The sequence below is a fragment of the Peromyscus leucopus genome, chromosome 2 (genome assembly GCF_004664715.2).
Source record: "Peromyscus leucopus breed LL Stock chromosome 2, UCI_PerLeu_2.1, whole genome shotgun sequence".
Taxonomy (NCBI): Eukaryota; Metazoa; Chordata; class Mammalia; order Rodentia; family Cricetidae; genus Peromyscus; species Peromyscus leucopus.
The window spans coordinates 135,138,926-135,209,986 of record NC_051064.1 but is presented as its reverse complement, the minus strand read 5'-3'; the positions used below and the strand labels follow the sequence as shown (position 1 = coordinate 135,209,986).

At 49.8% G+C, this 71,061-nt stretch overlaps 1 protein-coding gene across 7 annotated transcripts; it reads right to left on the bottom strand.

Annotated features, from left to right (window-relative positions):
• Positions 1-29,726: 29,726 nt before the first annotated feature.
• On the bottom strand, positions 29,727-59,066 carry Pafah2 (platelet activating factor acetylhydrolase 2). Of its 7 annotated transcripts, none has more exons than XM_037203053.1 (11): positions 58,555-59,066; positions 52,781-52,915; positions 51,584-51,734; positions 45,754-45,844; positions 42,657-42,725; positions 41,900-42,038; positions 40,005-40,118; positions 37,656-37,747; positions 36,336-36,506; positions 32,923-33,077; positions 29,727-29,992 (listed from the first exon to the last, which is right to left on the bottom strand). In XM_037203053.1, the coding sequence occupies exons 2-11, from the start codon at positions 52,868-52,870 to the stop codon at positions 29,898-29,900; spliced, it is 1,167 nt and encodes a 388-aa protein (XP_037058948.1). In that variant the 5' UTR covers positions 52,871-52,915; positions 58,555-59,066; the 3' UTR covers positions 29,727-29,897. The 7 variants fall into 7 exon arrangements, with proteins under 7 accessions (XP_037058948.1, XP_028744021.1, XP_037058947.1 ...); XM_028888188.2 differs by lacking the exon at positions 45,754-45,844 and adding an exon at positions 50,772-50,868 and having other exon boundaries at positions 58,555-59,065; XM_037203052.1 differs by lacking the exons at positions 45,754-45,844; positions 58,555-59,066 and adding exons at positions 50,772-50,868; positions 57,695-58,001.
• Positions 59,067-71,061: the final 11,995 nt, after the last annotated feature.

Here is a 71,061-nt window from a genome sequence, read left to right as displayed (position 1 = left end):
AGAAAGGGGGAGGTGTTGGGTTTGGAAGGCAGATCTCAAGGAGACCACCATAACTAAACCATCCGCTCAGAACCCTGAGAACAGCCAGGCCTAACCCAAGCAGGGGATGCCTCTAGGGCAGTGTTCTCAATCCTCCTGATGCTGCCACCCTTTAACACAGTTCCTCATGCTGTGGTGACCCGCAACCATAAAACTATTTCCATCGCTACTTCTTAACTGTAATCTTGCTACTGTTGTGAACCATAATGTCAATACCTGTGTTCCCAATGGTTTTAGGTGATCCCTGTGAAAAGGTCGTTTGACCCCCAAAAGGATTGTGACCCACGGGTTGAGAACTGCTGCTCTAGGGGAAAGGTTAGCCAGAAGAGACAGGAAGGAAGTTTGCAGACAGAGGCAGGGAGCGTGTGCTGGGAAGAGGAAACAGTAAGCCTGGCACCCTCGAGGGGTGGGGGTGGGGCACCAGGAATTTGCCCTGGGTGGCAAACCCCTAGGGGTCAAGTGGAAGGGAGATGTGACCGAACTTGGGCCAAGGAGGTCTGGGGCAGAAGCACCTCTGCCGTTTTTGTGAGTAGAGGGGAGTGCAGGAGTTTTTAGGGCGGTGGCTTAGAATCACAGGATGGCAGACTCTGAGCAGAGGGATTTGGGAGTCATGAAGCCTTGACTCCTTCTGCCAGTGTTTAAACACTAATGTAAGGGCTGGGATGGAGTGCAGCACAGTGGTGGAACATGTGCAAAGTCTGGGATTTCACACACACATACACACACACACACACACACACACACACACACACACTCACACTAAAACAAAAAAAGTACAAAGAAGGAAATTAAAAAAAAAAAAAAAAAACTAATCCACTGCCTGGGATTAACCACATTTGTCCTGGTATTTTCTTTCTAAAAAAATCTTTATGTATTTATTTATTTGGGTGAGTGTGGTTTTTTTGTTTGTTTAGTTAGTTTGTTTTGTTTTTGAGGCAGGGTCTCTGTGTAACCTTGGCTGTTCTGGAACTCTGTAGACCAGGCTGGCCTTGAACTCACAGAGAGCCGCCTGCCTGCCTTTGCTTCCCAGGGGCTGGGATCAAAGGCCTGCACCACCTCCACCCAGCCCTGTGAGTATGTTGCTGTATGTGGGGTATTTGGGCCACAGCGCGTGTGGAGGACAGAGGACAACCCACTCAACCCACTCAATCCTCTCCTTCCACGATGCGAGTCCTAGGGACTGAACTCAGGTCGTCAGGCTTGGCAGCAAGCTCCTTTACCCACTGAGCCCTCTCAACAGCCCGAGTGTTTTCTTACAAACATACAACTTAGAATGCCTTAGGTGATCTGTAAATGACTTGCCTTTTGAGGACTTACATGCTTATTTTGGAAGTGCAGGAGCTGGAACCCATGACCTCTACCACTGAGCTGCACCCCAGCCCCTGAACCCTCCTCTCCACTCACTATCTGCAATCACTGCCCTCTCCCCAGAGACAGCTCCTGTTAGAAGCGTATTCTTCTCTCACCCTTTCTTTTTAAGGATAATATTTATGCATTTGAATATAACTATAAAAAACTCAGCATTGTTCGATTTGTTGTAAAAATTATATAATGGTGTGTGCTTTATCCCGCATTCAGTCGTTTACTCTTATTTAATGTATTTTAAGCTCTCCTTACATCTTTGCACATATCTAGCTTATTGCTTCCAGCTTCCTCTAGTGATTCATAACCCACACAGACTCTTACACAGTCCCTATGGCTGGCCCTTGAACTATAACAAAGGTTTGCTTTTTAGATACAATCTAAAAAGGACAATCTCCCTGAGTGCACATATTTTACTGGGTTAAAAGGAAATATAGAATGGCAGGCCTTTTGTGAATATTTTCAGTTTTATTAGGGAAGACAAATTGGGTTAGTCTATCCTCCACCCCCCCCCCCCCCCCCCCCCGCATCCCCTAACCTCACCCATACCTGCCCTTGTCTGGCTTTAATCTTTCCCTTCTTCCCTTCCGCAGATGAACCGACTAAGGTGTGGGGGCCGAGTCATGCGCTGTTTGGGGCAGAACCCAGACTGAGGCTCAAGGTCAGTGCCTCCCCCCAATATCACCCCCGCCAGCCGCCGCCACCGCCAAACAGGTGGGGCCACATGAGGAGCACAATGCGGTTGACGTCTGCTTTCCCTGGAAAATCAAGTCCGTAGAGAAAGGAAAGGGAGGGTGGGGAGGGCATGGCTACGATGCTTTAACATGGAGACGACACCACGAGTGGAAACTTTTTGCAAATCCGCCCAGAAAATGGCTTCGCCCCTTTGTGGAGCTGCTCCCAAGCCACCTGCCGCGCGCACAGCTGCACACTGGCGTTGTCCTTGGCTGGTCGCGGGCGGGGAGAGGGTAGGAGCGCCGTGGCGTCTCCGTCCTTGACTTCTGGGCGCTGCAGCTGGGTGCTGGGAGCCGGAGCCGGAGCCCGAGGCGCGATGGACTCCAGCGATGCCCGCAGGCACCGTCCCGAATGCGGGCGCAGGTGCGAGCGTGGCTGCAGCACCCAGCACCCGGCTCGGCACGAGCCACAGGCCTTTCGCGACCCGGTCAGCCCTGCCGAGTCCCGCCGAGGCTCTCTGGCCCCCGGGCGGGGGTCTGCGCCGTTCATCCCCGGGGCTGGTGACCAGCTCTCCGCCCTCTGCACTGCCGCAGGGGCCAGCGCCAGCCTTTGAAAGAACAAAGCCGCGGCCCCGCCCAGCCGCCTTTTCACAGCCCGGAATCCTCCTTTCCTCAGATCTTAGTTTTGACCGGCCAGCTGCCACCTTCTGAGACCTTGGGGGGAAGGGGGCGAGCTCGTCACTCCCTCCGCCGAACAGTTCTGAGGCATTACAGGCTCACAAGGAGGTGTGCCAAGGTCACACAGAAACAGTGGTAAAACTAGGGTAAGGAAATTCTCCCAGATCCTGGCTTTAAAATGTTTGTTTGGTTTGGGATTTTGCAGACAGGATCTCTTGTAGTCCAGGTTGGACTCAAATTCACTAGGTAGCTGGGGCTGGCCTTGAACTCCTTGATGTTCCTGACTCCACTTCCAAGTGCTGGGATTACAAGCGTGTATCACGGTATTTTAAGATTTAAAAACTGACCACATTTTCTCTTAAAGATTTAAAAAGCTCACTTTTGCTAATTTTAAATGGATCCTTTTCAAAAAGACTACTGAGGACAGAGCCTGGGCAAATAGCCACGGTGTTTCCCTTAGAGTGGGAGGAGGAAGGAGCTGGTGAGAGAGCAAACAGGTGACTCCCAGCTGGCTATTTGCATGAAGAGCGTCTAACCTTACCCATTGCCTTTGATGCTGAGATGGTCACTTGTAAAGGAAAAAGCCACAGCTACTGAGATGCATGTAAGAGGCCAATCCCTGGGACACGGTTCCACCTACAGGAACCTATTGTTCAAATGTGTATGGAATGGCTTATGAGCAATGTTATTCGTTATTGCACTGGCCCAATATTTAAAGATGGGGGGGAACCCTAAAATATATCAATAGAACTGATTAATTTAATTAGGACACACCCATCTAAAGGAATTCTATGCAATATTTTTCAGAAAAATCTGGCAGTTTTCATTAACAGAACAAAACCAATAACTTGTGTGAAAAAAATGTAAAGATATGTCTCTGATACCTACCATTTACTTATGAAAAAGGAGGGTGTGTTTATAGTTTTCCCGTTAAAAACCATACACAAAGCTGGGTGTGGCGGTACATGCTTATGAATCACAGTGTTTAGTATTTAGCAGGCTGAGGCAGGAGACTGCCTAGGCTACACAACGTGACTCCCACAAACAAAGGCATCCCAAGCATATACCAGTTGCCCATAGGGAAGAAACTGATGTTGAGGGGCCAGCAGGAGGAAGACACTCATTTCATTCTGCAATCCTCGGTTCCTTTGGAATGTTGTGCCATGTGCACACATTAGCAATGCAAAATTCAACTTACAAAATAGATTTACTAAAATCTCCGGTTTCGGAACCAGTACTTCTCCTTTGGGGAATGTCGCTTAAGAAAATCGTTAGATATACCATGGCTGGCTGGTATCCATGGGAGGCCCGCCTGTATCTGAAGAGAAACAGTGGAGAAGGAATGGATGAGGGGGGGGGAGGAGGGAGAACGGAGCAAGGGGGGAGGGAGGGGAAGCTTCGGTTAGGATGTAAAAACAAGAAAATGAATAAAGAAAAGAAGAAAATCATTGGAATTAGGACATAGATTTAAAAAAAAAAAAAACCACTGAGCTCATGTACTAGAAAAAAATGTGGGTGTGGACAACTCAAAGGCCAACAATGGAGGAATAGGATTTAGAAACTATGGCTTGGGGCACATGGCGGGGGGGGGGGGGGGGGGGGGGGGGGGGGGGGGGGGGGGGGGGGCGGCGCGGCAAGGTGGTGGTGCACATGCCTTTAATCCAGCACTTAGGAAGCAGAGCCAGGTGGATCTCTGTGAGTTCGAGGCCAACCTGGCTGGACCACTGTACCAATAGCAGTCTAAAAAATAGGGTTGAGGGGTGGCTCAGTGGTAAAGGCACTTGCCCCTGGAGACTGGAGTTTGATCCCCAGAACCCACGAAAGGTGGAAGGAGAAAATCAACTACCCAGTTGTACACACACACACACACACACACACACACACACACACCACACACGGTGGGGGGAGGAGGGGAGGGAGACTAATAAATAAACATAACTGGAAGAAAAACATGCCCCAAAATTTATAAACAGTTGTGGCTGCTGGATAAAAAGATGGAGTGACTTTTCCCTCCCTGCATGGGTTTTGAATTTTTTTTTTGCCACGGATATCTTTGTCTTGGATAATTCAAAAACAAAACCAAAAAGCTTAAAGATAAATCCCCATGGTATTTAGGAAAATTAGATACACAGACATGTTACCCCAGCAATTCCACATCTAGAAATAACTCACACACACACACACACACCCCGCCCCCATCCCCCCACCCCGCCCCGCACCTCCCGCATTAGCGGCTGTATGAGTGCCCAAGCATTATTATTCCTATTAACAAAAGACTATAAATAGCGTGCGACTCTTAACGATGATGTAAACAAACCATCAAGCGTCCGTCCGTAATAATACGGAGTGTGGGTTGGTGGTTGCTGAAGAACAGAACTGTGAGAAAAAATTACAGTGAGGAACGCTATGGGAAAAGGCGATGTGATGGCTTCATTTGTGCTTAAGAAAGAAAAACGGAGACTCCAGGAGAACGTGGCATTGACACTGTCCTGAGAAGGGAGGGGTTCAGCCAAGGCCACTTTATCTCTGGTGTCTGCATCTTTTATAACAAGGGGTTCTCTGGCCAGCAGCAGGGCTCAGTAGGTAAAGGCACTTGCTGCCAAGCTTGGCAGCCTGAGTGCTGTCCCTGGGAAGCCACAGGGTAGAAAGAGAACCAATTCCTACAAGTTATCCTTTGACTTCTGCACACGCGCGCGCGCGCACACACACACACACACACACACACACACGTATAATATTATTTAATTAAAAAGGTGCTCTGGTATCATTTGTATAATTTATAAATAATAGTGATATGGGGGTGGGAGAGAAAACACAGAGAGAGAGCTGGAAGACCACACAGGAGAATTCGCTGGGGTTTCCACCGGGAAAAGGAGAGTGGGGTTTGAAGCGACGACGGCCCATTTTCTCGTTGTTGCCTCTGTGTCCCTTGATGCAGGCTTTTTTCTTACATAACGCCTATGTCTGCGCTGCCTTCATGATTCAAAGCTGCCGCCCGCTGCACAGGAAGTCCAGGCTCATCTCTGCCTTTCTCTGTCCTCTCTTGCTCCGCCGCACCGTCTCTGTTCTCTTACATAAGGACCCTGCTCACATGCCCAGCGCAGGAGCTCAAAGCCCCAGATCACTCCAGCCCTGCATCTCCTTTCACAGAAGATGAAAGCTAGCTGCTGGCAGCTGTGCTGGGAAAGAGGACCAATGACCTGGATGCCAGGCCCCTCCCGCCTTCAGTCCCCCCCCCCCCCCCCCCCGCCCCGAGATAACCTGTTGGGGAGCTGGGAGCTCTGGCCTGCAAGGTCCCAGCCTGAAGGATGCCAGCCAGGCAGCAAATTAATGATATCAGTGTAGCATCAAATGAGGGACAATAAAGGCTGTCACTTGCCATTTGCCTCAGGGGCTTGGCTTCAGCTAGCTCCCTACCCAGACAATGGCTGTTCACAGACTCTCTGGCCAGCCAGGTTTTCCAGAGAGAAAGTGACAGAAAACTGGGCCAAATTGGCCTCTGGTGGCTAACACTCTGGGATTCACCTCTAGGGACATGGTCCCTTTGGGGAGGTGTCTCAGAAGCCCTCCCAGGGCCCCAGGCCTCAGCGCTAGAAGGTCTGCTTGCTCCAAAAGCTCAACAGAAGGCAGCCAGTGTACTGGGGTGGGCGTTGGCCTAGAGGCAAGAAACTGGGGTTCATCCTCTCTCTCGTTTTTTTTTGTGATTTGGCAACTGTGGAAGATCCTGGGAGCCTGAGAGTTGGGGACAGACAGGGGCCTCTGTGTCCAGGAAGAAAGGAGGGTAGGTCCCCCCTCCCCCACCACGGTTGTCTTCAGATCCTGGATGTAGAAGCCGCAGTTTCTTCTTCCCTAGCAGCTGCCGCCTGTCTGTCTCCATGGCAACCAGGCCAAAAGACTAATTTGCCAGGGTCCCAGCTCTGGAGCTTACCTTGGAGCTGGGTTTTTAACTTGCCTTTCTAGAAGCCAGGCCACTGCCACTCCCTGGGGCCTCTGTCACCATCCACCATCGTCCCTGCCACTGTGTGGGGACAGCAGGCTCCCTGCCAGCCAGAACGGCACTCCCTGCCTCCCTCCTCAGGAAACACAAAGAGCTTGGTACCCACTGGCCTTCTAATCAGTGATGATCTGTGTTTCTAAGACCACCAGCCTCTCCCTCGATCTGAGTGGGGCTCTGTAAGCGTATGGCTTAGGGAACAAGTCAAGTCCAGAGGTCACCCAATGTCCCCTTTCCACTCCCTCGGGCTTCTGTGCTCTTACCGGCCCAGGGCTGGATCCTGAAGTCTCGCTGTGGCCTGTCTGGTTTTAGGAAGGCAAGACTGAAATAAAAACAGGCCTAGGTCACCTGTCCCAGATGTCACTGAACATCCGGCAGGTGTCAGAGACTTACAGGTCTCTCCCTTGGACGTGGTATAATGTGTCAGCTTCTTCTGGGGCCATTTTCAATCACACAGCTAGGTTTCCTGAGGAATGACTTAGCCTCCCAAGTGCTGAGATAATGAGCATGCGCCATCATGCCCAGCCCTCCTGGCCTTCTTTCTATACTTTACAGCTCCCTGGATACCTCAAGGAAAATGGAACCTCTATCTAAAAGGCCTCCTGTTAACGGCCAGGTAGCCTGGGCTACACAGCAAGATTCTGTTGCAAAACAGACAGGTTTCCTATCTCTGTGTCATAATTATTGTTTAGGTCTGTTCCCTCCTCCCTTTGGATTCCTGAGAGCCTGTGGGTGTCCTTGGTCCCTGAGAAAATAACAGTGTCTGATACAGGGGCAGGATGCTCTCGGTGCTTTTCCAAAGATGCAGGAATGGGTGAATGGAAAGAGGAAGGGAGCCGGCTGACAGCTCCAGCTCCCCATTTTGAATGAACATGTTCAGAATTGTGTCTTGAGGTTGTGTGATGCTTTCAACGTTTCCAAAATGCTTCTGACTTTGCAAGTTTCAATTGCTTCTCACCACACCCAAGAGGCACACAAAGAAAGGAAACCCGTGCCCTGCAGCTGACAAGCCCCCAGTGTGCTGAGAGAACAGTGCTCGAGATCGGAGAGGAGCTGGGGCGCCAGAAAGTCCTGACCTCCTGGCCTGGGATCGTTCGATCTCCTTCACCAACTTGAGCAACCCCTGTGAACCTCTGGCATGGAAAGCAGGAAACGAAGAATCCTGTGGCTTGGGGTGGGGGTAAGGGATCATTTCTTCTTAGCATAAACCCAGTCTAGCACTCCAGGGAAGGAACAGTCTAGAACCATGGATGCAAGGACCCAGAGCCTGCAGGGCTGTGATTTCCACCTTCTTCTTGCTTGATCTTTTCTTGGGGGGCGAGGGGAGAAGTGAGCTGGGGGTCTGGTCATGTTGTCCAGACTGGCCTTGAACTCACAACTGTCCCCATCTTAGGCTCCCAGGGGCTGGGGTCACACACATGCCCCGACACCCGGCTGCCCATTTGATTATGTTGTTTACTTTCTCCGAGCCTCAGTTTCCTGAGCAGTGACAGGGGCCTGTTTCATGGAGCTATCACAGACATAGCGGGGGTCCAGGGTCAGAGAGGATGGGGTGCCCTGGGAAGTATCATATGCACGCCAGGGGATGGTGAGGTTCACACTGTGGGGAGGAAAAGGTGCAGGTTCTACCACTGATTGCTGGCTGAGGGAAGCCAGGGCAGAGTTCGCTTCAGCCTAAGCCAGCAAGGAGGTTTTTCCTGTGCTCATGAAAAAGACCCATCTGTTCCAGCTCCAGATCCAGCAGCTCCTGGCCAGCAGCCCCGCCCCACACATTCTTTGGCTACTTTTGTACACAGTCTCCCTCCGTGAGGTTGGTGGGTCATGTGATTGGACGCATGGACCCTGGCGGTCTTAAGGACGCCTGTAGGAAGTGAAGGGAAGGGTTGGCATTGCAGGGCCTGAGGGACAATGCCATTCCTCAAGTCTCCAGAAAAGTCACCTTCATCTCTTCAGTTAGCACTGAGTCTTACCAGGTCTTGCAGAGGATAAAACTAAATCCCTGGCTGCCGTGACATTTTGCACACCTCCCTGGGAGTGGCCTGTGATTGCTCTTATTATTTCCTCTTATGTTCCCATTATCTAAAGCCGTGAGTTCAGTCTCTAGTCTCACCCAGTTAACTTCCCCAGCAGGCAGGAAGACATATTCCCAAGCTGTGGACTCCACAGTCCCTTCCAGCCACCATCACCGCCAATGGGCAGTGTGGGCCATGCCCCCTTACCTGCCTTAGCCACAAGCTAAGCTTCCAGTGTGAGGATCCTGTCTTATTCATGTAAGCTCTCTAGCAGCTGGCATGGGATTGGTATACTTATAAGCATTTACTAAGCATCGTGTGTTAGATGCTTTATTTTTAGACATGGTCTCATGTATCCCAGGCTAGCCTTGAACTCACTTTATAGCTGAAAATGAACTTGAACTTCTTCTTCTTCTTCTTTTTTTTTTTTTTTTTTTTTTTTTTGGATTTCAAGACAGGGTTTCTCTGTGTAGTTTTGGTGCCTGTTCTGGATTTTACTCTGTAGACCAGGCTGGCCTTGAATTCACAGAGATCCTCCTGCCTCTGCCTCCCGAGTGCTGAGATTAAAGGCATGCATCACCACCACATGTAGCATGAATCTTAAAGAGTCTTGTTAATAAAATCAAACCTGAGGCCAGTTATTGGGGTGAATGCTGGAAGATCAGAGAAGCAGAACAAGCCACAGCCACCTCACCTCACCAGTTCCTCAGCTGATCCTGTTTCCTCAGTCTGGAAGCCTCTGAGTCCTCATCCAAATGAATCTCAGCTGAACTGCTTCTAGAAAGCCTGAATGCTTAACTAGCCAAAAGCTCCTAGTTTCTGGTCCTCATGTCTATCTTTCTGCCATCACTCCCTGGGATTAAAAGCTCTCTTCATGGGATTAAAGGCGTGTGTCACCATGCCTAGCTGTTTCCAGTGTGGCTTTAAACTCAGAGATCCAGAGGGATTTCTGCCTCTGGAATGCTAGGATTAAAGGTGTGTGTGCTACCACTGCCTATCCTCTATGTTTAATATTGTGGCTGTTATAAGTTTATTAGAGTGCACAATATTTTGGGGAGCACAATACTACCACCACCACCAGGCATGAGCTTGGCCTTCTGATCCTTCCGTCTCTCCCTCCTAAGAGCTGGGGTTACAGTGTGCACTACCATGCTGTTTATTCAGTGGTGGGAATGAAACCCAGGGCTTTGTGCATGCCAGGCCTCATTTACTCTTTTCAACAATTCCGCAGAACAGTAACCCTGGGGATTAAGCCCAGGCACTGTGCACTGGAGCAAGAGGTCTACCAATGAGCTACCCCCGAGTTCTGGAAGAGGAAATAGTCGTCTTTCCATTTCACAGATGAGGAGACCAGCTCAGAAAGACCAAGTACCAGGTCCAGGGTGCCATGGCCACTAGACACCAGATTCAGGGTTGACCAAAGGCTGAGTCGGGGCTGTCTGCTGTTTCCCGTAGCTGTCCATCGGCCTCCGGGGCCAGAACACAGCTCAGGCTGCATCAGAGGAAGCCTGGAGTTCCATCCTGACTCTCAGCCGCTTAGCCTCTCTATCATCCCAGATCCCATGGTGCTCAACCAGAGTGGGGCTTTCATTCCTTTCTCTGATGTCTGCCCCGGCGCCAATGTCTGCAGTGGTGGGTGGCGGGAACTTCTGCTCACAGGTGCTAACTGAGAAGGGAAAACGCATAATGATTAAAATAATGAGGCCGTTGAAAGACACCTCCGGCCCCAGCTGTCCTCAGGGGAGCCTGGCATCCTAATCTCAACTCAGCCTGACGACTCCCTCAGTGTGTGTGTGTGTGTGTGTGTGTGTGTGTGTGTGTGTGTGTGTGTGTGTGTCTGGGGGGGGGTGCGGGGCGCTCATTTACTTATGAAGTGATGACATTGATGCTGACCTTGCTGGGGGGACAGAAGGCTAGGACAAGAGACTGGAGATGAAAAAGCAAGAATTTCAGACTGACTATAAAGCATGACATCATTCCTTTCAGCAATCAAATGTTCTCTCTGCCCCCACCAGGGGATTGAACCCAGGGCCTTGCACTAATCCACTAGCCCAAAAGTCTCTCTCTATGTATGTATGTTTATGGAAGCCAGAAGACATCCTCAGGGGTCACTTGGGCACCTTATTTTTGAGACAGTCTCTCTCTGGTCTGGAACTTGCCACGTATGCCAAGCTGACTGGCCAGTGAGCCCTGGCAAATCCATCTAGCACCTCTTCCCCAATCATCAGCACACACCACCACACCTGGTATCTGGGCATCAAACTCAGGTACTCATCATACTTGCTATGAAACCACCTTACCCACTGATCCATCTTCCCACCCCAAGAATCTCTCCCCACCCAACCCCTGTTTTGCTTTTCTTTTTGTGGAGTGGGGAGACATTCTCACTATGTAGTCTTGACTGGCCTTGAACTCACAGAAGTCCACCTGTCTCTACCTCCCAAGTGCGGGGATTAAAGGTGTGCGCCACCACGCCCAACCTAGGAGTCTCTTTTTCCTGTAGGAAACTGCCTTTGGAGAGCCTTGTCTTCCCCACCTTTTACTCATTTTCCTCTTTCAAAGGGAGGGAGCCCGAAGTCGGGGGGTGGGGGGTGGGGTGGGGGGGGACGTTGGAATTCACTGGTGAAACACTGAAGGCCCCCACCCCTCACCCAGGAAGGAAGGAAGTGAGGGGAAGACGGGAAATGCCGGTGGCAGCCTGAAAGGCGTCTCCAGCCGCCTGGCGCTGTGGGTGGGAGAATCTTCTCGGGAAGAAAGACAGGTCAAGGGGGGATGAGGAAGGGTCCCTTCTCGCCTGTTCCTTAGGTCCAGGCATGGGCTGCTGAAGCAGATGCTATCATCTAAGGATTCATGGGCTGAGCCAAGATAAAAATGGTATTTAGCAGAAGAGAGAAAAATGAATTCAATTCCCAGTCCAGTTATGAGTTAGATGCGGCCGTGGGCAGAATAGCAATGAGCTCTTTATTTTGAGCAAGTGGTAGAGAGACGAAAATAGACCAAGTGTTGAAGCAGCCGGGCTTTCTGCAGTCGGTGGATTTAAGACCACTCCTTTATTAGGCAGGGAGAAGAGAGAAACAGCGTCCTCAAAAACGGACCCCGGGACAGCAGGGTGGCTTGGGGGTGAAGGGGCTTGCTGCCAGAGTTGACAGCCTGAGTTCGAACCCCGGCTCCCACACGATGGGGAGAGAGAACTGACTCCCCCAAGTCGTCCTCCGACCTACAAGTACATGCCATGGCACATGCATGCCCACACATATAAATAAATAAATATACTTAGAAAACTTAAAGTAAACCAAAACTTAATCTCCTCTGTCTGCATAGAGATTTCCCAATCATTGCTAGAGAAGACTCAGTTTTCTTTCTTTCTTTCTTCCTTTCTTTCTTTCTTTTTCTTTTCTTTCTTTCTTTTTTTTTTTTTTTTTTTTTTTTCAAGACAGGGTTTCCCTGTGTAGCCCTGGCTGTCCTGGAACTCACTCTGTAGACCAAGCTGGCCTCGAACTCACAGAGATCCAATTGCCTCTGCTTCCTGAGTGCTGGGATTAAAGATGAGCCACCACTGCCCGGTAACACTTAGTTTTCATCTTGGGGCTGGTCTCTAGAAGGGCAGGTTCACTTCAGCCCCTCTCCTGAGATTTTGGATCAAAGCAAGACTCTCTGGAAACAGGGGCACCTGAGAGCAGTTCCCATGTGGGTGTCTGGTACCAGGCACACGACATTGAGATTTTGTCACACCCTTTATTCTGTAACATTAAGGATCAAGGTAAGAGTATTTGCTGTGGGATGGTCTTCTGTATGCTGTGAATATGTGTTGCTAGGATTGGTTAATAAAGAAGCTGCTCTGAGCTGGGCGGTGGTGCACACCTTTAATCCCAGCACTCGGGAGGCAGAGACAGGTGGATCTTTGTGAGTTCTAGGCCAGCCAGGTCTACAGAGTGAGATCCAGGACAGGTACCAAAACTACACAGAGAAACCCTGTCTCGAAAAAAAAAAAAAAAAAAAAAAAAAAAGAGTTGCTGTGGTCCTGGTGACTCTTCACAGTGATAGAATTAAGACAATTGGAATCACTGGTATGTACCACTTTTGATAAAGAATAATCCAGGAGCCTTTAGGGAGCCTACAGTTTCTATACTCTGCAGGGATAAAAGGAAGAGGACCAGGAGGCGCAGGGCACCCTGGGAAGAAAGGGTGTCCACAGAAGGTGGCATCCGGACCTCAGAAGATGAGATGGGGCAGAAGGCACTCATTCACAAGGTAAGTGCACAGAGCTAAGCGAGGAAGACAAGAAAGCAGGTGACTGGAGTCTGGGCCAGGTGGCGAGGCTCAGTGTCTGAGCAGAACTACTCCACGGTGTCGTGTGGCATGGGTTGCCTGCATGGTCCAATGCTTCCTCTTGCCCCTTCATCTAGAAAGATAAAAGGATAAAGTAGGCTTGCCCACAGCACAAACACGGACTAGTCCAGGCAAGAGATTTACAAGTCCCTTGAGTGAGATGTTTCTTCAGCTTGCCTAGGCTTAGCCTCAGTGAGGGATTAGATGGGATCACACTCGGAAATGCCCTGCTCATGGCAAAGCGTGGCATGGTGGGGGTGGAGTGAGGGGCATGACATGCACTACCCACTATCAGGTAAAAATCTCTTTTTAAAACTCTGGTAAACACTATAAATTCTCTGGAAAATACACATTTGACCAGGTACTGTTTGGCAAGCAGTTCTGAGACTGAGTCTTTTGGAACCTCCTGAACCAGGCAGGAGCTGGGCACCAGTGATGGGAGACAGACTAAAAAGCTTTACTGCTAAACATTCCCATGCCTGAAGGCGTGACGTGTTCAGGGAAGAGGAGTTAGCAAACCGCAGAAGCCCAGGAATACTGACAGGCAGAATACAGGCTGCCCCCTCCAAACACTGCAGAGGGAATGGTACCCTGATCCCCAAGCCCCTGTATCTGTCCCTGGCAGCGATGGCTTGGGACTTCCATGGACATATTCAGTAGAGTCTTTGCCTGATGTCTTTCCTTTTTCTTTCTTTCTTTCTTTCTTTCTTTCTTTCTTTCTTTCTTTCTTTCTTTCTTTCTTTCTTTCTTTCTTTCTTTCTTCCTTCCTTCCTTCCTTCCTTCCTTTCTTTCTTTCTTTGTGTGTATGTACGCATGTTTGTGTGTGTGCTGATACACTTGTACACACGTTCATGTGTCTGTGGAGGCCAGAGGTCAACCTCAGGGGTTCCTCGGATGCCGTCTATCTTGTCTTTTGAGATGGGGATCTTTGCTCTAGCCTGGAGCTTGCTAAGAAAGTTCGGCTAGCTGGCCAGGGCCCTGTCTCCATCAAACAAGGATTTGCCACCACACCCAGCATTTTTATGGGGGAGGCAGAGGTGGAACTCAGGTCCCCAAGTTCGCATAGCAAGCATTTTATTCCCCGGCCCAATGTCTTTTTCTCTCTTTGCTGCATTGAGCATCAAACCCATGGCCTCAGTCATTCATCTAGACAGGGGCTCTGACATTATGCTACATCTCCAGTCCCTTTGGCCTGATAGCTATAACTTAAAGTTAATGCTACTTAAACCCCCTTGCTCCAAATCACCAAACAATCGTCCTTCAGCTCCACCAGTGAAGGACAGAGGGAGAGGATGCTCTGACTGGGCAGGGGTTCCTTCTGGTCTCCCCGTTAACAACCCACTTATATTTTTCATTGAAAATTAATAAATTAATATTCTGGTTTTATAGGACAATCTGGGAGCGTGGCTAAACCCTCTTCTTCTTAGGTGCATAGATTTATTTTTTTATTTTTTATGCCTTCAAGCCTTCTTGGGAGGTAGCCAGTAAATTCCAATATGCTGAGATTGAGACTCGTTTCTTATTGATTTCCTTTACAATCTCTCTCCTGGGAATCTTCTGGAAGAGAATAATTAGAATTTGTAGCATCCGTATGTATATATGAATATATCTAGTATAGTGGGGTTTGGGGGGTAGGGGGTACAGTCCTGGAGATTTAACCTGGAGGCCTTGAGATTTAACCAGGCAGAACACTTCGTCTCTGAACATGTCCCCAGCCATCCTGCTAAGTGGCTCAGGCTGGCCTTGAACTTGGAAACCTTCTGCCTCAGGCTCCCAAGTGGCTGAGATGCTTCAGGCCTGTGCCACTGAGCCCAGCTTCGCTACAGTATTTTGTTTTAATATAACTTTTATTTGTGTGTGTATGTGTGTGCCTGCTTGTCTGTATGTGCACCCTGTATGTGCAAGTGTAGGCAGAGTCAGAAGAGGTTGTCAGAACTGGAGCTGGAGTCACAGGCAGTTGTGAGCGGCCGTTGTGGGTGCAAGGAACAGAACCCAGGACCCCTGTGAAAGCAGCCAATGCTCTTAACCCCTGAGCCGTCCATCCAAACCCAGCTGTCTTTTTTTCTTTGGTACCCCAGGCTTGCCAGGCATCCCCATGTCCCCAGCTGGCCTCTAACTTTGGAGAGGACTCCTACCTGAGCCGTTCACATGCTAGGATTGCGGGTATGAGCCACTATGCCTAGGTTTTTTTCCATTTTTCTGTCCTAAGCCTCGGTTCTGAGCGAGTGTCCTCCCCTAAGAGCCACATGTGAGGATTGGTCAATGGATGCTTGCCCAACATGCTTGGGCCTCTGTGTTCCATCCCCAGCACCGCATAAACGGAGGCCCGGTAGCGTGACCCCAGTGCTCAGGAGGTGGGGGCAGAAGGGTCGGAATTTCAAAGTCATTCTTGGCTGTATATCAAGTTCAAGGCCAGCCAGGGACGCACGAAACCCTGTCTTAAAAAAAAAAAAAAAAAAAGAAAAAAAGCACATGTTGAAACTATAACCTGTGATATGATGATACTGGGTTCAGGGGTGGGTTTAGGAGGCAATTTGGTGAAGAAGAGATCATGGTCATGGACCCCCTGATGGATTAATGTCCTTGTAAGAAGAGGAAGGGACAGGAGGTATAGATCAGTAGAAGAACACCTGAAGGAAAGGAAGAAAAAGCTGACCTGTCCTTTAATCATTCGAGAGACAGCAAACGGAAGCAAGATGGCGGCCATCCGAAGTGAGGAACCCCCTGGAACCAACTCATCTAGTATCTTTTGTTGTTGTTGTTGTTTTGTTTTGTTTTGAGACAGGGTTCTCTGTGTAACCCTGGCTGTCCTGGAACTCACTCTGTAGACCAGGCTGGCCTTGAACTCAGATCCACCTGCCTCTGGGGTTGAAGGTATACACCACCATACTGGGCTTCAAGCTTGGCTTTTCCAGCCTTGCCTGCGGTGGACCTCAGTCACTGTTTCTGCCTCCTAGCCTGTTTGATTATGTTACTGCCCCCTGAGCTGAAGAGACAGCGCCTGTTTCTCACAAATGAAGAGGTGGGGTGGGAGCTGTAAAACACAGAGGGGAGCAAAGGAGGCCATGATAAATGAAAGCCCCAACCAAGTCAAAATGGGGACTTCAGGCAGAGACCCAAAATGGAGATGGCTCCCTGGGGTTTTTCTTCAGGGACCTTGGGGGCTCTGACTTTTGTCTAGTCTAGACAGGGATCTGATCCCTCTCTACCTGGGCAGAGCAGGAAGGTGAAACAATTCCCTGGCCTCAGTGGTTTGCCACACAAGGAGTCAGGAGCACTGTGACGGGGTGGGGGTGTGTGAGAGGGGGTGTGGCTGGAAGCCCTGGGGGGGGGACGGGCAGGGGGGGTGGCTGGAAGCCCTGGTGGAAGCAGCTACCCAGCTCTACACTCACCTTCCCAATCTGTAACCCAGGGAGGAAAGGAATGTGGTGGGTGGAAGACAAGAGATGGGCGGAGCATTTGCTCAGGCAGTCAATGAGGGTGGAGTCAGTCTGGAATCTGCCCTGCTCAAGACTGGGCTCTCTCCGATAAGAGCCGTGGCCTGGGAGTTACCTCATGAGTCGGGAGTCGAACTGTGCCTCACCAAAGGGCAGCTTGGGAAAGTCAGGGGATGCAGGGGACATTGTGATACTGGAGGCCTTTTGCTACCAAACATTGAATAGAAGAATAAATCAGGTTGTTTCTCCAAGCCCTACCTAGCCTTTGCTTGCTTTCTGACACTCACTCCAGTCCAGTTACCACTAGGCCACCACTGACCTTCACTCTGCTCCCGACTGTCACCAGGCCTCTGACACACACACACACACACACACACACACACAGTGTTGCCCCTATATTATCCCTGGTTTCCAGAGCTGAGAGCTGGTGCAGGCTGAGGTTCAGAGTGGAAGTGGGGACGTGTGCTTTGCAGGCATCATGATAAAAGTCAGAAACACGGCAAGCCGGGGCCTGGAGAGAGGGCTTGCTGCTCTCACAGAGGACCTGGGTTCAGTTTCTTGCACCCATGTTGTACAGCTCACAACCACCCCTACCTCCAAATGCAGGAGAAGCTGACACCTTTTTTCTGGCCTCTGAGGGCTCCTGCGTGCACATGCACACGCACGGACTCCCAAGTAAAAATAAAAATAAAATCTTTTAAAAATGTATAACTTCCCAGCATTCCAGAGGCAGAGCCAGGTGGATCTCTGTGAGTTCGAGGCCAGCCTGGTCCACAGAGTGAGATCCAGGACAGCCAGGGCTACACAGAGAAACCCTGTCTCTCAAAAAAAAAAAAAAAAAAAAGTATAACTATCTGGTCTTAAGAATAAATGTCCTTGTTTGAATCAGAGCCACGCCAGTATGTCCATGACTGAATGACTGCTACATGAAGTGAGAGATTTAGAAAAGCTCCCAGCTAAGAGGCCAGAGGTCTCAGAAGGGAAAACCCAGGAAGGGGACACCTGACAATCCTTGGGAAGACACGTAGTCTTTCTGGAATTCGTTCCTTTGGCAGGCACCTTGTCCTGCCTCCTGTGGTCTGGCATACAAACCGCACAATGCAGACTCTCAGGTGTAAGAGGCAGTGTAGACACAGACCCAGCCAGTCCCAGGCCCCACCTCCAGTTCACAGGGACGGATCTAAGAGGGGGACACACGGCCCAAGCAGCACCAGTTTCCTTCTGGGGGAGTCCATTAATCTGGTCCCGGGGAGAAAGCACAGCCAAGGTCTTCCTCTAGGATTGTGGTCCAGACGGAAGCTGGAAGCTTGGAGCTACCAGCCCCTACTTCAGATTTCCCATTTCAATAAATTCCTTTGTTGCTTAGACGAGATCAGATCCTAAAGGGAACCCCATGGCTTACGGATAGACATGTCCATCTGTCCACAGCTCACAGTCATACCTTCCACCCTGGGAAGGGAACCCTGTACTCTGAGAACCTGCATAGGCACCCTTCTATCCTAACTAACCACACCTTATTTATTGCTACGGTTTGAATGTAAAAGGTCTCCTGGCCAGTCTTAGGTGCTTCGGTACTTAGTTCCTAGCCAATGGTTCCAGCCTCCAGTGTTTGGGGGAGTGTGGAACTTCAGGAAGCAGGGCCTAGCTGCAGAAGTGGATCCCAGGGGTGGGCCTTTGATGGTGATACCTGCTACCAATTCAGACCCAAGTGCTCTCTTTTTCCAGATCCACACCGGGAGTGAACAAGCCATCCTGAAAACCCCGCCTCTCAGCCACCACGCCCTCCCTTGCCAGGAGGGACTCACGATGTAGCCAAGGATCACCTTGGACTTCTGATCTCATCTCAGTGTTAGGCCTTAAGTAAGTTTTCTAAGAATCCACAGCTAGTAAGCGGCCCCCACGGCTGATGGCTTCTCTGACCCCAGTGCTCCGGGAAATACTCTGTTAACTGAGCACCGTGCTCCCTGATCTTCATCAGCTATCTCGTGTGCCAGGCGTGACTCCTTCCACACCGTGGTCATCACTTAATTCACTTGCCAGTATTCCCTTCACTTGCTGAGCCCCACCCGGTAGAACCAGGGTACCTAGGTTCTAGTCCACACCTGCACTGATGAACCTCCATGGCCAAGTCTCTGATTCTTCTTCTTTTTCTTCTTCCTCCTTTTCCACTTTTTCATGTGTACATGGGTGGTATGTATGTGTGCATATGCATGTTTTCGAATGTGTCAGGGTGCACATATGTGCAGGATCTCTTAATCAAACCCAGAGCTCACGGATGTAGTCTTGCTAGCCAGCTAGCTCCAGGGTTCCCACATCTCTGCCTTCCAAGGCTGGAACCGCAGGCAGCTACCACCACCGCTACCTGCATTGATGTGGTTTTCTGGGTCTCTGAACTCCAGGCCTCATGCTTCTGCAGCAAACGCTTTAACCTCCGAGCCACCTCCCCAGGCTGGATTCCTTATGGTTATTATTTATTATTCTATTTTTTATTTTATTTTATTTTATTTTATTTATTTATTTATTTATTTTGGTTTTTCAAGACAGGGTTTCTCTGTGTAGCTTTGCGCCTTTCCTGAGACTCACTTGGTAGTCGAGGCTGGCCTCGAACTCACAGAGATCCGCCTGCCTCTGCCTCCCGAGTGCTGGGATTAAAGGCGTGCGCCACCACCGCCCGGCCTATTTTTTATTTTTTAAGAACAGGGTCAGGATTAGAGAGAACACTATATTCCCGTTACGTTCTACTGTACTGATTCATCGAAGTCAGACAGTGACAGAGGTAGGAGAGAGGACACAGGTCCCCGTGTGACTGCACACAGCATCAGCCCACAGAGAGCCAGAGGCGCCGGGAGATGAGGCCGGGTCTCCACAGCATTAGTCATTGTCTGCTTCAATTCCCAGGAGCGAGGGACGAGGGACTGCGGGATGATGAAAGGCTGAGTGGTGATGTCGGAGGACAAAGTGGGAGATCCCCAGGTCTCCAGTGAGTAGGGAGCCAGGTGGCAGGACATGAATCCAAGGCTCAGGGGGTCTGGGATCCGGCTCTAGTCCTGGCTGTCAAAGCAAACGATCATAAAGCAGTGTGGCCTTTGACAAGTTACTTTAATTCTCTAATCTTTAATTTCCACATCTAAAGTAATTAAGAGGTGTGTGGGTGGGTGAGGGGATCCAACCAGTGTATACAAAGAAATGTGCATGCTGCCGGAGTGGTAGCAGACACTTGTAATCCAGCACGTGGGAGACGTAGATAAGAGCGTCAGGAGTAGCCAGCCTGAGGATAGCCTGGGCTATGTGAGATCCTGTCTCCAAAACAAACAAGCAAAAACAGGGAGGGATAGCCTGGGCTGGTGAAATAGCACAGTCAGTGCTTGCCTTTGCAGTATGGGGACCTGAGTTTGGTCCCCAGAAACCTTGTCATAAATAGATAAGGCCAGGTGTGATGGCAGGCTTGTATCCCAGTGCTGAGGAAGTGGAAACAGGCAGACCCTGGGACCCACTGCCATCCAGTTTAGCTTACATGGCCAGTGCTAGGCTAGTGAGAGGCTCCAGCTAAAACCAAAACCTATCTTGACATTGTCCTCTGGCTTCTACACACACACACACACACACACACACACACACACACACACACACACACACCCTAAGTAAAATTAAGTAAATAGCCAGGCATGGTGATGCCCCTCCTTAGGCCCAGCACTTTGCTCAGAGGCTGGGCACTCACTCTGTGAGTGTGTGAGTCCCAGGCCAGCCAGGGCCACTTAGTAAGACCACGAATGTTAGTTATTTTTCTGTTGCTGCCACAAAACACCACGGCCGACTTCAGGCAAAGGGAGTTCATCTCGGCCTGGGGTCCAGAGGATAAGAGTCCATCACGGCAAGCCGAGGTGTGGGGACCAGTGGCAGGTGTGGCAGCAGGGGCGGGAAGCTGAGAGGTCACAGCTTATCATCCTAGCTCTGGGGACACAGGGACAGGCAGACCCCTGGGCCCACTGGTCAGTCAGACCAATCTCCTTGTCAAGTCTCAGGTTGGTGGAGAACACTGTCTCAAAAAAAAGGGGGCAGGGAGGAGGGAGGGAGGGAAGGAGGGAGGGAGGGCAGATTAGACAGATGTGCCCGTGGAAAGACACCTAATGCTCTCTCTCATGCTCCCCCCCCCACCCCATGTTCTGATTGAGTGGACATGGGTACAGGCTGGCCATTGGCGGTAAGAACACTGGTTTGTGGGGTTCCAGCCTGACTGCAGGGCAGCAGACCTTCTCGGGCTCCTTAAGAATCCTCCTGCGTGATTTCATTCTCCACACCAGCTACAATGTCCTGATCGCCTGCACCTTTCTGTGGACGTTCTTGTACTTTTACATGTTATTTCTTCTGCCTGAACTACATTTGTCTCAACTGCTATAATGCTGTTCCTCTTCAATACTGTGGTTCATCTTCAATACTTCAATAGCGTCCTCAAGATGGTCCCATCAGGACGTACTCCTGTAGCCATGATCTTAAAATATGCCCGCCGATGCCATAAAGAGCCTATGTCTGCAATGGTGTGCTACTGGGGGATGGGAGTGTGGCTCGCATTAAGGCGAACGCTCAGGGAGTAAGGGCATTTGAAATTAAGATTGTTTCCTTCCTGAGACCTACATGGTGAAGAGAGAGAACCAACTCCAGAGAAACTTGTCCTCTGACCTCCATAAACCACCACCCCATACCATAAATTAAAATAAATAAATAAATAAATAAATAAATAAATAAATAAATAAATAAATAAATAAAGCTCTTGAAGGGCCAGAGATGGCTCAGCAGTTAAGAGCATGTACTGCTGTTCCACAGGACTACCATTCTGTTCCAAGCACCCATGCTGGGTGACTCATAATCACCTGTACCGCCAGCTCCAGGGGATCCAATGCCTGTTTCTGGCCTCTGTGGGCACCTGCACACATGTGACATTCACTGACTCAGATGGACATACATACACATAAATAACAACAATAAAAAGTAACTTTTGAGGGGGCTGGAGAGATGGCTCAGAGGTTAAGAGCACTGGCTGCTCTTCCTGAGGTCCTGAGTTCAATTCCCAGCCATCACATGGTGACTCACAACCATCTATAGTGAGACCTGGTGCCCTCTTCTGGCAGGCAGGCTCACATTCAGATAGAACACTCATAAGCATAAAATACATGAATAAATAAGAGTGACTTCTTAAAAAAAACTTTTGAAAAAGAACATGGCTTGCATTTTACTCTCTTGGATCTTGGCTCTCGCACATCTTTTTTCTCTTAGATCACTTGCTTTGGGAGAAGCCAGCAGCACTTTGTAAGAAACACGGGCCTTGTAATGACAGCAACAGGGATGAGCCACGCAGCCCTCTCGGCTCAGCCTCATGAGAAATGATGGGTCAGACCATCCCGCTATAGCTCTCCAGGGTCCCTGAGCCATCGAAAGTGCAAAAGAACACTGTTGAATTCTGGGACAACTAGTTATGCAATGATTGCTAACCAATAAAAATACCCAGTAGACTCAAGTAGGTGGCATTGTTTTGGGGACAGGGTTCCATGGAGCCCAGGCTGGCCTTGAACTTACTATGTAGCGGCCTTAGTTTCTTGCCCTATTTCTGTGCTGTGATACCATGACAGAAGCATCTTAAGGGAGAAGAGGTTATTGTGGTGGGTAGCTGTTCCAGCTTTGACCTGGAAGTACTACCCCTGGTGAGGCCCGGAAGTACTACCCCTGGTGAGGCTTTTGGTAACTGCTGTGCCTATCTATGACTCACCTCTGGGGTGGGGCCAAGACAGGAGACCTTAAGACCCAAAATCTGGATGTGCCAGCCCTCTTGGTTTCTGGATTCCTGCATGCAGGTGGTGCACAAAAACTCATGTAAACACACATACATTAAATAAATAAATAAATCTTTCAATGTCGCCTGGAAGAGTGGGATTGCGGACGCTGGCCCAGTTGGGGACCTGGCACCCTAGAGGGAGCTGGGAGAAGCAGCCAGTTCATTTCTGTCTGCAGACTTTGAGGCTGGGGTGAGTGTGTCAAGTGCCCCGTGTCCTTGGGAGAAAGGCCCAGCTTGAGAATGACTAATGAGTCACCTCCCCATGCTCTCCTTCACTGCTACAGCACACTTCCTACAAAGGCCCTGGCTTCTTTGCTATGGCGAGTCTCCACTAACTAGTCCTTTCCATGTGGTTTGAGGCTACTCTCCGACGGCTCACCCCTGCACTCTTGTTTACAGGACTGCAGACTAGTCCCTCAGGCCCCTGCATTCTGCTGCCAGATCCGCCTGAAACACAGTCTCTGTGTCAAGATCCCAGCCTGATGAGGTGGCCTGTCTAGTGGAGAGAACATCTCAGTCCTCTGGAGCCCTGGTTAGATTTTCAGTTTTTTGTCAGCATATGCTAATTATACACGGCAATAGGTTCCATTAGGATAGTTTCTTTTGATGTTGTTGCTTCGTTTGTTTGTTTGAAGAAGGGTTTCTCTGTGATTTTGTATTACTTGTGTGTGTGTGTGTGTGTGTGTGTGTGTGTGTGTGTGTGTGTGTGTGTGTGTGTCCTGTCTCAGTGATTCCACTGGGGACGAGTCATTTCAAAGAGCATGGTTACACTAGGAAGAAAATGTCTCTCCCTAGACTTTTGTGGAGGCGTGGGGTCTCATGAGGCCCTCCCAAGATCGCCGAGGTCTTGTTCAGCCCCTTGTCACCCTCTGTCACTGTGTGACCTTGGGTGGGTGCCTCTGTTGACTTCAGCTTTCTTCCCTGTGAATCAGGATGTAGGGCAGCCGTTGTGGCGTTGGCTGGTGGCAGAGGCCCTCTGTCTTGTCTATCATTGTTGACAGAGTACAGGATGCTCCCTTTCTCATAAAATTGAATCTTACTTCCTCCCTGTCCGCTCTGCCCCAGGCGCTGTCCATTCTCCCCACATCTCTCCGTTCTCCAGCCCTCCCTTAGGGTGCTTTGCTGACTTTAAGGACCTCCCAGCCCCCTTTCCGTGGGTCTCAATACCGCTGATGCTTCAGTCTGGCCGACCACTTCCAGCCAGGCTCCCTCTTCAATGAAGTGTCTTGATTGCATTCAGTTAACATTTGATCTCTCGGCCTCCTGCTCCCGGGAGAGCTGCGGTCTGTGCCGTATTAAATGTTATGCTTTATTACATGATTCCAGGGCCCATCTGTTGGATGGGAGAGAGCATCGCGTTGACTCACATGGGAAGCGGGAGTCCTGCCCTCTGGCCCCATCAGCTTCTTGTTCCCTACACAGACTTGTGACCAGCTGGTGCTGGCCCAGCTCTCTGATGTCTCCGGCAGCTGCCCCTACCTTCCTTGTCTTTGGTTCCCCCAGCTGCGGGGCCAGGGCAGCGCCAGCTACCATCCCGTGAAGGGCAGCTTCCGAGAGCGTCAGGGAGCCACAGACAGGAACATTTGGGCAGAAGGAGGGCAGAGCTGCGCACAAATCACACCAGTCTTGAAAACGAGGGGAAGCAGTTTGCCAGCTTCTCTCCCCCATCTTGCTGTCATCTAAAAAAAGCCGCGTAGAAACACAGCCCTCCTCGAGCTGCGGAGCCAGATGGCCCCGAGACACTCGCTTGCCCAGTGTGCGTGCGTAATTACTCATCTTCGCAGAATCACGCGCAAGGCCAAATCCAGACACAGACACTTTCTTTGGCTCTTGGATCTCCAGCCCTGGGCCCACCCGAACTTTGGTTTCTTTTTTAGTGAAGTGGGGTCACTCATTCGGGTCTTGCCCACCTCGGGGTGTTTTTGCTGGGCCTGGATAGTTAAATGTAAAATGGAATGGCCTTTATTGTCTACAAAGCTCTAGACGGGCAGGCAGACATCGCTGTTAATGATAAGGTGGGCCATATTTCACATTTCTTGGGATGAGCAACTACTTAGTAAGCACTTCACTTCTGTGCCAGGTGCTGTGCTAAGTACTTTCTGCACACTGCATCATTTAATCCTAACCTCATTCCCATAAGGCAGCCCGTGTTATTCCCATTGCTTGGATCGAGAAGGTGAGGTTTGGAGAGTTACTAGAGCAGCCAAGTCACCAGCATCTGGGTGATGGACCAGGATTTGAACCGAGAATGTGGGCTCCAAAGCCAGTGCCTTAGTTCCTAACCATCACCATCTCATAAAAAGAAAGAGGTTCGTAGGCTGGGGCAGTGAAGTACCTACTTTGGAAGCATGAGGTCCTGAGTTTGGATCCCCAGCACTCACGTAAAAACCAAATGTAGTGGTTCATGTCTGCAACCCCAGGCCTGAGGCAGAGACAGGTGGATCCCAGGCTTACTGACTGGCCAGTCTAGGCAGCAGGTAACCTTACGGGTTCAATGAGAGACGCTGTTTCAAACACTGCCATGGAAGTCAGTGGAGAAAAGACACTGTGTCAACCTCTGGCTTATTCATACATATACACGTTCACATGCGGACACCAAGACTGCCTTGGCTATTTAGTGAAAGGAGAAATGACAGTCAGCCTTCAGGTCGGGAAAGGACAGAGGGGACGTTGGGTAACGGCTAGTGTTTTCTGAGTCCTCAGTAACCCAGGTACTTACTGTGTAAAACTTTGTTTAATCGTTTCAGTAACCCTATGAGATAAACAATATTAGAATTCTTGTTTTACAAACGAAAAATAAAAAAGTCATGCACTAATTTAGTACAAAGTGGTACGGGGCTGAAGAGATGGTTCAGTGGTTAAGAGCACTTACTGCTCTTCCAGAGGACCTAGGTTCGATTCCTAGCACCTACATGACAGCTGAAAACCATTAGCAACTTTCTGTAACTCCAGTTCTAGAGGATCCAAAACTCCCTTCTGACCTCCTCGGGCAAAACACACACACACACACACACACATACACACACAAAGTGATAATAAATTAAAAATAATAAATTAGTAAATTAAAAATAATAAAATACATCTTTTGTTTCCTGGACAAGACTGACTACAATGCCATTTACCAGACGTGCCAGTGTTATCCTTGTTTTGTTTTGTTTTGACTTTTGAGACAGGGTTTCAGTGTAACAGTCCTGGCTGTCCTGGAACTCACTCTGTAGATCAGGCTGGCCTCAAACTCACAGAGATCCTCCTGCCTCTGCCTCCTGAGTGCTGGGATTAAAGGTGTGCACCACCACCCAGCTTCCAAGGCCATTTATTCAGCCTCCTTTGATGCCTTGAAGTTACCCAAACACTAGAACAAATGGCCAACGGCCTTCAGAGTCAGAGAAAGGACTGAAGTCACAAGACTAGGGGTGACACACTCTAATGTCAGGAGGGTCCCTAAAGCCTCCCTTCAGCATCTACTTTCTTTGCTTGCAGCTTCGAACAACTCAGAAGATTGTCCACAGCACACGGAAGTCAGACTCGGTATGAACACATTGACTCCTTAAGGGATCTGAAGGAGGGGCAGCTGGAGCACAATGGAGCCAATGCAAACTCTAAAATGTGATGGAAGAAATTAGAATAGGTGCCGGGAGCCACAGAGCAGGCGTCAATGGCTGCCCCCCGATTCACAGGCCTTGGTGTCTGCCCCTCTGACATGGGACACAAGTACTTTGGTTCATTCTGGGTGGCCCAGGGGATTAGACGTGCCGGGTGGCAGGTTCTGGCTTTTGGAATTAAGAATGGAAGTAGTGTCACTTGTACAAAGTTACCGTGCCGTCCTCCAGTGTCAGCACAGTGACTTGAGACCACACACAGACAGGGGCAGTCCTGCCTTCAGACCCACTGTGAGGACAACGTAACACTCTGCTCAGTGGGACGGCACTCACCTAGTGTGTGCAAGGAAAAAAGCGGGGAGGACTGAGTTCCGGGCCAGCCAGGACTGCAGAGTGAGACCTTGTCTCTAAAATAAAGTAAAAATGAAGTGAGGTCAGTCCTCATTAAAAAGTGAGCACTGAGCCGGGTGGTGGTGGCGCAGGCCTTTAATCCCAGCACTCGGGTGGCAGAGGCAGGAGGATCTCTGTGAGTTCAAGGCCAACCTGGGCTACAAAGCGAGTTCCAGGAAAGGCACAAAACTACACAGAGAAACCCTGTCTCGAAGAAAAAAGAAGAAAAAAAAAAAAAAGGGGAGCACTGCTCACCGAAACGTTGGTGACTTGAGCCCACCCAGGAATGCCAGCCTCGGTTTGAGAGTTGGGGAACGGCTCAGTTGGTAAAGTGCTCGCCACATCAGCATGAGGGCCCGAGTTTGATCCCTAGCACCCCCAGACAACTGGGGCATGTGTGCTACAACCCAAGTGCCGAGGAGGCGGAGACAGGAGGATCCCTGGGGGCCGGCTAGGAGGCCAGTCTACCCAGCCAGTGCGCTGCAGGCTCGGTGAGAGACTGTCTCAGAGACTAAGGAGGGGAACCACAGAGGACACCTGGTGTCAGCCTGTGGCCCTCACAAGTATGTGTACACAAGCGCACGTGCACCTGCACACACACACACACACACACACACACACACACACACACACAGGAGAAGTGTGTGGGTTTCTATGCAGACAACCATTTCCAAGAGGCCATGGTTTCTGTGGCTTATTGGACAGTTCTGTTATAGGAAGATCGCCCTGGTCTGGTGCCGCTAGATACATGGGCCATGGGCAGAATGAGCCGAATGGAGAGGGCCCTTTGTCTCAGGTCCCAGGTCGCCTTCACAGCTTTGCACCTGTATTATTTTGGGTCTCAGGTAAAAGCGAGGTCACAGGTGCTATGGCTCCCATAGGTGACCCAAGGTGGCATCTTCTTAGGGTGGCCTAGGCATAGTCCTGTGGGTACTGGGGGACTCTGACCCCATGTGGGAGGCAGCAGGGTCCCATTTTAGACAGATATGTGCTCTCTTGGAAAAAAATTCCAAAGAAGAAAGTCAACCAGTGACTTCAGAATAGATCGGCTTTTTAATCATACAGTGAACGGTTACAGAGCTGACTTCAGGTGGGCCAACAATCACGTTTCAACAAATCTTGGAGGACAGAGATCATATGGGTCATTCTTACTATGAAACTCTTACTATGCAGACAATTAGAAAGCGCGTGTGTGGGAAGTGAGAAACGTGCACATTTAATAACCCATGGTCGTTTCCCTTCTGAACCTGCCCCTCCAGGGCTCTCTCCTTGGATTCAGGTGACATGCCTTGTATGGCGGAGACGCAGTTCTAGGTGGGCCTTCCCACAGAGCATGGAACTCTGGGGAGACTTGGTTTCTTCCCCAAGATTTTCCACGTGCGCCCACATGACTAGCGAACAAGGGGAATCAAGCCACTTCCAGAATGCTCCCCAACTTGCTCTAACGCAGATTAAGCAGATGGGTGTTACAACATGTCACTGGGCAAACATGAGCCTCAAATCCAACGGGACAGAATGGAAACAGAGGGGATCTGTTTCTTGACTTAAATTTGGGGTGATGGCCTCAAAAAAATAAATAAAAAACCAGATGACTAAAGCACCCATATTTGGAACAAGTTGGTGGTTCACGGCATAGGAGTTAAGAGGCAAGACCACGCTGACCTGAGCTCTCTCTAGGAACATTCCCGGGTTGAGCTGGCCAACCCTGTGCCCTCTGTGGCCGGTGCAAGCAGCAGCTCACCTCCATTAACACGCCACAGCCCGTCTCAGCCTCCTCAGGGTATTTCCTGACAAGATACACTAGCGAAACCCCAAAGGCGCTCAGCTCCCCAGGGACTCCTTTGTGTCTCTGTGTCCTTCTCCTGTTCTGAGGACAATACTGTTTGCCGCACACGGGCTCCTAAGCATAACAGTACAAGTGCCCGTTATGGTTTCTCCTACAGCGGGAAGACTGGAAGTAAGTGAGAAACCAGAGTTACCTAGTGTTCACACTTCACCAGGCGGCAGGGGGAGAACACCAGGCAGGCCTGGAGACCCTAAGGTTCCCCTCTGGCCTTTGGCATCACGGTTTGCACCCCAGAGGCAACACTAGGCCAGGATGAGGGAGTGGGCTCTCCCAGTCAAGTCTTCACATCCAGACTCCAGGGAGTTCAGCCTGGGGCCTGGGGCTCGACCAGTCCCACCCCATGGCTTCTTCTCTTGGCTCAGCCACAGAAAGTTAGCTGGCCAAGGGCTGGGGATGTGGTTCAGTTAGTGGCCTAACCTTTACAGGCAGACCACTGTAATGTCAGTCTGGAGCAGCTACTGTGGATCCATGGGTTTTCCTTGAGGTGAGCACCTGGACACCAAAAATACTGGGTGTGGGGGTGTGAGGGTGTGGGGACTGTGGGGGTGTGGGGGCTGAGGGGGTGTGAGGCGGTGGGGGTGTGAGGGTGTGGGGGCTGAGGGGGTGTGAGGCAGTGGGGGGTGTGGGGGCTGAGGGGGTGTGAGGCAGTGGGGTGTGAGGCGGTGGGGGTGTGGGGGTGTGAGCAGTGGGGGTGTGGGGCTGAGGGGGTGTGAGGCTGTGGGGGGTGTGGGGGTGTGGAGACTGTGGGGCTGAGGGGGCTGAGGGGGTGTGAGACAGTGGGGGTGTGAGCTGTGGGGGTGTGAGCTGTGGGGGTGTGAGACAGTGGGGGTGTGAGCTGTGGGGGTGTGAGCTGTGGGGGTGTGAGACAGTGGGGGTGTGAGGTGGTGGGGGTGTGAGGCGGTGGGGGGTGTGAGGCTGTGGGGGTGTGATCTGTGGGGGTGTGCGGTGGTGGGGGTGTGGGGGTGTGAGCTGTGGAGGTGTGGAGCTGTGGGCTATGGGGGGTGGGGACTGTGGGGGTGTGAGGCGGTGGGGTGTGAGGCTGTGGGGGGTGTGGGGGCTGAGGGGGTGTGAGCTGTGGGGGAGTGTGAGCTGTGGGGGTGTGAGGCGGTGGGGGGTGGGGCTGTGGGGGTGTGTGTGGCAGCAGTGGGGGTGTGGAGTGTAGGACTGCAGCCACAATGGCACCTATTGCTACGGATTCCACATGATAACTCCACGGCTGGGACATGGAAGTGCCCGAGCAGGCAGACACCGTTCTTATTTAAAGCTAACAGGACCTGGACAGAGGTGGGGACCCCTGTCATCAGGGACAGGTCCTTAGCACCTAAGCACTTCGTAGTGATTAACTCAAGTCAGGCCTGATCCCCAGCACTGAACAAAGACCAGGCACAGTGGCAATGTCTGTCACTCAGAAGAAAGATCTTCCTCACACAGGAAGTTCAAAGCCAGTCTGGGATAGGAGTCCTTGACTTAAAAAAAAAAAAGAGAGAGACTAAAACCAATTCAGCTTCCCAATCAGCCAGTGATCCGCATTCTGCTCTGAGGTGTGTTTAAGATCAATGATTCCAAGAGCAAAGGGCCCAGCTGCCCAATCAGCACTCTGATTACATACCCTCAATCTGAGAAAAAGGATCCCGCCATTGGTTACAAGTACCCCTGGGCAGCTCCCACGTGGACACGCAGCTCAAGCGACCTACGCGTGGCCGGTTGTGTCTACAGACTGGACAGATGGTGTGGGGCCCCTCGGACGAGCGCCGGCCCGATGCCCTCGAGGAAGCTGCTCCATTGATCGAAGTCCTCCTTCAGGTCTGAATGGTACAAACAGGAGGAGGGTTAGGTGCACCCCTGTGGAGCCAGGGCCGCTTGGGGGGGGGATCCTAGACAGAGGGGCACCTGGGGCACCAAAGGGACTGGGTGTGACAGCCTCCCAGGCAGCCCAGGAGGGAGACCCAGGAGTCAGGGCAGCTGGTCCACCCAGGCAGGCCTGGAGAGGCTGTGGAAGCATGGTGGCTTCCATTTGAGCCAAGTGGGAGGCAGTCACTGAGCAAGAGAAAGACCGAGGGAAGAGGTGCTGGAGGTGTGGGGAGGAAGACGAGGTGTGTCATCTTCTGGGAGCACAGGGGAGGGGCAGAGGAGGAAGAGGGGGTGTGGGCCGTTATCAGGAAGGAAGGAGTTGTTAGGAAGGCAGCATCGCTGTGCTCTGGCGGCCTGAGGAGCGGAGAGGGCTGCTGATATATCTGCCTCTGGCCCATTTTAGTTTGGCTGACTTCCTTTCTCTGTGAAGCTGGTTGGTGACGACACAGCATCTTCACTCAGACTCTGCTTTCTCTCTCCTCACCTGGGTTACCACCGGAGCCTCCATGCTAGCCACACTCTTGGTTCTCAACTCTCCGCCTCACGCATCCTCTACATGTAGCCAGACTGCAAGCCTGTCCAACCAGGCCATCCTCCTGCCTAGGACCTACCGCAGGCTCCTCCCAGACTGAGGAGGCAGATCCCAACCGCTTCAGCAAACCTATGGCTGCTGCTTCTGACTTCGGCCATTCTCCACCTCCCCCTTCAGCAGCTCCCTGTCCTGAGCTCGGCATGTGTGGGAACTACCCACGCTACCAGGCCTTCTGTCTTAGAAGACCCCTGGCCCTTCCCTCCCACGGCCCCTCTTCATCAGTCGAGACCAAAGCCAGAGCCGCCTCGTCTAGGCAGCCGCTTCCTGGCTGTGTTCTCCCTTCCCTCCGGTCAGCTCTATCCCTGGGTCCTCCTAGGCAGCCACTGTGTGCCTGCGGTCAAAGACACCGTTGTATGTCATGACATACATCGCGCACACCAACGAAGGGGCACGGGCTGGGGGCTAGACAGTCCGGCTGGACGCCGGCATGGCCACCAGAACCGGATAACCTTGAACAAATTACAGATGACTGACATTTCCTAAGCTAAATGTATATGTATATATATATGTATATGTATTTATATATTCATCTGAAAAAATGAAGCTAATAAATTTAAAAAACAACAAAACTACTGGACAGGGCCATCTCCAGAATCAAACACGAAAGAAAATGAATCTAGAGTACTGAGTATGACAAGCACTGGTGACATCAGTGCCCTTGACATAAGCGGACTAAATCCCCAGCAACCTTCCTCCAGTCAAGGGCTCCAGCCTTCCGCCTCCTCCTGGCCTCTCCTGTGACTGTCTCTGCTACTAAAGGGAGCTCGTCACAACACTGTGGACTCCCCTGTCACCTTCAACTTTTTCTTTGAGACAGAGTCTTACTATGTAGTCCTAGTGACCTGTAACTCACTCTGTAGCCCAGGCTGGCCTCAAATTCACCGAGATCCGCCTGCCTCTGCCTCCTGAGTGCTGGGATCAAGGTGTGGGTCGTCCTCACTCCTAGCAGGCCCTGTCATCTTTAATCTTGGGCTCCTATAATGACATGAGCCGGGGAAACAGGAGGTGTGGGCTGAGGACCAGGGAGCAGGAACCACGCAAGTCTTGGGAGGTGGGTCCAGGAGAAAAGGCGTGGCTCTGTGAGCCCCTGCAAGTAACTCCGGTTGGAGTAGTTCTCTGCTCATAATTTGCAAGGTGAAATGAGCAAATACAAACAAAATTACAAATCTGGCTCAAAGTAGCAATGTGTTCTTAATAGAGCCGGCATATTTTAAACACAAGCACAATCCAAACCGAATGGGTTGCATACACTGTGGGAAACATGACTGTATCCCGGCTATCCAGGGGAAGACCCATGTCCAGAGCACAGAGGGAGAGTCTTGCTGGGCCAGGTGCTGGCCAGACCATGTCTAGTGCAGTGTGTTTCAGTCAGGGCACCTCTTTTTAATAAAGGCCCTGACAAACTGCACCCAAAGGAAGGCCATAATAGATTGCATGGGGGAATTGAACAGGGAACTACTGCAGGTCCCATGGCCATTAGCTTAATGAACAGAGGACATTAGAGGTGACCACAAATATCTAAAGAGCCGTCACATGCTATCTGTATCTGAGCCTTCTCTGGTCAGCTCTTGGGACAACCAGAGCAACTGTGTGTGTGTGTGTGTGTGTGTGTGTGTGTGTGTGCACACGTGCGTGTGCACATGCCACAGTGAGTGTGTGCAGTCAGAAGACAACTCTGTGGAGTCTCTCCTTCCACCTTTATGTGGGTTCCAGGGATTGAACTCAGGTCATCAGGCTTATTCCACAGCACCATTTACCCACAGAGCCATCTCGCCAGCCCCTAGACAATCACTTCAAGCATCCAAATTCCCAGTGGAAAAGCCAGCTTGCTTGTGCATCAGAGAAGACACTGGGTAGAGAGAACACCAGGGACCTCAGAAGACTCAGTCATTTAGCTGGTCTGTGACTTATGATATTGGTCATAATCCTTCCATGTTTGGTTTCTTAAAAAAAAACTTCCATAAATTTTGCCCAATTATTATCATAAAGACCCCACAATGCACAAGTGATGGTAATTTTGGGGATCAAGGTGGTGGGGTAAAGAGAGGCACATGAGCTGTCACCGTGAGGAAGCCAGGGCTCAGAAAGGCGAGGTGACCAGGCCAAGGCCATTCTCTAGGAAGTCAGGGCCTAGAAGGGCAGACCTTCAGTAAATGATTTCCTGTGCTGCTCCTCAGTCAGGCTTCCGTTTGCCATGGATCTCCTGGGTCCTTGTCATGTCAGGACAGAACAGGGTGCTGCAGGGGACCAGGGGACCCCACGTGTGCTCCCAAGCCCCAGCTGTCTCCTTACCAAGGTGCTTCTGCAGGAACGCCAGTATGGCCCGCACCATAATCTCCTGACCTTCATAAGGGTCCAAGGTCCCACGGGAGTGATTGGAAAAGAATTTAGCAATCAGGTTGCCAGTCACGAAAGCAAAGTCAGTTTGACTCCGATGAACAGCTCCGCTAGAGAGAAAGAGAAAGAGCCGGTGGGAGGGTGGAGGTAAGGCACACGGGTGTACAAGGTGCTGCCCGTGTGTGTGTGTGTGTGTGTGTGTGTGTGTGTGTGTGTGTGTGTGTGTGTGTGTGGTGTGTAACTCTCCCAGCAACCTTGTCGGGGAAGTACTTTGTCATGTGACAGAGTCTGAGGAGGAGAGAGGTGACACTGGACAGAGCTAGGATTTGAAGCAAGGTGTATCTGGCTGCATCTGGCTCAACATTTAGATCACCATGCCTGACAATACTGGGAAGGAGGGGGAGGGGGCCCACGGAGGCTCCCTAGTAAGGCGTTACTCAAGGTCAGACAGTCTGAGCTTGCTTTGCCCAGCAAGGCTGCATAATAGGATGATTTGGCCAAAGGCATGGTTACCAGGTGTTCTGAAGGGTCTACACTTGGTACTTTATACCTCATCCTTGAAAGGGGGAGGTCTTTTGCCCCTCCCCTTGCTGATGTATAAAAAGTCCACCATGAATAAACTCGGGCGACTGGGTATGGACCCAGAGCCCTCCCGAACTATTCCGTGTCTCTGTCTTTTTCTTCGTCTACGTCTATATTTCTTCCTAATATTTCTCAGTTCCTCACTCCTCCATTCAAGAACACTTCAACAGGTCGGGGCTGGTCCCTGACAGGAGGGTGAATTTGTAGAGGGTGGCTGGGAGAGGGAGGTAAGGTTCCCATCACCTGCTGTTCCTGTTACCCCACAGCTTTTATCCAGTGACCCCAAGGCCCATGAAACACTTAACCTCACTGCCAGAACTGTGCCATATAGTCAACGGGGACAGGGAACACCTGCTTTTAGTTAAATAATCACAGCAGAGGGGCACGGGAAAATGGGTTGTAGATTAAGCCCTTTGGTTGTCATGCATCCATATATCCATCCATCCATCCATTCTTCCTTCTATCTATCCATCCATCCTTCCTTCCATCCATCCATCCATCTATCCTTCCTTCCATCCATCTATCCTTCCTTCCATCCATCCATCCATCCATCCATCCATATATCCATCCATCCATCTATCCTTCCTTCCATCCATCTATCCTTCCTTCCTTCCATCCATCCATCCATCCATCCATCCATCCATCCATCCATCCATCTATCCTTCCATCCACCCATCCTTCCTTCCATCCTTCATCTATCCATCCATCCTTCCTTCCTTCCATCCATTCATCTATCCACCCTTCCTTCCTTCCATACATCCATCTATCCACCCTTCCTTCCTCCCATCCTTCCTTCCTTCCATCCATCCATATATCCATTCATCCATTCACCCATTCATCCATTTGTGGTAGTGAAGACTGACCCAGGGCCTTGCACATGCTAGGCAGAGACTCTGCTACTGAACTACTCCTCAGCCCTGTACACACATTTAATTCTCAAGTGAAATCCTCACTGGACTCCCATTGATAAATTACTCATAACTCAAATGAATGTGGTTTGGAAAATCTAAATGCTGAAATACCTATCTAGTATGTAGAAAAACACATTTTTAAAAATTAGATTTAGTCATTTATGTGTGTGTGTATACATGAAGTGTGTGTCTGTGAGTGTGTATCTTTGTGTGTGAGAGAGTATGTGTGTGCGTATGGCACATGGATGGAGGCCAGAGGATAACCTGCGAGAATCAGTTCTCTTCTCCTGCTGTGTGGATTCCGGCGACAGAACTCCACATTCAGACTTCACGGCAGGTTGCCTTTACCTGCTGGGCCACTTTGCCAGCCCAAAACTGGTTTTTAAAAAAATGTATTATTTAAGGCACATGAAAAAAAATGTGTAGGATAAAAAATGCACTGGGTTCTTGAGTACCCAGCCCTAGATTTAAAAAAATAATATACTGGGGTTGGAGAGGTGGCTCAGAGCTTACAAGCACTTGTCCTTGCAAAGGACCCAGGTTTGATTCCCAGCACCCACATAGTGGCTTACAACAGTCTGTAACTCCATGTCTAAGAATCCAACACCCTCTTCTGGTCTCCATGGGCACCAGACATACACATGCAGGAAATCACTCATACACATAAAATAATAAAATTAATAAATCTAAAAAACTAGGGATGGGTTGAGACAGGGTCTCACTATGTAGCCTAGGCTGGTCTTGAACTCATGAATATCCATGGGCCTCTGCCTCCTGAGTGCTGAGATTAAAGGTGTGTGCCACCACATCCAGCTATAAAAATTTTTAAAAATTATATTGCCAGTAGTTAAGAGTCCCCTTTGTGTGCCCTCTCCCTTCCCTGCAGATCACAAGTGACCGAGTCTGACTGGCCGGGGAGGCATTCCTGCCGTCCTGTGCCTCACACTGTGAAGTCAAAATGAAAGAGGGACTGGGCCGGGATGGGCAGGGGAGGAAGCCACCGAAGCCACCACCCGCAGCCACCGCTTGGGGGCTTGGCATGGCATATGCTCAGCTGCCTAGAGGACTGCCAAGGTACATACCGTGTGACCAGCTGGGTCTTTCTGAAGTAGGCACTGGTGCATAGGTGTGCGAGGCTTGCCTGGGCAGGAGCAGCTCAGGCAGGTTTCAGGCCTGCCTGAGTTCCACAGGCCTCCCGCATGGCCAGCAGTTTAAGATGTGAAAGCCTGCCGCTCTGGGGGAAACAGCTCCCACCGAAAGTCCAGTGACCGCAGAGCAGTGAGAGGTGAAGAGAATGTGGTTTATCTGGCCAGCATCTGAGTGGGCTTGGTCTGGGTCTCATGTTGATACCCAGGTTGGCCTTGAACTTCCCATCCCCCTGCCTCAGCTTCCTACGTGCTGGGATTACAAGCGTGCTAGGATTACAAGCACGCATCAACTTGCAGGAGTGACTTTTAGAAGAAGACCTATGTTAGGTTAACCTCCGTGAACTGGATATCCACGAAAATTCTATTAACCCCCCTCCTCAAACTGTCAAAGCCTACTCCAGTAATAATCTTCAAAACACAGTAAAATTCCCATAGAAGGCCAGGGAGGTCTGGAATCCACTCAGATCCAACACACCCATTTTCCAGAAATTACTAAGTAAATCCTACCGTGCAGCTGCATAAACTGTTAAAGGAACCTCTGTGGTGGGGCTAAGCAGAGAAGAGAGACCTATGAAACCCTACAGGAATTATGACGCAGGGATTCTGGCAATATTCAGATGTTCTGTGCATATATAGAAAGTTCTGGATAACCTAGAAGAAATGAAGGGAGTCCCAGCTGGCTAAACGATGAACAGGACACTGGGGTTGTGCTTTGGGGCATACTTACAGGACAGTCACAATCCTGGACTGTTCATGCTGGGCACATATCTTCTTCATCAGGTTGACGCTCTCCACCGTCTGGAATTTCTCAGCATTGATGAAGAACACAGGACCCCGGGCCTTGGGGTAAAAGTCATGTTCCAGAGGGAACATCCAAGCATCCAGGGCCACAGCACACCTGGGATAAAGCAAACATCTGGAGCTGCCACTAAGGAACTCAGGCAACTTAGGGTGGAGGGGGATCGAATGGGACTCTTCCCTCCAATGGGCTGCGGACTCAGGAAGCCAGGAACTGGGTACTAGGACCCAACCCTCCTACTCTGATCTTACACAGGAGTCCCTTTTAGAATTTATACTCCCTCAGAGCAAGGGTCAGATGTCCTTCTCTGGATCTACCCTCAGGTGATGCACTCCAGTTCTGCAGAATGTTACCTCATTCATTTGATCACAGAGTTTATCCAATATTCACTGAGTGGCTGCGGCGGCCTTAGCCTTCTGGATGCAGAGATCAATGAGAAAGGCCATACATCCCAGGAGCTCCCAGGACAGCAGGGGAGAGCGAGAGACTTTGAAGGTATCAGAACCACAGCTCAGAGCTCTGATGCACAGCTGCTACATGAGCCCAGAGCCCGCATGGCAGAGAACCCTACTAACTTCCCTGGTACCAAGGGCAAAACTGTGGCACCATGAGCCAGAGGCACACCCACTCCATCTTCTCCGTTTCAGCAGGGGATGGTCACCGTCACTGTAATGACAGGTACAACCGGAAAGCCTCCGCTTCCCTTTCCCTGCTCCTGTACGTCACTAAGGCTGGACCACTCAGTGCATCTGACTCCAGGCCTGCTCCCCATCCTCTACCTCCCTCATGCAAACTCTTCCTCTCTCAGTTCTGCTCTGACTCGCACTGCATCCACCTAGCCTTCAAGCTTGTCTGCTACATCATACAGCAGCCAGGAAGCTTTTTAAAATCTAAGATTGATTGTGCACTGCTTAAAATCCTTTAATGGTGTTCTCATTTTATTTTATTTTTTAAGACAGGGTCTAGTTTAGTCTTGCCTTGAACTCTGTGATCCTCCTGCCTCAGCCTCCAGAGCACAGAGATACGGGCATGTACATTACGTCTCTTGGCCTGTTTAAAGTCAGACCTTGTTTTGCTGATCACTGAATCCCCAGCACAGCAAACAGTGACCAGAACATGACCCTTATATAACACATTTCTGCTGAATGAATGAATGAGTTAGTGAGCGAATGAATGAGTGAATGAGTTAGTGAGTGAATGAATGAATGGTGTGTGAAGCTTGATGACAAAAGCATCACCGGTACTCACCGAAACTGGACTTCCTGGGCCAGAGCAAGAACAGCTGTAGCTCCTCCAAACGAGTGTCCCATCACAGCCACGCGGCTCCTGTCGATGCTGTCCTGAGGAAGACAGAGAACTCAGCCGAGCAGACACTCACAGAGAAGCAACTGTAAGAGAGTGAAGTACGGGTATGATGCCAGCCAAAACTGCACCATTTGGGCCTCTGGCCGGAGCAGGCTGGCACACCGCTGTGATCCTAGCTTAATTCTGAGACAGAATGATGGCAAGTTCAGGCCCAGCCTGGGCTATACAGTGAGACACTGCCACAATAAAAAAATGAATCTTTGGGGCGTGGCTCATTGGCAGAGAGCATTTCTGGCACAAAAGAGCCTGAGGGTTTAATACCCAGCACAGCAAAGAGAAGAAGAGGACTTTCTGTCGCCTGGAGAGCTAGCTGGTCTTTGACATGAACAACCTTCAGATTCTGTGCTTTTCATCTGGACGTTTTGTATTTATATTGAGACAGGGTCTCACTATGTATTTCTCACTAGCCTGTATAACTCACTCTGTGGACCAGGCTGGCCTCGAACTCACAGAGATCCCTCTCCCTCTGCCTCCAAGTGCTGGGATTAAAGGCGTGCGCCGCCACCACACTGGTTCATCTTAACTTTTGGAATCCTCCTGCTGATACTGCTATCTGCTGGGGGGAGGCATTCCAATGTCTGTGGGTACCCAAACAGACAGAAGTCGCCAGGCCCCCACCAGCTCATCTAAAAGCATGCTGAGAAGCAGCCCCTTCATCCTCTACCGCAGCGGTTCTCAAGCTGTGGGTTGGGACCATTCTGACAAACTTCCGTCTCCAAAAATATCTACGATTCATAACAACAGCAAAACCACAGTTATGAAGTAGCAATGAAATCATTTTATGGCTGGGGTCACCACAACACGAGGAACTGGATTCAAGGGTCATAGCGTTAGGGAACCACTGGCCCCCAGTTCCTGCCTCACAAGGCCCTCGAGGTCACCGCAGAGCACACAGAGGGGAGCGCAGCTCCATCGCTGGCTCCATCGCTGGCTCCGTTTTGCTCTGGAGTGAGGATTGCTTGTGCAGAAAGCAAGTCAGGCCCTACTTCCTCTGTGCGTCTGTCCTGATTTTCATCCACAGCCCAGGGAGGGTTGGTGTGCCCTGCCAGCTCCACGCGTGTCTATTTCGGGTTGTTCCAGAAGCCTTTGGGGTAGGGTTCTATAAAAAGGCACCGCCATGCCCGCTGAGGGGCTAGGGAAATCTCCCCAGGCTTCGTGTGCCACACTCTGTTCAGAAGGCCCTGCTCTCCTCAATGTCTAGCCCAGGGTGGGCATCCATTCTCCCTCTTGGCTGAGAGAAGCACCCAGGGGATGGGCGCTTTAGGTTTTAAAACGTAAGTGACTATTCATAAGCCTCCCAAATCAGGTTTGTAGAGAGGTCTCCCACCCAGTTTCCTTCCCACCAGCTGCCTGCTTCCTGCTCCCAACCGGTGACGGTTTCTCCAGTGTCCTGGCAGAGCTGCCGCCGAACAGACAAGCAAACAGGAGTGTGCTCGCATCCCTCTCCCCACAGGCGCTGCTCTCATCCCTCTCCCCACAGGCGCTGCTCCCGAGAGTGTCTCTGCGGAGCAGTATTAGTACAGACAGGGTGCTCTGTCCTTCCCAATGGCTACTCTTGACATCACTTGGAAACAGACAGCTGGCTGCTCACTAAACCTGCCCCCAGACACACAGCTAGACCATGTCATTGCAGTCCCACGTGACAGTCCTAGCTAACAGCATGAGCCAAAGTCTAACTTCCAAATCTGGAAGTTTGGTTCAGAGCACCGGCTGCTCTTGCAGAAGACCTGGATTCGATTCCCAGCACCCAAGTCAGGCTTCTCACAACTGCCTGTGACTCCAGCTCCAGGGGATCCATACATCTGGCCTCTGCAGGCACCATACTTACGTGTACACATCCACATACAGATACACACACTAACACCTAACTAAAAATAATAAATATATATATATTTATTTAAAAGTCTAACTTCCAAGGACATCTATAAAAGCTCTCAGGTACTTCCCTGTCCATGCCCCTCTGTTGGCCTAATGTATGGATTCCGGGGCTGTTCAGGCACAGGCCTGGGTTTCTAGCAACTACCTTTTTGCTGGGCATCTGGTAAGAATGAAGGCTACACACGCAGAGGGAAACTGAACCTACAGAAGGGATTTAAGAGCCCAGAGCTGACAGGTCTGAGACCCTGGATCCCATTATGGCAGCCTGAAGTCACTCGGTGCTCCTGGTGGCTGTACGAGCCAGCAAGACTGTGAGGAATGTGTAGCTCTGGGTCATCCCAACTGCTGCCATACCTTCAGGGTCATCATGTCCAATCCACCAGGAAAGACATTGAGGACAGTCTTCCCAGCCGAGGCGTCCTGCAGGATCCGCAGCACCCGCACACACTCTCTCGCTCGCTGGTGCACCTGAAACACAGCCGGTCTTCTGGAGCATCCCACAACCACACAGCGAGGACCTCGGTCCCCACAGAACCCAGCAGGAGTGGGAGTCTGCCCGCTGCATCTCAGCAAACCCTGCAGCTCACACAGGCATGTCCGACAGCATCGAGAGCGGACCCAGGAGTTCAGTGTCCTCTTGCCCACCCGCAGGGCCATCAGAACGGCCATGTCAGACGATGTTCATGAGATCATTTGCCAACAGAGGGGGCTGCCAGGGTTCGTATTCTCAAACCCATCTACAGCAGCCTGGTGCTTTTGTCTGCCATCCCTTCTCCCATTGACCCGGCCTTTTAAGGACTGCCCCTACTCCGGCGTACCCCCAACAACCACACAATGGAGTTTTTGGTGGGGATTTTCCTTTTGCCTCTTCTCTGCAGGCTAGGAATCCTTTATAGGAATCTTCAAACCTGAGCTTGGCTCTGGGATGGAGGACCGGGGAACAACACCCAGAGCCCAGTGCTCTGCTGATGGCTAACTATCAGCAGTCAGAGCTGGCAGCCTCTCAGAAAGAAAGCTAGCCTGCAGACAGGAGTCACACAGAGACAGGGATGCACCTGTCCCCTCTGAGAGCAAGTCCCAGAGGTCTCACTCGGAGCCAATCAGCTCCCCGGCCACCTAAGCGGGTCTCTGTCAACCTCAAGAGCCCAGTGACTCATACCTTACTCATTCCCACGGATGTGGTGAGCTCAGACCCACCATGAGAGAGAAAGATGGCTAAAAGTTGCTTGTGGTTGACTGAAGTTCCATGTCAATGGCCTGGTCCCTGTGGGGATGCTATCGGAAGGTGGAGTCTTTAGAAGCTGGGGCCCAGGGGGAGGTCTTTAAGTCATTGAAGACCTGCCCTGAAAAGGGGTGGCAGGATACCACTACCCTACCCTGCCTTCCCTGCCATATGGGACCCTCACCGGAGGCCCAAAGCAATAGGTCCACCTGGCCTTGGCTGCCATATCCAGAACTAAGGACGGAAAACGCTGCTCTCCTGTAAGGTGATTATTTCAGATATTTTGCTGGAGAGAGGAAAGATGACTAGAACCACGATATGCTGCAGAACCAGCCTGCCTCCATCTTAGGCTTAAAAGCCATCTTATAGTAAAGACAGACTGGACTGATTCCTGTTTGTGATTAAATCTGTTTCTCAAGGACTGGGCTATGACACACCTGTGACCTTCACTGCAAATGGTTCTGTACTGCCTGATCCAGGAAACGGCCATCGTGTCTTTGTTCCAAAAAGTTATTTATAACCATTCTGCAACCTTGTCTTTGCTTCAGAAGGTTAAATGGCCACCTGTGACACCTTGTTATGACTATGACTACCTTGGTATGCCCACCTTGAACCAAGTCTTTGTTTCAGAAGGGACTAACTTCTTATGCCTATGTTCTGCTCCTGTTACCCCAACTATCTTGAAACTGAGAAATTAGAAACCCCCTACCCATGAGCTACAAAAGCCTTGTCTTCCTCACATCCAAGGCATTTAGTCTCTTGAACCCTGCCTGAGGGGGAGGCAGCCCGTGTACAGGAATGAAAAAGCTTGCTTTAGTTAATGGCTTGCTTTAATTAATAGCTTGTTTTAGTTAACGGCTTGCTTTAATTAATGGCTTGCTTTAATTAATGGCTTGCTTTAATCTGGCTGTGATGATTTGGGTCGGTGGTCTTTCTCCTCCCATCTTTGGGATCAACTACGTCAGTGGGCATGAACCTTGCCATTCTGATCATGGTATCATGACTATGCCAACGGGCACAAGCCTACCTGAGGATTCCTAACGTGGAATTCCTTCTCCCCTTCCTTGATTTGACGGAAAGGGATCCATTCCTCCTCCAGTGATTCAGTGGGCTGGCTCTCTTGTGGGGTCTGCTTGCAGAAGTAGGTGGTCGAAGCTGACTGGTCCCTGAACCACACATGCATTCAGAGAGAAAGCCAGAAGACAACGGTGAGCTTATTTCTCCTTTCCTCACACCTCCCTCCCAACCATGATACACGGGCTCTCTGCCTGGCTGGCAGGTAAGGAGACCAGGGTTATTCGAAGGAGGGCAGAAAAAAACTGGGGACAGGCCTGAGTTTGAGCCCAGAGTAAGCTAGGTCACTTTTGGCCAGCTATTGAACACCTTTGAACCTTGGTGTTCTACTTTTTTTTTAAAAGATTTATTTATTTATTATGTACACAGTGTCCTGTCTACACAACAGAAGAGGGCGTCAGATCCCATTACAGATGGTTGTGAGTCACCATGTGGATGCTGGGAATTGAACTCAGGACCTCTGGAAGAGCAGCCAGTGCTCTTAACCACTGAGCCATCTCTCCAGCCCAGTGTTCTACTCTTTAAATGGGTATCATAACTGCTTTGCATGGTTATGGGAAATAATACATGTAGCTCAGTGACAGAATGCTTGCCTGTGTGTCTGATGCCTCGGCACCACAAACTAACAGAGAACAACACGTCCATGGGGACTGGCCCATGCCCTGGCTCTCCACAGGTATCCAACTGCAGTTCACCGGGGGTCTTCTCACCTGTGCTCCACCACAGCCACCACAAAGCCACGCGAGGCCAGCTCCATGCTGAAGGCTGAGTATACTGCCCTGGAGAGTCACAGGGAGAAGACATCAAAAACACGGCCCAGTTCACCCACACTCTGCTAGTGGCCACCTCAGAAGCCCGGCTAGGTAGGTGTCATGGGTGGTCCTCCTCCAAGTGCCTTCCCCAGACAGTGCAGCCCTCATCCCGGGGCTATGGGGTCCTCCATGGTGTGTTTGCAAGTCAGTCTTCAATCAGAGATGCCTTTCCACTCCACTGAATCAGCCTACCCCAACCCCAGCTACATTCTGACTACACTAACGTATCTGTGTGTACATGTTCCTGTGTGTTAACGTGTGTGTACACATGTGTGTGTCTGCAAGTGGAGGCCATGTTGTCAGGTGTCTTTGTCAATCACTTTCTACTTTTTTCTCATTATTATTATTATTAGTAGTAGTAGTAGTAGTAGTAGTATTTTCAGACAGGGTTTCTCACTGAACCTAGAATTTATCAATTCTGAGACGAGCTGGCCAGAGAGTTCTAAGGACCCTCCTGTCTCATCCACTCCTGAACTGGGATTACAGGTGTGTGTGACCACAGCCAGACTTTACCTGGGCTTGGGGATCAACTCAAGCCATGCTTATACAGCTAGTACTTAACCCACTAAGCAGGGCCTCACTGAGTAGCCCAGGCTTGCCTGGAACTCTCTATGTATGTAGACCAGGCTGGCCTTGAACTCACCAAGATCTGCCTATTTCTGTCTCCTGAGTGCTAGTATTAAAAGTATGTGCCAAAATGCTCAGCATAAATATATTTTAAAACCACACAAGGGGTCAGGTGATGGTGGCGCACGCCTTTAATGCCAGCACTTGGGAGGCAGAGGCAGGCAGAATTCTGTAAGTTTGAGGCCGGCCTGGTCTACGAATCGAGTTCAGGACAGCTAGGGCTGTTTCACATAGAAACTCTGTCTCAAAACAAACAAACAAACAAAACCCAAAAACAACAACAACAAAAAACCCACACACAAGGGCTGGCAAAATGGCTTATTAGATAAAGGTTCTTGCCTCAGCGGCCTAGCAACCTGAATTTGATCCCCAGGATGCACATAATAGGTGGAAGGAGAAAACTTACTTCACAAAGTTATTTTTGCCTTCCACAAATACCATTTATGATGATAAATAAATAAACACACACACACAAATCAAAAGCAATTTTAAAATTTCAAGTAGTCATGTTTTTTAAGTTAAAAGGGGGCACTGGGGTGGCTGGAGAGCTGGCTCAGCAGCTAAGAGCACTGGCTGAACTTCTGGAGGACTCAGGTTTGACTCCCGGCACGCACACCACACGGTGACTTGCAACCACCTGTAACTCCAGTTACAGGGGACCTGGCACCCTCTTCTGGCCTCCCCAGGCATTGCATGCATGTGATAGATATGCAAGCAAAACACCTGTACACATTTTAAAATAAATAAATAAATAAAAAGGAGGGGGCCATAGCTCAGTGGTAGAACGCTTGCCTAGCATGCACAAGGCATGGGGTCCAATTCCCAGGACTGCAAAAAACAAAGAAAAGGTTTTTGTTTTTTTATTTTAGCCAGTTGTAATAGTATATAAGCAAGAATATCAGGAGTTCAAAGTCATCCTTAGTTACATAGTAAATATAAAGCTAGCTTGTGCTACATGAGTTACTGTGAAAGGAAGGAAGGGAGGGAGGGAGGGAGGGAGGAAGGAAGGAAAGAAGGAAAGAAGGAAAGAAGGAAGGAAGGAAGGCCAGACGTGCTAGTGCACACTTGCTGTCCTATCACTTGAAACATGAAGATGGGATCAGGAGTTCACAGTTAGCCTTGTCTACGCATCAAGATCTTGTCTCAAAACAAGAAGGAACAGAGCTGAGGAGACGGCTCAGCTGTTAAGAGCACTTCTACTCCAGCTGCCTATCACTCCAGTTCCAAGGCCTCTGGAGCCCTCTTTAGCCCCAGTGGACACCTGCACACAAGTGCACTACACACATGCAGACACACATAACTTAAAATTAAGTAAAAAAAAAAAAAAAAAGACAGGCAGGCAGTGGTGGCACACGCCTTTAATCCCAGTACTCAGGAGGCAGAGGCAGGCAGATCTCTGTGAGTTCGAGGCCAACCTGGTCTATAAAGTGAGTTCCAGGACAGCCAAGGCTAAACAGAGAAACCCTGTCTCAAAAAATCAAAATAAAAAAAAATCAAAACCAAAACAAAACCAACAACAAAAAAGTAAAAAGAAGCAAATTAACTTTATTGATATATTTTATTTACGCTATAATAGCCTAGTATACTTTTATACCTTATTTAACCTATTGTAAGCTATTGAAATGTTATTGTATTCTTTTACTCCCACACAGTCTTTGTACTCTAGTGTATTATTTCACACCTGAAGCATGTCTCAATGTTGATCAACCATATTCTAAGCCTTAAAGAGCCATACGGAGCTGACCGCTTATGGACCAAGCAGCTCTGACAAATGAGATGTAGTCAGCTGTATTAGAGCTATCCAGGAGATTTTCTTTTAAAAGCAGAGTGCCCCTTTATATTGCCTGGGATGCAGACATAATGACTGGTACAAAAGCAGCCACCATAGGCCATGAGGTAACTTTATCATGGAAACTATACACAGCAGAGTAAGATCAAAAAGTCTGGTTCTGTTATATTCATGCAATGTAACATCAACCCTAATTGTCTATCTCTGACTCCCCTCCTCCCTTTCTTTCCTGTTTTGATGCAGGATTTTATATAGTCCAGGCTGGTCTCAAACTCACTATTCGGCAGAAGATGACCTTGAACTCCTGATCCTCCAGCTTCCAGCTTCTAAGTGGTGGGTTACCAGCAGGTGCCCGGTGCCTACCCTTCTAGCTTGCTTTAACTGAGAAATAAAGAAGTTTGTTTGTGGGTGGGTGCTGTTTTCCTCTTTTGTTGCCCACGCCATGCTTACACTCGTCATGCTCCTGTCTCGGCCTCTCAGGGCCTGAGTATGCATGCACCTGCATGCACCGCGAGCCCAGGGAAGGAATGGATTTGATCATGCTTTAGTTACTCATGTCTGCTGTTGTCTGTTAAATACCTTTGTAACTGAGGTTTCCTTCCAGTGTCTCCCAGGTTTCCAGAGAGGCAGTGAACTGGATGAGTGCCGCCTGATCCCTTCCCGGTGTGTGCTGTGTAAGGTAGACCAGCTGCTGCTTGCTACCCAGGGCCCAGGCACTCCTATCTGCCTACTTCAGAGGGCTGTGTGGGGACCACAGGGGGCAATGGCGTTCTGGAGGCCAGGTAGGTGGTATTTACTTACACATGCTCTTCCCTGGGATGGAAAGCTACCCATCAGTGAACAAGGGAAGAATTTCAAGGTGAGATGAACCAGAGAAACTAAAAAAGAGACTGTCCCTTGACCCTCCTCCCCTCTTCCTTTTGGAATTTCACGCATGGTTAATGAAGGATGTTTCTACGGGCTCACTCCGGTCTACTGAAGAATGACATCCCAATGGAGCTTTCTAGTAAAAGGGCCACCTCCACATCACGCACTCACTGCTCTCTCCAGCAGCTGTGGGTGGGAGGGAGTGTTTCCTAGCTTCTTCTCTCTGATAGGCTTACACACACACACACACACACACACACACACACACACACACACGCGCGCGCACGCACGCACGCACGCACGCACGCACGCATGCACGCACGCGCGCGCACACGTACACACGTACTGCACACGCACACACACCAGCTCTGAAGGCTAGGACTCGTCTACTCACAGCAGGCTCACTCTCAGTTTACTACAAAAGAAACCAGCACAGAAAACCACACACTTGCCTCCCCAGCCTCATCTTCACACCTACTCTCCACTTCCGGCCACTGCTAGTTATGTTTGTCTGTACACCAGCTCCTCTAGTGTGTGTGGCTTTCTGAACGTGTGCATGTCTGGATTTCCCACCTTCCTTTTGTGCCAGGGGCCAGCATCCAGCCGGTGCTAAGAGAGGTTGGCTGAATGAATGGAAATCCAGCCAAACAGCCCTCTGTTCCTTTCGTAATGAGTATTACTGGGAAACTATGACTTCCAGACACCGTCATACACAGTGAGGGCCCAGAAGACAGGCGTGGTGTCTGTCTTCACAGGGGCTACGGTCTAGCAGGGAAGACAGGCACTGGAACATAATCACAAAAGTGACAAATGCACTGTGGGGCTGTCTCAGCAACCGAGAGAGAGCACTGATCCCACAGAGGACCCAGATCCCCAGCACCCACGCTGGGAGGCTCGCAAGCACCTGCAACTCCAGCTCCAGAGGATCTGAAGCTCTTCAGTTTTCCTCGGGTACCTATGTCCAGGTACACACATGCACACACACATGCATGCATACACTCATGGACTCACACAACACACACACACATGCACGCACACATCATTAAAACTAGAACAAATCATTTTTAAAATATGCTGCAATTATGTTAAGTACTGAGAAGTAAATAGCACTTGAAAACTCAGCCTCATAGAGGAGTCAGGATGGGCACCCTTAGAAAGGGACACATACCATGTGTGCAATGCACACCTCTAATTCAATGTTTGAAAATTTAAAAACAGAATTAAGTTCAAAAAGCTACTAAAATGTTTCATTTAGGGCCTGGAGAGATAGCTCAGTGGTTGAGATCACTGTCTGTTCTTCCAGAGGACCCGAGTTTGATTCCCAGCACCCACATGGTGACTCACAACCATTTGTAACTCCAGTCCCAGGGAATCTGACACTCTCTTAAAAAAAGAAAGAAAAGAAAAGGTTTCATTTAGAAGAACATTCATGCACTCAACAAATATTTATTGAGACCTCAATCTGCCAGGCACTCTTCAAGGCACCGGACTAGCAAGGTCGGATTTGGCCTTCTGCGGTTGTGAGACAGGGTATCACCACACGTCACACACTGGCCTGAATTCAAGACCCTCCAGCTCCTGCCCTCCAGAAGGACCGATGTGAGCCACTACACACTACCAGCCTGAAAACAGATCTCCTTGTTATCATGTGGACAAGAGGTGGGGGGTTGGCAGCTTCTGAGATATGTGGCACTCTGGGATATAAACCATATATATATATATATACACACACACATATATATACATATACATATACATATATATATATACATACATATACATATATATATTTTCATGTATGAACAAACAGAGATGGCACTAACAAACTTAAGTGAGAGCAAGCAGGCTATATCACAAGATATATAACACCCCATGGTGTAGACAGAAAAAAACCATGGGAGCAATCCTGACTGGATACTGAATTATGAAGTTGAAGCCCTGTGACAATGAGACATGTCTGCTCCTGGCAGCACCAATCTACTTCAGAGAAGATGGGCATTGAAAAAACTCCATATGGAGTTTACTTTCTTTGTGGCAAAAGTTAGCCACTGGGCAATAAACTGCCCTTGCCTCAACTGCTGACAGTATGTTGTCCAAATTGGACAAGCAAGACATAAAAGGAAGTGACTACTGAACTTTGCCAAGACAAGGTTGGACAGTCCTTCAAAAATCGTGCTTCACAGATATTCTAGGCCTGTATGCCAAAGATGGATACTCCAACGTTGCAGAGGAACCTTGAGTAACTGTCCAGGCAGCCAGCTGTTTCTATCACTTTTTATTTTTGGAAGTTGTTTGCTCTACACTTCCTGTTTACTCAGGTAATACTATATCCTTCTCAGATCTCTAATGGAGTTGAATACTAGATAGTTATCTAATTTTCTTTGTTACCAGACTCAGAAAAGAAACTCACTAAAGAGGTGTAAAGTGTATAAGGTTGAGAGACACAAAAAGATAGTTTTGGGTTGGTAATGCAGGTTAGGATAGAAAGTGAATTAGGTACAAAACTTTGGACTCACCAAGACAGAATAGATAATGAAGTATTTTCTATGAATTTATCATATGCTAATGGACTAGACATTGCTAATGTAATTATTGCCTGTATATATTTGTATATAGTTATTGTACTTGATTATATATAGTTTTTCTATGTTAGTTAAAACCTTCACTTTTGTTTAGACAAAAAAGGGGAAATGTATTATATTTTGTTTGCAGAGGGTGGAGCTACCTCCTAGTTAATCATAGAGGCCAGGCAGTGGTGGCGCACATCTTTAATCCCAGCACTTGGGAGGAGGAAGCAGGAAGATCAGGAGTTCAAGGTTACCCTGGGCTACATGAGATTGATCCAGTCTAAAAGAGAAACAGAGCCTGGTAGTGGTACATGCCTTTAATCCCAGCACTAGGTAGGATCATACCTTTAATCCCAGCACTTGGGAGGATCAAGCCTTTAATTCCAGCACTTGGGAGGCTCATACCTTTAACCCCAGCATCCGGAGGTGGAGACAGGAATATAAAGTGGGCGGAGATAGGATCTTGGCTCCATTCAGTCTGAAGAGCTGTAGAGCCAGGTTCCCACCCCACCCCTCATTCGGTCTGAGGATTTATAGATTTGTAGAGGTAAGAAGTTTCTAGTGGCTGCTGCTCTGCTTCTCTGATCTTTCAGCTTTCACCCTCAATATCTGACTCCTGACTCTGGGTTTTGATTGCTAAAACTAATTAGGATCGTGCCCAATGTCTGGAGGAAGAGATTATGAAATTTATCATCGCCACATCCGTCCACACAGCTCAAGGGAGAGAACACCAGGACTCTGCACCTAGTAGGCACCAGTCCAACTAAAACCTCATAAACCACCACGTGGGAGCCACATCCTCAGTTGGCAGATGTTAAAATCTAGGCTCTGAGAGTTCCAACTTTCCCTAGCCCACATGGGACACAGTTCCATGGGCAGGGTCTGCAGGTTCGGCTCCACAGGCTTGCATATCCCCAAATGACCAAAAATTAATTGAAGTTCAAAGGCAGGATGAGTCCAAGGTGTTTCTGACAGTGCTTTGCCCAAGCTGCAACTGGAAACTTCTCTGCCACCTTGGGTTCTGCACGCACACGTGTGCCATGCACACGTGTGCCATGCACTACGCCATGCCACCGTGCCTGGTCACCTGGACACAGATCGGACACTACTGCATGTTGCAAACTGTAGTGTTTTTACTGTACGAAGATCTCTGCTCTTCACGGCTTAGTTACAGAAAATAAAGACTGTTCGTGCTCCCTGCCGTCATCCCTCCATGTGTAAGGATCAGGTTCTTCTATTTTTTTGTTTATTGTATTGTATTAGAATGTTGGGTTTTTTAAAGATTGGCACCTGAGGTGGCTGGAGAGATGGCTCAGTGGTTGAGAGCACTGGCTGCTCTTATAGAAGACCCGAATTTGATTCCCAGCACCCACATCAGGTACCTCAGAGCTGTCTGTAACTTCAGCTCCACAAGATCTGACACCTTTGGCCTCCGTGAGCACCTGCACTCACATGAGCAGACACACAATCCATACACATAATTAAAAAGAATAAAAATACATCTTAAAAAAAAAGACTGGTGTCTGGGTTGCTAACTTGAGTTACACACACACACACACACACACACACACACACACACACACACACACACACGTTAAATGGATCTTGGCTTGGGATTAAGACAGAATTTCCAATTTCTGAAATGGCCCTAAACGTAACTTCTGCCATTTTGTACTACGTATTTATACAATACAGCATTCACAGCATCAATGTTCATAAAACCAAAGCTCAGTGAATTGTGAAAAACACTGAAGACACTCTAGGTCTTACGGCCTCAAACATTCAGTCTAGAGTCAATCCCTTATACAAAAATAAACAAGTTCATCCATCTCATTTGTATGCGAATTTGCTTTGGCTTTTAATGCGTGGTAAAATGATATTGCATACCAAATCATTACTTTAAAATCAACTTCTTTGTGGTTTCTCACCAGCAAATGCTTGACTTGTATGCCTATTTTATATAATCTGATAGTGGGCAAGTCACAAGTGGAAAACCTTACGAAGCCCTGGTCTCGGGGAGGAGGGCCCAGCGCTACGCCAGGGCCCAGTTGGGAGTAAAACGGAAGTAGGCGAAACATCTGCTGTTCCACCCTCTGAGACTACACTGAGACACAAGCTCTCACAATACAAGGGCTAGGCAAAGTCCAGGGACGGAGCTCTTACCTGAAGCCTCCCAGGCCATGGGACAAGATGATCAAGGGGTATCCAGATTCCTTTGTCTTAAAGGGGCCATTCCAGCTAACAGGCAAGCGACAAGATCCTGGCAGAGACACAGGCTGTAGCATCTCTGGCTGCCCTGAACTGTGATCCCAAGGGCAGCCTGGGTACAGGCAGGGGTGGGCATTTGGGGTCCTCCCCTCTCCAGAACCACCAGGAAAACAAATTCCAAAAAAGCAGTACTGAAGAAATCTGGGGCAGATGTGTGAGGTGCCAAGGCCATGGGGAACACCTGGGGTGGGGACTTGGGATTGGGGAGGGAGAACAGACCCAGAGGGCAAGCTGCAGGATTATGGGTACTCCCTGAGAACCAAGAATGTCCGATATCACTGCTGGGGTGGTAGTGGAGCACATGGCTAGTGGGATGTGGTTCAGTGATAAGTGGTAGGGTGCTGGCCCTGGTTTGATCCCCGGTACTGAAAAGGGGGGCAGTGATCTATAGAGTGGGTGAGAATGCATGCTGGATTTAGGAATCACAGCCATGCCCCCATCTCATGTCCAAACACTGCACTATCTGGCACCACAGTTCTACAAAAGCTGGTTGGTGAGCAGGTAAGTGACTTGCCTAAGTCCCAGTAAATTACAAAGCCTGGATCTGAAGCGATGACCCAAATTCTCACAACATTCAATTCTCTCCCATCTCTCCATACCAAGGACTGGACTGTGCAAGTTAAAAATTACTGAGTCTGCCTGGGTTTCTCCTGGGGACATAAACAGGCCACTGGGAAGACACCCGGGCCAGGCCAGGCCATACTTACCCATACCCAGGTTGAAGAGCGCCCCGACCCAGCGCTTGTTATACTGCAGGTAGTCAGCCAGGCCCAAGCAGTACTCATAGCGGGGAATCCACAGGGGCTGCTCACACGCCTCTGATGCTTGGCAGGGGTAGAAGAGTCGGAAGAGGCTCCCCTGGGGGAAGAGCAGAGAGCAGCTGCTGGTTCAAGGAGCCTGGGCACTGTGAGTCGGCAGGAGTCCGGGCACCAACCGGGCTGGTCACAGCGAAGGGAATCAAAGGCTTCCTCAAATCCAGAAACAACTTTGTTGTTAGCATATAGAACATACAGCTGGTGTTCTTCCAGTCCTCGAGCTGCATTTTGAATTACATCCTGGGACAGCACCGCACCAGAACATGGCGAGTTCGTGGGCCCAGGCTTGGTGCAAACAGGGGAACTGCGTTTGCTCTTAGGTTGAACAGGGTGGCAGCGGTGGATCACCCAAGCCACTCTTCCAGGTTGCCTCTCAGGAGGCAGCAGGGTGCTGGGTCACAAGGGAGCAGGAGAGGGGTGACCAGGAAGTGGGTGTCTCTCACAGGACAGAGGTGAGTCCAACCATTAGGAACAAAAACCTAAGAACCTGCCGGGCCATGGTGGCACATGCCTGGGGTCCTGGAGATGGGAGGATCGGGGGCTCATTTATGGTTATCCTTGGCTACATTTCTAGTTGGAGGCCAGCCTGAGCTACATGAGAAGCCTGTCTCAAAAAAATGTTTAAAAGGAGGAGGAGGAGGAAACAAAGAAAAAGAAAAGCCTAGAAACTGCCAGAAGGTTCCTAAGGTGGGAAACAAATGGAAGCAGGAGATGAAGGCACCACCCTCCCAGCCAAGATGCAGCAGTCAGGACGGTGTGCATGGCCCCGTGCTTCCTCCCACTCGCCTCCACCAGGCTGAGATCAAAAACCTTTCTGGGAGCAGATGCCCACACTCAAGACAGGAGGAAGGGTCTGCGAGCTGCCTTGGAAGCCAGGCACCTCCTCCTTGCTGGTGAAAGAACTGAGCGTCTCTGTCAATTGGAAAGGTTCTAATGTTTTGAAAGAGGAATTTTTTTTAAAAGGCAGGCAGACAGGATAACCAAATCCAGCCCAGCTCCCCAGAACTGCACACTTGGACCTATAGTGGCGAAGTCCCCACATGGGCAGAAGTCGTGGAGTAGCGCAGGGGCGGAGCTTGGGACACCTACCTCAAGACTCTGACCCTCCATCACATCTGTGCAGCCGACATGGTGGGGTCCCGAGATGGGCGGAAAGCACATGGACTGGCCGCTCCCCATCTCATCACCAGCTGGACTACAGCCTGGGTGTCCTGAACTTGCGGGCTGGAAGGAGAGCACAGAACAGCCTCTTGCTGGTCTCTTCTCTGCTTGGTGCTTCTCTAGGTCATGTGCTAACCCTGCCCACTTCCTGACATCCTTATCACCCCGGCCTTCCTGCCAGCTACTCAATAAACCACATGCATCATTTATGCTTGCTATTTGCCAACGTTTACCGGCCGGCTTTTTGGTTGTTGTTTTTGTGGTGGTGGGATCAAACCCAGGGCCTTGCACGTGCTGGCAAGTGCTCCATTCCCAGCCCTAGGGACCGTAGTCTTCATTTTCTTCGGTGGTGTGAAGAGATGGTAGTGATGAGCTAATCCTCAGTTCCTAGCCCTGTATAACACAGTTATGATAAACACCTGTAATCCCAGCATTGGGAAGGTGGTGGCTGGGGGGAGCGGGGGAGGGGGGTTAGGAGCTCAGGGCATCACTCAGCTCCATGGTGAGTTGAAGAGACCCTGCCTCAGGATTAACACATACCGACACTGCACCTACCATGTGTCCATCCAACAGTAACTGCTGCGGTGAGTACAACCCAGACATTGCTTCACCTAACGCTCTGAGAAAGGAGGTATCGGGACCAGTTTTACAGATGGGCACAGCAAGGCAAGAGAGAGCTATCTTGGCTATGGGGGGTGTGGGGGGTGTCCTAACCCATAACGCACCCAGTTTAAAGCAACAAAATTTAGATTCCTATTCCTTACAGCCCAAACCAACTACGCAGGCAGGGTCCTGGGCCCACGTGGTTTGTTTTGACATTATTCTGATTCCTCCTCTGGGAGGATCAGTGTGCAGGCCAGAGCATGCCTGGGCAAGAAGAGACCTTAGGGGTGGCCACTGCAATCTCCCCTGGCCCCACCTCTGTACACACATGCGCATTACTAAGTAAGTCGAGGTCCTGAGAGACTTGGTGAGCTGCTCAAGGTCACAGCACAATTGTTACCACACACAGACCTCCTGACCGCCAATCCTCTGGTCCAGAAGAAAACCCCAAAGAGTCCCAAAGAGTCACTCATTAAATAATGTCAGAGGTGATGATTTTCCTTCTGCTATTCATTTCTCCCTTTTGTTTTTCCAATGCACACTTGAAGACACCCACAATTACAAAAAGGAGGCAGAGGAGGAGCTAAGCTCTGTGGCGGGCGGTACTCAGCCAGAGGGAAAGAGGAGGAGTCTCCCAAGGTTCCCCGGTGGCTGAGGGCACCGCTGGCGATCTAAGGCTGCAGCTGCAGGACACATGCGGATCACATGACAGTGAAGCAGCTGCAGATCCTGTCATACCGGAGAGAGAAAATGCCACTGAGAGTTCTGAGGAGAGAGTGTGTCCCTTGAGCGTGGGAGCACAGAGCCGGTGAAGGCTGGGAAGAGAAGAAAGTGTTAGGAAGGGATCTGTGAGAAGGGGGGGTGGGGGGGGTGGGCGGGGCAGCCAGGGCTGGCTTCGAGGGGAGAAAGGGCGGTGTGTGATGCATGTGGAGGCCAACCTCGCTCACATGTCGGGTCTCATGTGTTTCCCTGCCACCCTGTTGTTTGAAGCAGGGTCTCTCGTTAGCTAGAATTTGACCACACAGCCTTCCCGGATCTACCTGGCTGCCTCTCATTTCACCATCACTGAGATTACAACATACCATCAATCAGGCTTTTTTTGTTTTTAATTTTTAAAATTACATTTATTTGTTGAATGTGTGGAAATGCATGTGTGACAGTGTGCTTGTGGGTGTGAGGACAACTTGAGGGAGTCGCTTCTCTCCTAACTCGAGGGTCCCAGAGGTCAAACTCAGTCACGTTTAGCAGCATGTGTCTCTATCTGTAGCCCAGGCTGTCCTGGAACTTGCTATGTACACAGGCTAGCCTTGAACTCAGAGATCCACTGCCTCTGTCTCCTGAGTGCAGGTGTTAAAGCCATGTGCTACCACACCCATCCTTTTTTTTTTTTTTTTTTTTTTTTTAATGTGAGCTCTAAGAATCTGAACTCAGGTCTCATATCTGACACAAGAGCCTTAACAACTAAACAGTTCCCCGTGAAAGACCAAGCCTGAGACCCAGCTCCTCTGCCATCTAGCTTGGGCACCTTAACCTCTCTCTAAGCCTCATTCTGCATAAGGGGATTTCTATCAGTCTGTGGTTGCTATGGAGATAAATGAAACCATGCAATTAAAACACCTTTCATAGTATCCGGCATGAGCAAGATTCGTTGTAGCCGTATTTGTTGATTGCAAGAAAAGCAGAAACAATAGAGTTTGGCAACTGTGTAGATTTGGGAACCAGAGGGAAAAGGGAGAGGCAAAGACAGGGTGGGGTTGAGGGCTGTATGGCCAGGATTTTGTGGAAAGGGATTTTGTCTCATGTGAGATCAGTCCTTGGGTCAGGCATCAGGAAAGTAGATTTGAAAGGAGTCATGGAGGTGGGGGTGTACAGAACCCTGGTGATCCTGGCAGGCTTCTGAGAGGGCCCATCAGCTAAATTCTGCTTGGAAATAAATAAAAACCAAGGAAGACAACTGACCAGACTGAGGCTGACCTGAAACAGCCTGAGTTCCCCAGGCCCACGTGGACTGATGCCCAAGGACAAAACGGGATAAAAGCCAATCTCAGGATTTTAGCCAATCTCATTTGCAAATTACAACGAAGACACCCAGCCTTATTTCTCATAAATGGCATGGGATTTTTTTCCAGGGGAGTTGGTCAGGTGGGTTCCATTGCCCACCTTGGCTCCGCAATTCATAACAGTGCCTGTCTGGAGCCTCTCCATCATCCAGACTCACTGAGACCTCCTAGTCCACTGGGAGTTCCTAAACTCCAGCCTTCCTCCTCTCAGCTCTGAGCAGGCCGCCCTCCCTCACCTGGACACCCCCCCCCCCCCCCCCCCCGCCCCCCCCCGCACAGACTGCAAGGTGCAGTGTCTCAGCTGGCAGTCTGAGTCTCAGTGACTTGCTTCCCACAGTATCCATGTGGAATCTGTCAGAGGTTTCTGAACCCACTACCCAATCTCCCTGCAATCTCTAACACTGTAGTTCCTCCATTTGCAGAAAAATCAATGTCTCTGTTTGTTTTGTTTTTGTTTTTTGGTTTTTTTTTTTTTTTTTTTTTTTTTTTTTTTGAGGGCCTAGAGCCAGAACCCAGGGCCTTTCAAATGCCAGGCAAGCACTTTACAAGCTACACTCCCAACTTCAAGTTAATGTTTTTAAGTCCTAGGTGTTTCTGGCCATTAGGATTTGAGGATCTCTGGGGGGGGGGGCGGGGGGGGGCAGAGGGGGGGCAGTCTTTTCTTTCATTCAGACACACATGGTCACATGCATGCAACCAACACTGAACGTACCCTATGGACTAACATCTCACTGGGCAAATCCCCACGGCCACTCCACACGCTCACCACAGTACACAGGTACCCAGTCACACACGAATAAATAAATGTTTAAAAAAAATTACTTTCTCTAATAAGAGCTGTAAATTTTTTCACACACAATGCCTTTTCTCTTCATGTGAACTCCATGGGGTAAAGACCATGCTTTAGCCAGGCGGTGGTAGCACACACCTTTAATCCCAGCATTTGGGAGACAGAAGCGGGTGGATCACTATGAGTTCAAGGCCAGCCTGGTCTACAGAGAAAGTTCCAGGGCAGCCAGGACTACACAGAGAAACCCTGTCTCGAGAAAGAAAAAAAAAAAAAAAACGTCGTGCTTCCTATCTGTAGGACACTATCACATGCTTTCCACAGGCAGTGAGAACTTACTGGGTCTTCCTTTGGCTTTACAATCTTTCAATTCTTCTCCTCAGCTGTTCTGAGACAGGGTCTCTCTGGGTAGCCCAAGCTGGCCCCAAATCAAGATTTCCCTGTTCACCTCTCAAGTGCTAGGACAATAGGTAAGTACCACTATATCCAGCTTAATTCGGTTTTGTTGTTATTGTTATTGTTGTTTGCTTATTTGGTTTTTGTTTTGTTTTGTTTGTTTTGGCTTTTTGAGACAGGGTTTCTCTCAAAAAAAGTAGTTTTGATGCCTGTCCTGGATCTCACTGTAGACCAGTGCTGGGATTAAAGGTGTGCACCACCGCAGCCCGGCCTTAATTAGTTTTTAATCTATCATGTTTATCAAAAAAAAAGTTCTACGCTATAGAGGGAAAAGAAAACTTTAGTGACTTTGAATTCCATCTCTGCTACTTACCAGCTGGATGAGATCTACGTGTGTGTGTGTGTGTGTGTGTGTGTGTATTTAAATATATAAAAAACGTTTATTTATTTATTGGAGGGGTGCCATGGCACCCCATGTGGAGGTCAGAGGACAACTTGCAGGAGTTGGTTCTCTCCTTCCACCTTTCGGGTTTCTGGGACAGATCTTTAGTCGTCAGGCATGACAGTGCCTTTACCCACTGAGCCATCTAGCCAGCCACAGCTGTGAAACCTTCAACAAATGCCTTACACCCTAAACCTGTCATCTACAGCTGCTCATGAGGTCCAAGATTACGTGTGTAAAGTGTCTGGCATGCTGAAGACACTCTGACTTCGTGAGGCAGCTATAACTAGTTATTCTAACTACATGCCTGCTCCAAGTTTAGCTTTCTTATATGTGAAAACAGGGACACTTCACAAGTGAGATTTTGAGGAGAAAATTAATACTGCCTAAGGCCTGGAACATTGTAATTACTCCTAAAACGCCAGCAACTAATCAGCAATGCTGTGGCTCTCTTTCAAAACACCCAGCTGAGGTCTTCCATTTTTCCTGGCATAGAGTCCTTTGGCAAAATGAATCTTTCTCTCCCAGGCTTCTCATGCTTGAGACACACCTACCAAAGTCCACTAAAGAGGCCCAGACGAGCCCAAAGGCAAAGGACGGGTCTTTCACTGCAGCGCTGTCCTGCTGGAGTCCTGCTTCTAGCCAGCAGCTCCGTCTCTCGGCCAGCCCTGTGGACTTTTCATCACCGGCTATTTCAGGCCAGAGTCCAAGATAAGCACCCCTCTTGGGCCTCCTTTCAGACAAAGCTCTCTGGAGGCTATGGGCCCGGGGACTGTCTGATCTTTGGTCTCTGGAGGAAGTGAAGCAACAATCTGGTCTTAGATGAAGACATCAAGAGCTCGAGGGACGGGATTGAGCAACGAGGCGCAGAACCAGAAAGGTTGCCCTGATAAGAACGTTCTAGGGCACCCACAAAAGAGCGCCTTTGTTGCTTGTGGGGGCCTGCAGTTTACAAAGCACTTTCACACCCGGTAATATAGGAGAAGAGAGTCCCAGGCAGCCCGCGCGATTTGCCCAAGGTCGCCGGGAGCGAGGCACAGTTCTTCGCTGCACTTCCAAGTTCACAACACTGGGAGGAAGAATCTGGCAGTCTTCTTCCACCAGCAAGACACACAGGACAAAGAAGAGCGGAGCACAGCGTGGAGGACACAAAGCAGCCGGGACTCAGGGGCGTGAGGCTGGGGGTGAGGGTCAAGACGGGAATCTCGGGGCGTGGGAGTCCGTGCTGACCCTGGGAGGGCTTAGGGGCGGGGTGGATTCTGACGGGATTTGTCTGAATAGAAAATAGAGACAATGAAGAGCAAACATTAGCGTGCAGATTCTGAGACTGAAAGACAAGAAGGCCCACGCTGGAATAGAAAAAGGTCTTTGGATAGCTCAGTTGAGAACTGGAGCTTTCGCCAATCAAACTTACCCAGTCGCGCTGATCACTCAGAAGCAATCTCAGAAGGGTGGCTCGACGGAAACCCGACACCGCCCAGGAGCCCGTGGCCCTCTGGGAGTAGTAGTTCCTTTCCACTTAACATGCGAGCTTAAACCTTATGTTCTGCCTCTAGTTGTTAAACTACAAGTCCCGAGGCGCAAAGCGAGAGACACCGCCTTGCCATCCCAGGACTACAATTCCCAGAGTTCCCGACTACACGCTTGGTGGAGTCAAACCAGCCGAGGCCAGGGATGCGGTGAGATTGCTCCCCCTGGTGGTCTGAGGAGCCGCAGCCGCGGTGACACGTCTCAGGCGGAGGGTTATGGCACTGGCAAGTAACCCTCCGCCTCATCGGTGCTCACATAGTTCCCAGGCGTGCCTGGAAATGCACCTGGCTTCGTTTTCCTCTCAGGAAGATGTGGGGATGGAAGGTTGTTTTTGTTCCTGTAGACGTGCCCTGTACAATCACGAGACCGATGGTTTAAGCTGAGGGCACATCTCTGGCCGTCAATCGCCCTCTTGACACCTGGGGTTTTCCATTGTTCTCGGGGGACTCTCTTAAGCGGAGAACGGGGAGGAACCCAGAGGGGCTGGGGTCCACATCCTAACTTTCCTTCCTGTGTGCACCTCCGTTTAGTGCCCCGGGCTGGGTTTTTGGAGACGCGTTGATGAACGAGATACTGTCCCGAGGGTCAAGAGAATTCGCTCTCTAGCCGAATTCAGACAGGGGTGGGGAACCACAGCGGGAGGGGGAGCCTTGGAAAGCAGCCGCCCACGCTAGAGGAGAGGGAACCGTGCCGCAAGGCGCTCAGAGGACAGAAGGAAAGGACTTCGTCCGGGAGTGTGGAGATTTCAGACGAGACAGGTCGAGTTCAGTCTAACGGAGCCACAGGACGCGAGGGCTGGAATGCAACGCCCATAAATGTCAACAAAACATGATGCTCAAAAAATCATGGGTGTTGGGGTACATGTCTGTAACCCAGTGCTTAGGACACAGAGGCCAGGCCTAGACCGTATAGCGAGGCTGTCAAAATCCCACCACACACACACACAACTAAAAATATTCAACAGTTCTTTACAACCTGCTGAACGAGGTCCCAATTGCTTACCCTGGCGTTTAAGTGCTGAGTCCACCTCGGTGTTGTTCATTCTACCCAGGCAGGATTCCCTGTCCTCTGACGGGATTCCCGTCCCCTGACAGGAATCCCCATCCTGTCATCTGACAGAAGTCCCCGTCTCCACCCAACCCCAGCTGTATGCAGTGAACACCTCAACCACCTAAGGATGCTGAGTTCCCTTTGTTCCCCCCACTCTCTAGCTTGACCAGGTATTCTGGTATCTTGAAGGGCTCTGCCCAGCCTGCTGCCCTCTACTCTTAGCCTGCTTCTGAGGTTCACTCTCCAAGACAGTTTCATGACCCCACTGTCCCAGTGGACTCGGCTTCTTCTCAGTCGATGGAACATTTACAGACTTCTTGCTGGGAGTCTTACCTTCACTTTATGGCATCAAGCAGGATGAAGGTCTTTTTTGTTTGTTGTTTGTTTTGTTTTGTTTTTCAAGACAGCGCTTCTCTGTGTAGCCCTAGCTGTCCTGAACTCACTATGTAGACCAGGCTGGCCTCGAACTCACAGAGATCTGCCTGCCTCTGCCTCCAAGTGCTGGGATTAAAAGCGTGCACCAACAAACTAAACTCTTGGAGGTCAATGGTCCTACATCTGTGATGTGCGTGTCCCATCAAGTCACCAGTGTCTGAAATCCTGCTTCAGGTTTCCCCAGGCTCATTTCTCCTCCTGAAACATATCACCACCACCATCCTTCCAGGAGCCATGATAAGGCCATCCGAAGAGAGATAGCAGCAATCTATTAAGCCCAGATTCAGTTAAAGCTGTGGTTGTTGTTGGTGGACACAGAACATTAAAATTTTAGTGTAGACTGGAGAAGGCTTTCTTGGCTAAATTAATCCAGCTGTGCAGCTGGCCCAGAACACTCGACAACACAGGGTCCCCTGGTCATGAGAGGAGGGGCTGTATTTCCATCACTGACTCCCCAGCCAGGCATGCTGACCTCCAATACTGTAGGATTTTCAAGTCAGCTGCCATGCCAGCCTTCCCTTGTGCCTAAGCCAGGTTGAAGGAGATTTGGTCAGTAACATATAAAAAGCTGCTCTTTGTCCAGTAAGAAAAAAGGCAAGCATTAGCAGATTGGTGTCTTACCCACTGTGTATTTTGTGATCAGAGACGTAACAGTGTAGTATGTCTAAGAATAAAGACTCTGCTCTCTGCTTCCCGGATAAGCTGAGATCTTTGCCATCCTTCATTTGGTGTCCATGGTCTTGTCGGTGTTTATTCATTCACAACACACTTAGCTGGTGCTTGGATGAACAACTTTGGATTCTCTATTCCTCCTCCGCTGAAGTAGGACGCTACCTTCTAAGATCAAGAAATTAGCCATAAACAGCATTAATTTTTTTGAGAGGGGGGTTTTACTATGTAGCCCAGGCTAGCCTCAAACTTGCACTCCTCTTCCCTCCATCTCCCAAGGCACATGATACTACAACCAGCCTAAACATACTAATTAAAAAAAATTGTAAGATTTACTTTTATCTTACGAGTGTTTTCAGTGCACATATGTATGTGAACTGCATGTGTATATGTGCATATATATCTGGTGCTTATGGAGGCCAGAATAGAGTGCTAGATCCCCTGGAACTGGAATTAAAAATGGTTGTAAGCTACCACGTGGGTGCTGGAAAACAGTTCTCTTAATCTCTGAGCCATCTCTCCAGTCCACTAAACATCTAATCTTAAATGTGTAACTCAAAACTGTGTGTGTGTGAGCATGTGTATTGAGTGTTGTGTGAGCGTGTGAGCGTGTGTGTGTGTGTGTGTGTGTGTGTGTGTGTGTGTGTGTGTGTGTATACAGTACATACTTGTGAATGCGTGGGCTCCTGCACCAGTGGGTGTGCCTATGGAGACCAGGGCAGTATCCTGGATGTCTTACTCTATCACTCCCCCACCTAATTGCCTTGAGACAAGGTCTCTTACTAAACGGGAATCTCGCTCTTTGGCTCAGCGGACTTGACAGTGAACTCCTGGAATTCACCTGTCTCTGCCCGCCTATGTTGAGGTTTTAGTAACATACAGCCATGCCCAGCTTCTTATGTGGGTTGCTGGGATTCAAACACAAGTTCTCAGGCTTCTATAACAAGTAGGCTTCCCCTCTGAGTCATCTCTCTAGTTCCCCTGGTTTTTAAAAAGATTTCTTTTACGTGCACGGGGTGTTGGGGGCAGGTCTGTCAGTGCAGCACGTGTGTGCCTGGTACTTAAAGAAGTCTGAAGAGGGAGTCAGATCCCCTGAACTAGAAGTTAGAGCCTTTGTGATCTGTTGTAGGCTCCCAGAGCCCACATACCAGGAAAGCTGCAACTTAAAACCAATCCCCTCCTAACCTCTGGAGAGAGGACCACTGTTCTTCCTTCTCTCATCGTCCCAGGGTTCGGGCAAGCAACGTCATAAATTTTGACAAGGCTATTTTGTGCCCCTTGAACAATACTCATGCCAATGCATTCTAGACCAAGGTCACAGGACACGTTGGTCAGTAAGCAAGCTGCATTTATGCTTGTGGCAGTGAAGAACGAAGAAGTTGACAGGGACACACAGGACCAGTTCAGTAAAAGGGTGTTGGTGAAGGACTCCTCATTAAGTCTAGGTTTCTGTTAGATTGTTTGGGTGAGTACTGAAAGACACAGGGCTTTGCTTTGGGGTGGAGGCTTTCAAGAAGCATTAGAGCCAGAGAGCTGCCTCAGTAGGTAAAGGCAATTGTCACCAAGCCTGACAACCTGGGCTTAATCTCAGGGCCCACTTGATGAAAGGAGATAACCAACACACACACACACACACACACACACACACACACAAATGTACTTTCAAAATTTAGAGAAGTAGCAATAAGTTGAAGAGAAGCTATTGTTGTGGGTGCTGAGTGCCCAGGCTCTCTGGAGGAGCAGCCAGTGCTTTTTAACCAATGAGCCATCTCTCCAGCCCCCACCCATGCGCCCTTGACCAAAGAATGGTCTTCCCCTGGAGATGTGAAGCTTGCAGGGTAGGAGGGACACACACAGAGCAGCGGTGGAGGAAGGTGACACCAGCCGGATCAGATGAACCAACCTTGGTGATCAATGGAGTGCGTGGCCACCTGGCCCTCACATTCAAGAAGTCCGTTACTGGAACCGAGTCCGACCATACCTATCAGTCAGTGATTTGCCTGTGTGTCTCCTGTGTCGTTGGGTCTTCCTACTGTTTTTTCTCATTTAATCCTCCAGTGGAATGTGCCTTTCTGTTTCCAGAGAGAAAAACAGCCTTCCCATTGTTTTCAAACAAGAAAACACAGGTGTGGAAGGTAACAACAGATGCTGTCAGTGCCGGCCTTCGTCTCTCCCGAGTTCCCCTCGGTCATTCCAGCCTGCCAAGAGCCCCTTCCTGCAGGGTCTGGTTTCTGTCCACTTGCTTCCTTGCCTGCGGCAAGTCCATAATGGAGCAAGTGTCTCATCTAGTGTTGTAGAGAAGGCAGAAACTTCAGGAAGGGCAGGGGAGAAGGCCATCCGCCTAAGCACATGCCCAGTAACCTACTTTCTCCAGCCAGGCCCCACCTCTTAATAGCCCATTAATCTAATAGCCTGAATTCCTAGGTGGATTTACTTACCGGTAAAGTCAGTACCTTAAAGAGCAAAAGTCACTTCTCAATAGTACCTTCAGCTGGCGATGTGGCTCAGTGGGTAGAGTGATTGCTAGCGTGCACAAAGCCCTGGGTTCGATTCCTAGCACCATTATAATGTTGTGACGCAGGCCCATAATCTCAGGTATAGACAGCAAGGATCAGAAGTTCAAGTCATTTTTGGCTACAGAATGAGTTTTGAGGGCTAACTTGGGATATACAAGACCCTATCTTTAAAAAAAAAAAAATGTGCCACCAGCTGGGGACTAGGCTTTTGTTGGACACATAGCCTGTTTTAGGTGGAGGGGACAGGCATGTCACACCCATAACATTTATCTTCACTCCATCCCTGTACCCTCTACCTGTCCATCATCAGGAAGGACCGTTGTCTGTGCCCAGTGCTTGGCATTCCTCAGCTCACCCTGTTGGTACAATAGATTTAAAAGGTCAGGTATACCATCTCCCAGTCATACCAGCTCCACTTTGAAGCAGGAAACAGAAGGAGACAGAGGCTATGGGGCTTGTCATGGTCTTCTACTCCATAAACTGGCAGAGCCAGGATCGAAACTCCATCTACCTCTTCTGCTGTGACATCTTGACTCCAGGCTACAGAAAGGACTGGAAGAGGATCTCTAGGGTGCCCATATTTCTTCCTCTCTCAAGCCTGACTCCAGGCCTGGATGGGATTTCCGATCACCAGAGCCCTGGCTGGGAGTGACAGGAACCACAGAGCCAGGAGAAGAGCAGACAGAAGCCTTTTAATGGCGCAGAGGAAGCTGGGCAGGGCATTCTGCATTTTGCTTTCTGGTTCCTTCCAGGCCTTTGAGAGTTTCCTTGGCCTCAGCAACATCCGCTTCCAGAATCTTCTCACCAGAAATGATTGGTGAGACAAGCCAGTTCAGAGATGCGGAGGCCAAGAGCAGGGCCCAGTTCCCACTCCCTGTCTTCCCTTTCTGGCTCTCAGCCCTGCTATCACAGACTCCATCAAAAGCCTGGCAGAGGCTTGCCTTCCTGCCAAGCATAAGGCGGCCTGGAGTACGAAACTCTCATGTGTTTAAGGATGGGGAGAGATGCCGAACAGGTTGGGAGTAGAGAAGTTACCAACCAAGCTCTCAGCCTCTGTTTACCCTTCTGGGGCCTCCACAGCCCTGACACAAAGATAGCAGCCCTTGTCAACAGCCCTGAACGCTTCCCACATGCAGACCAGTTGTCCTGCCAGATTCGCTCCTCTTCCGTGTGCCAAGCGGACTGCCAGTCCCTGGCGGGCACACACCTGGCCACCTCTCTGTTTTCTTACAGTTTCATGCTGCTCTCACAGCTTCAGCATCCTCTCTCACGTCCAGTAGAGCTGTCTCCCCTAGACCCCTTCCCCTGCTGCTGCCGCCCGCCCTGCATCGTGCGCCACTGTGTTCCCCTACCAGGACTATCCCTGTGGCGGTGCACACAATGATGCAGTGACCTCCTCCCCGTGTGAGCCAAAACAAAGCCCTCCTTCCTTAAGTCTCTTTAGTCTGCTATTTTATCACAGGGATGAGAAGAATAACCTATAATAGTCTCGATGGTAGTCCAGGCTAGCCTTGAATTCATAGCAATCCACCTGCCTCAGCAACCTGCGTGCGGATCATAGGCATGTGTCATCATACCCAGCTGGTGTGGTTTTATTCTAACTCGGATGGAAGCTACTGGGGATTGGCTTATAAATATTGGCTGCAGGGGCTGCTGGGAGATGGTTCGGAGGATAAAGTGCTTGTTGCACAAGTATGTAAATACTGGCTGGGAGCGGCAGCCCACCTGCAATTCCAGGAGGAGACAGAGGAACCCAGAGCAAGCTGGATAACTAGACTAGCCACACAGGTGAGCTCTGGGCTTGATTGAGAGGCCTGGCCTCAGTGAATGAAGTGCAGAGCGGTTGAGGAAGACGTCCAGTGTCAGCCTTGGGTCTCCACATACATGCAGACACAGGAGTGCCCACACACGTGTGACTATGCTTATACCCACACACACACACACACACACGAAGGACATAAATATTGGCTGCACTATTGCTTAAACGTCACAAAGGCCCCGGGTCAAGGCATCTTCCATTTAAAGACCTTTTTCTTACAGATCTCAAGAGGAGGGTGGACATCACGTCCTGGAGGCACCCAGGGAACTGCCTGAACAGTCAGGAGGCAGGATTCTCTAGTGTGATCTCCTTGGGAACAGGAGGGAGGTGCGGCAGGCAGGGAAGGCCTGGCCTGTTTGTAGCATTTCAGCAGGCACGGGGATGGGGAGGGGGTAGGGGGGGTTAGGGACTGTTCCTAGATGGTAGCTGGTCCTGGCGGTTGAGCAGACCAGTGCCCTTGTAAGTGAGCCAACTGAGGAGGTGGTGGGGGTGGCCTCTGAGCCTTTGAAACGTCTATGCCACGCCAGGGCCAGCTTCTTACCCTCCCTTAACAAAGAGAGCCTTGGCAAGGATCCTGGCAAAGCTGGGTCAGGGCTGCTGGAGGAGAGAAGGGATGGAAAACAGAGGCAGAGGCTAATTGCCCAATGCCATGATCTTGCTGCAAACGGGTGCAGCTGAACCAGGGTAGGGGTGGGGAGATGAGAGGTAGGCTTCAGGGTTTGTCTAGAAAGTGCCACTGGAGGAACTTGATGAGCAGCCAGAGAGGTGTCATGTACATTCAAGGAGGCCCATCCTGTTCCTAGCCTGGAATTCCCACGTGCATTTCTTCCCTAGCCCAGACCCTGTTGGTACGGCACTGCCCACAATCACACTTCTGTGGTGTGACTTGGTAAAGGGCTTTGAGGGAAGGATACCTCCAGGATTCATGGCAGACAGAAAGGTTCTGTACAATGGCCGGCCCATAGCGGGGACTCGTAAACAGGGACTGCCGCATCCACTAAGAAAGGAGGAAGGCTGGCAGAGCTGAGGCTCTGGCTACCAGCTCTACTCCACTAGCAAGGCAACCCTGAAGGGCGATCTTACTTCTCCTCATCTGGAAGCCCAGATAGAAAGCCTGGTAGTTATCAGAATTCAATGAACCTGCGTCTGACTGGGACCGGCCCTTTGCATGGTCTCCGTTAGTTACAACAGCAACAATCTCGAATATAACGCAAGCCAGGCTGCAGAGATGAGACTCGGGGGGAAATGGGACTGAGACCCCTCTGTCTCCCCATCAGAGCCCACCTCTGGACCTGCTTCTTCCCCCACCCCCCACCCCCCACCCCAGCCCTCTGCAGGCTTCCTCCTCAAGGTGCCCACAGCTACAGAAAGCTGTCGGAGTTCACGATGCCAGGCAAGCCATCCCTGGGGAGGAGAGGAGGAGAAATAAATTGTCTTGCCTCTGCTTTGGAAGGCAGCCAGTTAATCACCTGGGTTTGAAGCACCCTGCTTGCTGGGTAACAGCATGGCTCTGCTGATTAATTCCCTAGGTGGTCAGGGCTGACATGGCAATGTCTGGGTGTGGGGCGGCTCTGAGAAGGTCCACAAAATTCCCTGGAGGAGTCCCAGCTTCAGAAATCTCCAGAGAGTCTATTTCAGAGGAAACATTCAGGAGAATGCCTTCAGGATCAAGCTCTGAAATTCACTTTCTTGGTTTGGCCAATCCTGCCATTTCTAAGAATCGTCTGTCCCGTGGAATGGCCAGGCCTCAGAATTCAGCCTGCAGCCTGAGGCATGATGTTGGCTTGTATAGGATGCCTGCTTGCCTCCATGGCTTTTGGCTTTAATTGTTTTAATTAATAAATTTAGGACGGGTCTATGAACACCGGCTGGCTTAGAACTGTGTATACATGCTCAGGACAGCTTTGGACTCATAGCAATCCTCCTGGCTCCTGGGTGCTAGGATTACAACCGGGCTCCACCACGTGAGGTGGAGCTTTCTCTGAACATAGAAGCTCATCCTGTGGGAGACAGAGACCTACACAGGGATGAGGAGAAGCCAAGACCTTGGGCAGTGTCCAGGTTTGGCTACTTAGAAGGTAGCCTTGAGTGAAATAAAAAGAGTAGTATTAGTTTTGCTGTTTTGAGACAGGATCTCATGTAGACCAGGCTGGCCCCAAACTACCTATAACTGAGAGGACCTTGAATTTGAGAAGGAACATCCCACTGTTCCTGCCTCCCAAGTTGTGGAATTACAGATTTTCGCCACGATGCCTGGTTTATGTACTGCTGGGGATAGAACTCGGGACTTTGGGCATGGGAGGCAAGCACTCCACCAAACGAGCTACCTCCGCCCCTAATTGACCTCCAACCGTCAATCCTCCTGCCTCCACCTCAGTGATAGAGTGCGACCTGAGCATTATAAGAAGAAATCAACCTTTTCCTCCCCAAGCTGCTTTGGGTCATGGTCTGTCACAGCATAGAAAGGCGCCTTAGACAACTGGGAAATCCCGAATGCAGGTCCTGGTCTGCTCCAGGTCCTGGTCTGCTCCAGGTCCTGGTCTGCTCCATGTCCTGGTCTGTTCCGATGGCTGCCTGGGTGTCCTTGGGTGAGTTCATCAGTATGAGCTGATGTCTTAGTTTGCTTTTGGTTGCTATGATGAACACCATGACCAAAATCGACCTGGGGAGGAAAGGGTTGATTTCATCTTATTAGCTGGTAGTCCATCACTCAAGAAAGTCATGGCAGGCACTCAAGGGAGGAACCTGGAGCTAGGAACTGAAACAGAGGCCAGAGAGGAAGGCTGCTTCCTGGCTTGTTCTTCAGTGCCCTCAGCTGGTTTTGTTTTATTTTTATTTATTTTGGGGGGGGAGTTCGAGACAGGGTTTCTCTGTGTAGTTTTTGGTGCCTGTCCTGGATCTTGCTCTGTAGACCAGGCTGGCCTCGAACTCACAGAGATCTGCCTGGCTCTGCCTCCAAAGTGCTGGGATTAATGGTGTAAGTGCTGGGATTAAAGACATGTGCCCCCGCTGCCTGGCTATTTAGTTTTTTAAACAGCTCAGGACTACACCATTCACTAGCTAAGAAAATGCCCCCAAGACTTGCCTACAGCCTAGTCACATAGAGATGCTGATTTTAGTCTCTATTTGTTGGGTTTTTGGTTTCTCAAACACAGTCTCACTATTAGCATGGCTGTCCTGGAACTAGCTCGGTAGACCAGTCTGTCTTCGAATTCACAGAGATCTGCCTCCTCTGCTACTGAGTGCTGGATTAAAGCATGGACCACCACCTGGCTAGAGATGCTTTTTCAAATGAGGTCCCCTCTTTCGAGAACACTCTATCAGTGGTTCTCTGCTGCGGGCCGCAGGAATATCATATCATGGTCAGCAAAGTCACTACCTGGAGGAATCAGGGAATTCCTCCAGAGGAAGCCAAATCCCAAGGAGTTTTTTGGTGTTGCTTGGCTTGTTATATATCAGCTGTCTTCTGTTATGAAAAACCATGTGTGCCTTCAAAGTTTTCCCAATTGACTTTTCCCTAAGAAGGGCTAACAGTGTGGACTGATCACTCTCTGGACATACACATTCCAGGTATTTGGAGAACAGCCTCGGGAAAGGTTTTTCTCTGGAATCAGATATCTCCCTAGCACTTTCAAGGACTAGCAGTAATAACAGTCCACATGCAAGTCTCCTGATTTAAGGTAAATTCCACAAGGAGACACCACCTAGGTCAGGTGGACGTTAAGTAATAGCTTTACACAGTTTAGCTCGGACCCTTCTTTCTTACATCCTTACTAACTTTATAGACTGCTAACTCCTTACCTAACAACTTCTAGAATATTTAGATAACCTTCTGTGCTGACAGCTATGCTCAGCCAGAACCCAGTTCAAGCCTCCCTGTAATTATCATCATTAGCAGCATCCAGCCAGGTCCATTTCCAGATGGAGGAAAGTACCTTATCAGAGATACTATGTACTCTCTAAGAACAGACTTAAGCATCCAGGCTACCTGTTTGAGAAGGCCTGGCAGATGTGCCAATTAAGCTTTACTTCCTCCTTTCCCAAACTTTACCTCTAGTTCCAGATCTCCCTTTAACTATCACCAGAGCATCTAGCTGTACAGGCTGCCTAGCGACGAGCACACTTTCCTCCACCCTGCAGAAAAATGGCAGATAGCTTGGACAGATAGGAGCCACAGGAAAAAAGAAGACAGTTTTATTTCTCCCATTGACCTAGCAACTTATAGAGAATCTTAACATTTTCTACCAATCATGTTTAAGATTATAGTTGAGCACATAAGAGCCCTCTTCTTAGGTATTACCTGATTTAGTCTTTAGTTAGTTCATTTCCCCATTGGTCACTTCCTTTGGGTTGCAAATGATAATTGATGGTTATTGCCTCTCTGTGTGATTCTTATCACCCTCCGTTTGACCCTGGAAACCTGGCTTTGCACTGCTAAGGGAATACTGCTTGTAAGTGTATATATACCAGGACTCCAGGGCACGAGGGGAAGGAGAAGAGAAAAGAGAATGGAAGAACTACATGGTAAGAACTTGAGAGGAACAAACTGAGATGGGGAAGAAGTAGATTGAAGGCTAAAAGAGAGGACTAGAGAATGAGATGGAAGATGAGGAAGAGCCAGATGGGAAGAACAAGATGAGGAGAGAAACGGAGATGGGAGAGGAGATGATATGGGAAGGAAGAAGATGGATGAGAACCTAGAAGGGGCAGAACTAGATGAAGGAATTAAGATAGAACTTAGAGGGGACTCAGAAAAGTGTAGAGAGAAATCAGGCTAAAGATGACCTAAATATGAGAGCAGAATATAAGCTTATAACTGTCACAGAATAATAAAGTATATGGACTAAGGAGTTTTGTGTACATAGATTCATTTCCTTTCATCAAAGATTAATTATCAGTTGGTTGTAGATTCTTCCCGGACCCTGGAGGGGACTATCGAGGGGCTGGACCCCCATAGTCCCCGTTAGTTCTCAATTTTGTGGGTTGGATGACCCTTTCACAGGGTCACATATCAGATATCCTGCGTATCAGATATTTAAATTATGATTAATAACAGTAGAAAAATTTTACAGTTATGAAGTAGCAACAAAAACAATGTTATGGTTGGGGTCACCACAGCATGAGGAACTGTGTTAAAGGTCGCGGCATTGGGAAGGTTGAGAACCACTGCTCTAGCTTGTGTCAGATGGGGGCTAGGGACCTGACCTGCACAGATAGAGATGGAACCCATGTTCTTGGCAGAGGAGGCAAGTGCTCTATCACGGAGCCACACGCCGGGACCAGGCCGGATGCTTTGTGTGATGCCCACCAGGAAACGCTTTCAGCCTGTTGCCTGCTCCATATCTCACCCCTCTTTGGGGAGCAGCGATTCTGAGCATTCCCATTATGCAGATGAGAAAACAGAAGCACAGAGAGGCAGGTGACAGTCACTTGCCAGGAAGGCAGAGTTTGTTGGGACACTTGGGCATACTGTCAACCACAGTATCCATTCACGTTTGGGGCCTTCCTCTCAGAAGGATATAGCCAGTCCTTCTGAAGGTTGCAGACCAGCCTGAGAAAAAGAAAAGGAGGAAGGAAGGGAATGCTTCAGCCCAAACTCCACGGAGGTGGCCTTAGCGCCATTCTCTGTGCCAGGTGCCTCAGGCAGGAAGCAATGCCTGGCCCCAGGCTGGGAAGTGGAACCACCTTGGCTGTGAGGCAAACCACTGTGCTTAGAGGTCCAGGAGCACTGGCTAATTCTCAAGATAACAGAAAAAAGGAACCTCTCCCACTGACCCAAGGCCTTGCATGCCACCTCATTGTGCCCTCACCTCCATGCCCTGACCACTTCCTGCTCCTCAGGATGATGGCTTCCGCCCATAGAGCAGCATCCAGCTGCGGGACATGGTCTCCTAGTGGCTTC

What these genes read in the sequence shown, in the direction of transcription:
- Pafah2 (XM_028888188.2), bottom strand. Translation starts at nt 52,870, where the DNA reads ATGGGGAGCGGCCAGTCCATGTGCTTTCCGCCCATCTCGGGACCCCAC. An exon ending in TCCACGTTAGGAATCCTCAG is followed by an intron (nt 40,119 to 41,899) that starts GTAGGCTTGTGC and finishes GCTGTGTTTCAG; the next exon opens with GTGCACCAGCGAGCGAGAGA. An exon ending in GTTCCTGCAGAAGCACCTTG is followed by an intron (nt 29,993 to 32,922) that starts GTAAGGAGACAG and finishes TGTACCATTCAG; the next exon opens with ACCTGAAGGAGGACTTCGAT.